This window comes from Lutjanus erythropterus, chromosome 22 (assembly GCF_056507025.1).
Source record: "Lutjanus erythropterus isolate fLutEry1 chromosome 22, fLutEry1.hap2, whole genome shotgun sequence".
NCBI lineage: Eukaryota > Metazoa > Chordata > Actinopteri > Lutjaniformes > Lutjanidae > Lutjanus > Lutjanus erythropterus.
The window spans coordinates 14431575-14502208 of NC_139338.1; the positions used below are offsets into that span (position 1 = coordinate 14431575).

Consider the following 70634-nt stretch of genomic DNA (forward strand, 5'->3'; position numbering starts at 1 on the left):
AAACAGAGAAAAAGACAAGCAAAGCCAGGGCCAATGGGAGAGACGAGAGGTGGGAGAGAGGCAGGGAGAATGGAGCAAAGGCCATGAAATGAAATGAGGTGTTTGATCTCCCCAGGACAGGTCAGGTCTTACCGGTGCAGTGTCTGATCTGATGTAGGGCCTATGAAAGAACGGACTCCACCGGCCGCACTCAGCATTCATTATGGCCAGGAGGAGACAGTAGCTCATTGTGATCTATATGTCTATTTGTTACACCACCAACAACCTCCTGTCCACCCCACTAGTGTATGAATTCAACATGTTCACACAGTGGCCATTTTCCTCTGAGGTCATGCTCAGGGTGGGAAGCTGTCGTACTGCTGTCTTCCAGGTTGCAAGTCGTATAAATGCAGAGAAAACCTGGAGGGGCTTCGGGACAGGTTTCAAGATGAAGCAACATATTTGACGACCCATTAGCTACTGTGAGGCAACAGCTAATGTTAGCATTCAATCACTTGTTAGCTAACATCACTGACATCATGCTTGGCACACAAAACACACACTGCTAAACTGCTTAGAACAAACTTTTACGTTTGATCTGTATGAACACACCCAGAAATAAGTGGTTCAGTGAACACATCACATAATGTTGCTGGATGAATCGGACCGGTTTTAGGGATGTTGAAGAGACAACAAGACAGTTAACGTTACATGGAAAGCTTGATAACATCCATTGTGTTGTACTTCCAGTTTTAAATACACGTACCCAACGTGTTTGTTGATATTTCACATTTATAACACTACCAAAGGTTAATATTAGCTAACAGTGTGCTATGGGTTATCAAAAATGTTATTTTACTTAAAATATAGTAAATATGATTTTTTGTGACATCAGAGGAAAATGGCTGCCGTGTGAATGTGGTGAATACTTCCCACTTTTCTTTTCAAATTCACTCTGAAATCTCACCTAAGTCTACACTCTTTGTCCGAAAGTTTCCTTGAGAGGCACTTGGTTTTACTCCAGGCCTCTGTTGTATCTTCAAATGCCCGGCCGTTTCTCTTTTGCTTTATTCTAATCGATGCAGTCGGTACAGTGAAAAGGTATCCGCCTGCAGACGAGCAGGCATAAGAGCCTCTGAAATGAAAACTTTCCCCCCTCTTTTAGATGACAATTGTATGTGGCTGTGTCTTCGTCTGGTTTACCTGTGGGTCTTTGATCATGACAGCATGCGACGGTGTTTGATTCCTGGGGTACTTTGACAGTTTGCAGGCTGGCAAAAGGCCCTCCAGTGTCTGAAGTTAGATCAGAGGAGACGGGGCCTGAAAAGCGGGCGTCCAGCTGGGAGAAGATCAGAAGAGACACAAACTTTAGCGAGAGCCATTGTGAGGTACACAGTGCCTGCTGGCTCCCATAACTTTCCCTTTATATGTTTTTTATATTGCTCTCTTCTCCCTCTCTTATCTCCCGCTCAGAGTGTTGAATGGCTCAGTTAAAGGTCTGTGAGGTTTTATCTGATTCTGGCGAAAAAAAAAAGACACCTTGTATTTGTTCCCTCTTTCAGCTCTCTTGGGGTTTAAGACTGGTCTGTGTGCGAATGTTCACAATGCCGCACGTCTGCTTTACAGTGTAAGGATGAGGAAGTTGTAGTCAAAATAATAAAGGCTAATTAAAGAAAAGATTACAAGCCACATGCTGGACAATGTATGCAGCCAAGGCTTGCTCCAAGTGCATTTTTTCTACGTGTAAAGTTACATCAAAGATTAGACGTGTGCATAAGGTTTTTAAGTGAAATGAACAGTAGTGATCAATCATTTCAGTCACCGTAATTACTGACCATATTAGCTAATGTATGAAATGATGTGATTATTTTACTGTGGAGTCTCAGTTGGGTGATTTGAGGAGACGGTCTCAGATGTTTGGTAAATGTGGTAATGGTGCCCTCTAGTGGCTCAGTGAGAGAACCAACAAAGAAAAAAAAAAAAGCAAACGTCAGGTATTATTTTGCCAACTGGTTCTCAGCTGTGGTTGGAGTTCACAACCTGTCTGGGGTCCCCAAACATATAAATACCACTAACAAGACATATATTTTATCTAATGCTGTGCAATATCAATATTTCCTAACTTCTATTTTTTCTCGAGTTACACAATTAATCAAACACTTAAAATCAAAATCAGCTTTTATTGGTCAAGTACTTGTACACAGTTCATTTTCTGTGGACTGGAAATAACAGCTATAAGAAAAATGACAACAAAGCTAAACTAATAAAAGTGAAGAGTAGGCAAAACTGTTATGTACACAAGAATGCGAAAAAAGCTGTATATAAAATCTATATAAGAAGCACAGGTAACCAACAACATAAAAATGTGTGTATTTGTTTTGCTGTGGAATTGATATCTCTTTTTTTGTCAAGGTCTCACAAAGCATTTGATTTCAAAAAGTGTGGAAGAACTAGTGGAAAATATTGTATTTTTTGCTCTTCTACATTTATCTGACAGATATTTATGTTGTTACTTTGTGGAATAAAACTTTGCACACAAAACATGATTAATAAGTGATATATGATGCATTATTATTGATTAAACCAGCTGTAAATGAAGTCATTAAAATCTGTTACATTGTTTTTAGCGTGGCATTAACAAATAGATTAAATGTATATGTGCAACATATAAGAAATAATTTAAGTAACTGTTTGAACGGACATTCTCAGTCAGAAATAAGGAAAACAGAGTGAGAAACTGTACTTGGCCTTCCCATGGACTTCACGAGACTCAAGTGATTCTACTTCTTGTTGATCATGTGACTTGTGTAATGCCCCAGAGTTTTAGAGGGGGGGTGTGCCAGGCTAACAGGGCCGGGTGAAAACCTGGGAACATGACTAAAATGTGTATTTTAATCAACATATAGATGTCTAAAATAGAAATAGAGATTCACAATAATACAAAATATACAGTTTTTGAACTGATTCTAATCATTACATTTCATGGTGAAGTGTACTTTGAAAGCGCGGGAACAGGCTAAAGTCCTATATTTTCAGTGTTCTAGGTAGTTTTTATTTGATATTTTATATGATGTATCTTCAAATTGCAATATGGACAAAGTACAGGACAAATTTCATGGTACTACAGTGTATTATACACAGGGTTGGAAGAATTACTTTAAAATGTATTCAGAAACAGTTAAAAAATATAGTTAGTACGTAATCCAAGTATCACAATACTAAAGTTATGTAACTTAATTATGTTCCATTGCTTTTGTATTACCTCAGTATAAAATATGGTTAAATTGTTCAGCCTAATATAGAGTTTTTAGGGCTGAAACTAACAATTATTTTCATCATTGATTAATCTGTCGATTATTTTCTTAATTAACTGATTAGTTGCTTGGTGAAAACTGTTGATCAGTCCAAGATGATGCCCTCAAATGTCTTGTTTTGTCCACAAATCAAAAATATTCAGTTTACTGTCAGAGAAGAGTGGTGAAACCAGAAAATATCCACTTTTAAGAAGCTGGAATCAGATTTTTTTTTCATTAGAGGCCATGTGTGCACTATACATGGCAGCACGTTTTTGCTAAATGTATATGTAATCTGATTGCTTTTTTTCTGTAACTGAATAGTTACTTTTTGTATCCAAATTACATAATAACGTTACATGTGATACGTTACTCCGCAAGCCTGATTATACCATTGATATATACGTCTATGAATTATACAGATCTTTTTCATTTAAGCACGTAATGTCTTGGGGACAGAGAAGGCTGGGATTTATAACTTAATGTGTGGTAGTTGTAATCAAGTAAAAGATCTGACATAGAGCCCTTCTGCCACTTAAATACCAATTAACTCATGTTTGTATTAGGAGCGGAGATGCATTTGATAAGAACTGATTGATAGCCAAATAAAACCAGATCGACAGGAGCGCGTGGCCCCGATACGCCGTCGTCACTGTTCACGTAAATGAATTAAAAAGGCATCACTAATCGATCGACGATGCCAGTGCTGTGCTCGCGCTGTGCTCGCGCTGCGCTCTGCCATCTGCTCCCTCTGCTCGTCCGTTACGGCAGCACACACAGGGACACACACGCAGGGCTGTGTCTGTTATTCTGTTGGAGAAATGGCAACAACAGTGAAACTGAACACCGGTGCACAGATGCCCATTGTCGGACTGGGGACATGGAAGGTGCGTCTATTTCTATTTTTATGTTGTCCTACCTTGTTAGCTCGGTTAAAATCTAACTTGTTAGATAAGCTAGCTGGACGTGTAACTGAAAGCATGACTGTTGCGTATATGAGTCGCTGAAACTAACTTTCGTCTGAACACACGCCCTTACGAAGATGTAAAATCGACAGTAATTGCATTTTCTTTAAAAAGTAACAGTGGGTTAGCATCGTTTTCGTCGTGACATGGCCATAACTGATACCTACCGTGGCTAATGCCCTCCTATAGCAAGTTTGTAAACGCTGACCGTGCGCAAAAGTGCTGCTGAGTCACGTTACACTGTATTAAAGTGACCAAAATAACGTTATTCAACACAAGCAGGCAGTCACTGTAGCATTCAATCGTCCCAAATACCTAAGTTTAAGTGTTGTTATAGACACTAACAGTTATGTAAGTGAGGGTAATCCTGTAAATGCTCGTTGCTTTTTTTTCAGACGTCATATAGTTTCAAGATTAAAGTTGTTGGTTGTCAAACTAGTCAGGACATATAAGGACAACCCCGCTAAACAAGCAAGCACAACAATTGTGTGAAGACATTTGGCTGTGATTCTCCTGTACAACATAAAGTAAGAGTAAAATAAGTAGGGAAGACAGTTGCAGTATTTTTTTGTATTTCACTCCGTTGCTCACAAACTATTTGGACTAGACAAGGGGCCTTCAACTTTTGAAAGAGCCAAAAAAGAAAATTCTCTATTATCCACTGAGGCTGTTTTTTGTATTTGGCATCCATAGCTAGCCTGGGTAAACTCAAATCTAGCCACTGGCAAAATTTAGGGGAAAAGGCACCAAGTCGTAGCCGTACGGTATGACATGTTTTCCAACCCTGTTTTTCATTGCCCTCTGTTGATTTCTTCCAAGGATCACAATTCTCCTGTATTTCTCCCGATTTATGACACATTTCACATCTTTTTTTCCTTAAGGAAAGCCTAAATTAATAAATCCTTAGAAAAACATTAGGTTACACTGAAGTAGAATATAGTAAAACATGAATCATTACTATACTGTGTACTGGCACCATTTAAAACTTTTGTTTACCACAAAAACTAACCATTCCTGCCTGTTAGTCTCCTCCTGGCAAGGTCACACAAGCGGTGAAAGCAGCCATCTCAGCGGGGTACAGGCACATTGATGGAGCATTTGTCTACCAGAACGAGGCTGAAGTGGGAGAGGGTGTTAATGCCATGATCAAAGACGGTGTGGTCAAGAGAGAGGATCTCTTCATTGTTAGCAAGGTGAATTGTGGGTGCATAATGCGCATGTGTCCATATTATTATTTCTTCTGCAAATATGCATTGGAACTGATGTTGCCTGTTAATATACAACCATGTGCTTTTAATTTCATAGCTGTGGTGCACTTTCCATGAGAAGAACATGGTGAGGCAAGGCTGTGAGAAGACTCTCAGTGATCTTAAACTGGACTATCTAGACCTCTATCTAGTGCACTGGCCCATGGGTTTCGAGGTAGGCACTGTTGGAAAAATGTCTGTACTAAGTTCACCAGCTGTATTTTGACATACAATCTCACACGTCACATAGCATTTTGTCGCCTTCAGGGGCTGACAGTCAACCTTTATTTAACATACGGTTGCTCAGTTTGTATAGTCCCTTATTCATCACTCTATCTGTATTCCTTTCTCTGGAAGTTTTCCTTCTTCAGCCTCTTATCTGTCTGGTGAGAGCTAAAATAAACATTTAATAACTGCGTGAACCCTGTGTTCTTAGATAAAACAATAATACATATAGGTACACTGTTGTCTTGTTAGCAAAGTCCAGGATTTTATACCAAATGTTCCCCATGAAAATTTCCCTTTACAGTGCTATGTGCACTGCTATTTATGTATTTATGTATTTATGTTTCATTTAGAAGTAAGTTGCCATATTGTCAACATAATAGTAATGTGAGAGACTGAAGTCTATTAATTCCTTTGTCATGTTACAGGCTGGCAGTGAGCTTTTTCCTCTGGACAGCGCCGGAGAAACAATCACTGATAATACTCACTTCCTGGAGACATGGGAGGTGAGTTAAACTGACAAACCAACTCACATGTATCAAGATGCAAGATTCAACTACGTAGGTGGGAATTTTGGAAGCAAAGATAGGATTCTTAAATATTTTGACCCTCTGAAGGTAAAGAGTGATGTAATGAAGGCAGAGGATCCACCACTGAGCCACAGATACAAAATATTTAAGAGCTCTCAGTCAGGGGATGTTTATTGACAAATTATGATTTAAAAAAAAAAACGGAACCGCTGCATTTTTAAGCTCTTATTTGTTCCTCTGGTGTTTTTTTAATTTTTTTTATGAACAACATTTTTGAGGAAGTGCGACTGAAGTTTTAAAACACACCGAGAGCTGGGGGGGGGGGGGGGGGGGTCTTAGCTGGGTATTTTGAAGGGCTGCCCTACAGCTGACCTGTCAGTAACCTAAGATTCTTCCAGTTGAGCATTTGTTTCTTTTTTCCAGGATAAAACAGATAGAAGCTTACAAAAATGCACAAGGAGAATATTTCAAAAAGGAATGATAAATAAGGGGAATCATAAATATTAGTTTAATACTAGCTGTGGCACTTCTTAAGAAAATCTTTGTGACAACATGCACTGGTGGTTTTTCTGATAAGAGAGGGCAAAACAGGTTTTAGCTCTCTCAACATCATGGCTTGGAGACTGTGAACTTTAGTCTGTGATCTTTGGAACTGAGTCTCCAAATCACCACAAACCACAAAAATAACTGTGGTGGAAAGAGGAGATGCCTTGTTTTAAGGAGTATGAACTCTGGAGTTGGAATTCAGTATCTGTCTGCCTTACTGCCTGCCAGACTACATTAAAATGACGATTGATTAATTTAATTGTTATAAACATCTATTTCCTCTAAAAGATTAGATGATTTCCTACAACTCACAAACAGACTCTTACTAATTTGGCCAACATTCAGCATTAATTTTAACTCTAATAAAAGTGAAAAGGGCAAACAAAAACAGACGTTCCAACCCAGAATAAAAATTTGTGGAATTATTGTTGAAGAAGCCAATATTTCAACTTAGCCTGTTTCCTTAATCTCTGAATTAAATATCATGATCATTTTATGATTTAGTACATTGAATACACTACATATTTCTCTTTTAAGTAAAGGTGTGGATGTTTTTGTTTTTTTTCTTTTCGGTCATTTTGCTCAGGGGATGGAGGAGCTGGTGGATGCTGGTTTGGTCAAGGCCATTGGTGTCTCCAATTTCAACAAGGATCAGATTGAAGCCATCCTCAACAAGCCAGGCCTCAAATACAAGCCTGCCAACAACCAGGTACACCAGACACTCCCAGTGATTACTTCCCTTTACACATTTGTAGAACAAAGCGATAAGGTAATATTTGTCACCTGATAACAATAAGGGCCAGCTGCTGTTTAAACAATCGTATGCTGCATTTTTAGATCCAGCATGTTAAAAGCGAGTCCCTTGAACTGCCAGAAAACAGATTCATTTGTTGTCCTTAAAAGGACAAGAGGTCGTAATGGCAGTATCATTTCTCAGTCCTAACAGTAGGAGACAGAATGTCCCGTTAATTCGTAATGGGCCTCAGCAGTTTTCCCTCAGGCTGGACCAATTAAGTGAGGTGACCTTATATTATTGCTGTTTTTCGGAACCATTGTTCTCCATCAATGTCTTGTTTTGTCTGGTCTTGTTGTATATTTGATTACAGCACCATTTTCTTTCTGCCCTTTGTCAACACACGCACCGGACATAGAGCAAAGGACTCTTGTTTATTGAATATGAGCCAATATAGCCCTTAAAATAACGTCAGGCTGTACAGGCTTAGGGTTAATGCAGTCACACTAATGTACTTTTGTGCCTCTCTTATACATACATGCTAGTGTACTTTTATAAGCTACTTCGTAAATGTTGCCTTTGCACAAAGCAAGAAGTAATGTATAAGTGAACTTAATGCTGTAATTAAAGACACTCTTGAAAAATACACTAAATTGAACAGTTTGAAGCCACTGAGAAACTATTTATGTGTGAAACTCAAATTTCAAATGATGAACACTTGCGTAAAAGTATTATTGCACCTTATATCGTGAAAAGCAGCAAAGTTACAAAGTTGGTATGCTGTGTAAAACATTAAGGAAAAATAACACGATGACTTGCAAATACAATATATTCAGTTGAATAGAGTATAAGATATTTCAAGTCCGAACTGATTAACTTTTTTCCTGGAATTAGGGTTTGTAGATTAAGTTCTGTGTGTTTGTCTCACTAGGTGGAGTGCCACCCATACCTGACCCAGGAGAAGCTGATCGACTACTGCCACTCTCAGGGCATCTCAGTGACAGCTTACAGCCCCCTGGGCTCCCCTGACAGACCCTGGTCAGTCAGCATGACAATCACATTTGTGTCAAAATAGCATGAGAAAGGATACCACACTGCTAAAAAGTGGGTCATATTTGCTTGAATGCCAATTCAGCATTTGTCAACCCCATTCTGTCTCATGTCCCTGTGGTTGGTTTCAACTTGTGACTGTTGTTCCTCTTTGTAGTTTGTCTCTTTGTGGCATGTGCGTGGCATGTCTTGTCACGGTTTAGACTGTAGTGGTACCGAATAATTCAAAGCTAACAATTATTTTAATTATTAATTAATCTGTCGATCATTTTCTCAGTTGGTTGTTTGGTCCATAAAGTGCCAGACAATTCTGAAAAATGTTGATCAAAGCCAAAGATGACGTGCCCAAATGTCTTGTTCCTTGTCTACAATCCAAGAAAAAATGACTCGAAACAATTAATTGATTTATTTAATAACTGGCAGCTAATCAATCACTCGAGTAATCGGTGCAGTTCTAAGTTAAAGTTTGTTCTTTTTGGTTCTTTTGTTCTTTTTTTTCCATTTTACATGTCTATTCATCCTGTTTCAACACGATGAAAAAAAAAAAGAAAAAAAAAGTTACCATTTCCAAAATTCACGTTTTTATCCAGTGACATATTCTGCTTCAGTCCATATTTGTTGGCGTTCAGCTTTTCAAAAACAACATTATCACTGTAGTTAGAAGCTGTTTGCTCTCTCACTTGCAGCACACAAAAGGAGGCAGTCGACTGTCTTAACAGAGTGGTCTGGCAGAAATCGAACAGCACCATTTACAAGGATAAAAAAAAAAAGACTCATTTAATCTGATTAATCACTTTATTCTTGCTGGTTTTAACAGATGGCATCACATCTCCCTAATCCTGCCTCCCTGTTTGTTGTAGAATTGATTTAGAGTTTACTGATCACTTTTATTGCTTCTATTGTTTTTTTTTTTGTTGTTGGTTTGTTCAAGTTGTATTTATTTTGACATTCTGCATTCTGCTTCTTAGCGTCTTTCTGTCTTCCTGTCTTCCTGTTTTAACTTAACTTGTCTTAATCTTGTTTGGCCTTACTGTGTAGCTTCTATTATTATACTGATTTCTAACTTCCTGCCTTGCTTTGCCTGTCAATTATGTTATGTGCAGAGAATTTGCTTTGAAAAACCACGTAAGAAGACATTGATGGTTAGACCATGTTCACAGCTGTCCACCTTCATTGCAGTGTTTGGTTGTTGTTAATTTTAGAGTGAGCCCTTATCTGAAGTATTTCTATTAATTTGTCCACCTTTGATTGTCGACAAAATATTGTGTGAATCTTGCAAAACAATCTCAGTGATATATTTAAATTGCAGGGCTAAAGCTGAGGACCCCTCACTGCTGGAAGACCCCAACATCAAAGCCATTGCTGAGAAGCACAAGAAGACATCTGCTCAGGTATGAAAGAAAAACTGAAACTGAACTAAACAGTTTTAAATAGTTATTGTGCACACACAAAAGAATACTTGTTCCTCTTTTCTCTTGCATCTATAATCTGAGGTTATATTTAGCAGTGTAGTAGAGATGATCAACATAAGAGAAAACTGTGCCTGATTTAAATGCCGTCCACATGGCCCAGTCTGTTGTTGCACTTAAAGTCATGACTTCCAATCACGTGTTAATATGTTTCTCCTTCCCTGCCAGGTCCTGATCCGCTTCCACATCCAAAGAAACGTGATCGTGATCCCCAAGTCAATCACACCTGAGCGCATTCAGGAGAATTTCCAGGTAATCGGCTGAGAAAATTGTTCAGATATTTTCTAGGATTAGCGCTCAACCCGCTTCACTCACTTACTCTTTCGGCTCATGCATGAAAACCGTTGTTTACATCTTTGCAGGTGTTTGACTTTGAACTAAGCGAGGAGGAAATGAAGACTATTTTAGGATTCAACAGGAACTGGAGAGTTTGTCCCATGCAATGGTGAGACTGTATATCATTGTGCTCTTCTTTTTGTCTTGTTCCGGATATTGTTAAAGGATCCAGATTAATTGATTACAAGTGGTACTTATCAATAGTGTATTACTTAAAGTAGATGAACTGCTGCGGACAGGGTCAACAGCTGGAAGTATATTAGCCACTTTAAAAAAGATCATCTTAAAAAAATCTGTTTAAGTTTAAGCTATATTTTATTTTCACTGCTTTACTTTGCTGTCACAGTGTTTTCTATCAGGGAACCTCCATTATGTAAGCCAAACATTACTCTCTCCAAACCACAGAACTCTATAATTTTACCCTACAGAACAGGGGAGTTGCTGGTCCAACACTGCCTCGATTTGTTAGTTTGTTTTATTGTGTGACTTAAGTGCTTTAAAAGTTTTGTTTGAATTTAAATAAACTAACAGATTTAGGCAGTAGTTCAGCTCCTCCAGCTCAGTCCAGATAAATCTACTAATTTTGCCAGTGGTGTTTAGCTGATATTTTGCTTATAGAATGGCAGTTTCCTGTAGAAAATAGCTGTCTGACAGCAAAATAAAGTGGTGAAGCGAGTGGCCAAAATATGTTTTGGTCTCCGCTTCTCCGAACTGAGGGCGTGCCGACCTGCACCTACCTTAGTTAACGCACTGACTATTGATAAATATCTCATGCAACCCAACATCAGATAATCCTAACAGTACCTTTACGATGTTTTTGCCGGTGAACCTTTGTTAATTTCCCTTTTCTTTTTTCTCTCTGTAGGAGCACAAAGCACAAGGACTATCCATTCAATGCTGAATTCTGAAAAGAAAAAAACAGGTTTTCCACAGGTTGACAGTGGGATGCGGGAGCTTTTCTGTTCTTTAGAGCAGTTTGCAACACTAGTGTGGCCTTGCATCAGGTTTTTATTTTCGTGTTGAATTTCTCTAAGGAAACATTGCCTCCCTTTGTTACCCATTCCATGTCCATAAAAAATTCCACCTATTGTTACACACACTCCAAAGACCAAAGGTCATTTCAAAGTTTCTAAGTTTGTTTTGAACAGGATTTACTTATTTCAACGAGTATTAGGGTAGAGTAAATTCTACTGTATTACTCTTTGGTCCATGTGGTATTTTAAGTTACTGAAGAACTTAAATGTGTTCCATATAACGTATAAATTAAATCTATTTTTTTAATTGATTAACAGTTCTGAGTTAGGTCTGAGAACAGAAGCGGTTTACAGAAGCATGGACCTTTCTAAGTGTTTGTTGTATCACACGTAGGAGGAAAAAAAACCTCATTTCATTTCATCTCATTTCCAAACTAAAAGAAAAACTCAGCATTAAATAAAAACATATTTTTGTTGCACAAATATGATACACCCAGAGATGTATCAAACTTCAAAGCACTCCTCATGTAACTTAACCTGTTTTGCCTTCCAGTTTCTGTAACAGCATCTTGATTTGACTGCAAAATTAAAAGCACTGCCATCTGTGTGAAATGCAGACTGTATAATCCCTCGGCTCATCTTTGGATGACAAAGTACTTCCCATTATTACTTGTGAGTCACATACGGCGCTTTCGAATCATGTGTATTAACCCTATTACAAAATACTTGCTTTCACTTCCTGTGTGAGCTGTTTTGTTATGCGCCAAAATAAATAAAGTCCTGTGGGAGAAAATAAAATAAGTTGGTGTCAGTTTCCTAGTTTGTGCCTCTTGGTGACCACTAGGGGGCAGAAAGCAGACTAGTGAGACTGAATGAGCTGCTGGAGCCTTCGAGGGTGTCAGGGATAAACACACAATATATTGTGATAAGTAATGCTCCTTTTATTGTTAGGGCAATATAATTTAGCTTTGATTAACCTACTATCAAAAAATATATTGATAGATACTGTGAGTAATAGGTGACATAAGTTACAATGGTGTCCTCAACCAAACCTAGGTATGAGTCAGCAAAAAAAATCTGAGGGCCAAGCTAACTGGGAGGGCAGGAGGGTGGACTTCACTTTAATTAAGAGGTCAACCAAAAAGAAAATGTCAAAATTATCATTTAGAGCTGCACAATATATTTAAAAAACATCTCATTCTGATTATTTTTGACAGTGATTGCAATATGAGTTACATTTCATCACAATTTTCACTTTCGCACAAAGAAAAACTACTAAAATCATGATGTGACATTTGTCGAGATCTGTACCAAACACACTTTACCAGAAGTAGCACAACACTATTATGTAACACTTTTATGTTGGTTTCGTCTTATGTCTTTTACAGCAGTTTTGTCTTTTGTCTTGTTAGATCATTTTCGTCTTTGTCATGTCTTGTTGCCCGTCTTATGTCGATTACATATTGTGTTGTTTTCATCTCATTATGTAGTTTTGTCTTATTACTTCTTGTTCTGTCAATTTCATCTTGTTACAGCTTTTACATTGTTTTCGTCCTGTTATATCTTGACATGTCGTTTTTGTTTCATTCCGTCTTGTTCTGTCATGATCATTGTTACGTCATCATCATCTTATGTTTTCATGTTCAGCCTGTTACTGGATGTTGGGAAGGCTGTGCACAATGACGCAAAATAACGCATTAAAACTAAAGTAACAAACCTGTTTTGAAAATGTGAGGAGTAGAAAGTACAGTCTGTCTTAAAATGTGGTCAGAAAAAGAAATACTCAAGTACAAATACTTGAAAACTCTACAAAGTACAGTAACAAAGTATTTGTACTCTGTTACTTCCCTGTGTTTTACCTTTATCAAAAAAAAAAAATCACAGCTTCTGTGATTTGGATATTGCACTTAACATACAGCAACTTCGATAATATTTCTATTTATTGAGCAGCAATCGGTCAAATGTTTATCACACACTGTGGTGTACTGTTCAGGTTGTGTTATCACAAACAGGCTTTGTTTAAACAGACAAGTTTATTTGTACAGCAAATTCCCTGGCAGTAATGAACACTTTCAACCTGTGCATCTCAGAGACTTCACTTTAAATTTTCCCCACACATTTATTTTATGTAAAGTCAACATGTCCTAATAAAACAGGTCGTATAAAACATTTTATTTAGCAGAGTCTTCAGTACATTTATTGAATTAATTAAATAATTAAAAAACGGTTCAGTAGAAGATCAGTAAGTACAAATAAATATGTAGGCCCAGTCTTGATAAGCAGTCGGTAAGGATCCTGTCGGATGAGTTAGCATTCTGTCTTCCAGGGGAAGTCTTTGTGTTTTGAAGCCCTGTAGAGAAAAGAAGATGAAAACACATAGCACTTAAAATTTGTTGGTACTCATAATGGATCCTGGTCTATAGCTCAGGAAGATGGAACAATGAGGGAAGAAACAGAACTGGACATTTTGATTCATTGCAGTTTTTAGTGATCCTATGTTTGATCATTGGCTATGAATATATTATCTTAAAACCTTAAAAAAAACAACTCCTTAAAGGACCAGTGTGTAATAATTACAGGAATTTAGGTACATAAATGAGATATATATAAGTATGTTATTTATAATTATCAATCAACGTAAACTCATAATCTATATGTTCCCGTTACTTTAGAAATATAGTTACATACTGTCGGGTCACCTTACGGAGATCATCATCCTGCGCCGTGTACGGCAGCGCAGAGCGGACAAACTGCACTAACAGTGAGTCTTGGGAAGTCCATGGCGACCTTACGTAGACGCCGCAGCGTAAACACGGAAGTAGACGGGGAGGATAGACGCGGGTGATTGCTGGCAGACCATTTAGCGTTGTGAACCTTGACTGGCACAGTTTTGACAAATGGAGGATCATACATACTCTGTACCAGAACAAAAAGCAGCGGACAGTGAATCCCCGTCATCCAAGAAGCGGAGACGTGAAGAAAGTAAACGCAAGCGTGACAGGAAACGGCGAAAACACGAATCAACATCGGCATAGCGTTTACACGATGCAAATCGCTGATGGAGGACAAACGTTTTCACAGTGACGCCGAGGTTGCCTGTTTTCTGCTGGACAGGTAATTCATCCTACACACATAATTGTAGTTTGTTGTGAGATAGCGTTCGCTTGCCATTTTGTCCGCTGACGGCCACCGTACTCTTGGTGAGAGAGGGGCGGTGTCGGGGTAAATCCTCTTAGTTGCAATCTGAGGTTTAAACGTTAGATGCCACTGGAAATCACACACTTCTCCTATAAGGCAAAACCATTCTTCTTGTTTGTCATGTGCCTTTCCCTCTAATGTCTCGTTTTAATGCAGCTTGTTAAAGACTCAAAAAAATTAAATGTCAAGCATAGTTGAGACAATATAATAAGTGCTCAACAGACTAGTGTCTTGGTTGTCTTATGTTGGGTTTCATAATGCACCACACGTTTTTTTTAGGCAGTAATTGCTATGAAGCCACGCTGCTGTAATACATACAGATTGTGTCTTGGCGTTGTCTTAAGCAGGGACATCTCTGAAAAAGACGTTGTCTGGATGGCATCATTTGTTGCACCAAAACCTGTATGTACCTTTCAGCATTAATGGGGCCTTCACAGATGTGACAGTGAGCCATGTCATGGGCCTTAACGCTAGAAATGTAAGAAAATATTGATACTCTTGACTGTTGCAATTGCTGTATTTATTCTCATGTGATACAGTAGCTGATTGTCCTTTTGTGTTGTATTTACCTCTGACCACTAGATAGTATTGTTGTTAACTTCTTCGCTGTTCTGATTGCTTAATAAAGTAAAGGTTTTAACCCAGATGTTAAGTATATGGTGGTGTGTGGACAGTTTTCCTAAAATTAGATGAAAAATAGCAATATATCACTTTGCTAAATTGTCAGATTCTTGCCAGTGCACAGCCCTCATTAACACACTCCCATATCATGACAGATGCTGGCTTTTGACCTTTTCACTGGTACCAGTCTGAATTGTTATTTTGCTCTTTAGTCTGGAAGACACTACATCCATTATTTCCAAAAATACTACCACTTTGCTTCAGTCCATCTCAGATGAGCTCTGGCGCCAGAGAAGTCAGCAGCTTTCCTGGATGTTGTTGAGATAAGGCTTCGCTTTGCATGTTAGAGTAGTGACTTCAATGTGTAAGTGCCATGACAAACTGTTTTGCTGACAGCAGTTTTTCTGAGCCCATGTAGCATCTTTTATACAATCGTGTTGGTTTTTGATGCAGTGCTGCCTGAGGGATGAACAGTCACAGGCATTAAATCTTGCCCCTAGCTTGCAGATATTTCTCTGGATTTTCTGAATCTTTTAGAGATATTATGGATTGTAGATTGTGAAATCCCTAAATTTCTTGCAACTGTGTTTTGAGAAACATTGTTCTTAAACTGTTGGAGTATTTGCCCATGCAGTTTTTCAGTGTTGAATCTTGCCTTAACTGTGCTTGTGAACAACTGAGACTTTCAAGGAGTCCTCGTTAATACCAAACCATATTGTTACCAATTATTCTGAATTTGATGCTTGCAACATATTTAAAAACTATTTTCCAACCCTTGATGTCATTTGTTTTTGTCATGTAGGTTTCTTTTCTTTCACAGGTTGTATAAAGCACTGTTAGCCCTGTCTTCTTATGAAATGAGAGAATGACCCCTACTGGAGTTTAACTAGAACAACAATTGGTTATACTGTATAGTCATTTGAAAAGCTTAATCACATTTAACTCGCCATGGAAAGTGATCTTATAATTAAGTTGCATTTGGTTAGGGCTGAGTCAATAAACAGTACATAAATCATTTATGATTACTTTAATGCATTTCTTTAACTTTTCCTCTCCAAAATCAAAAATGCAGACACCACAGGTTCATGTAACTTTTTATTAATTCTCCAAACATTGTGCAACCAATCAACATTCAGACCAATCTCAGCATACACATACACACGTGCGCAAACAAACACATCATACACTCACACACACACACAAAGTGCGGACATTAGACAATGACATTAGCACAGCACTGTCTATGAAAGATAGGCAACATGAAGAGCAAAAGTGCTAAATATTGCACATTATGATCAGGTCAGGAAACTTGTCAGACCATTCAGCTTCACTGGCAGATGACCCAAGGGTTGACCAGTTGTTTACAAAACAGCTGAAAGCACACAAACCTTGCCTGAGGCTAATTATACCAGCACCGGTCATGGAACTGATGGTACTTTCCTACCCTGACTAAGTGAAGGTAGATGCAGCTTATAGGAAGAAACTCAAATGAGGTTAACAGTTGGTGATGGCCGACTCACACACACAATTCAGGATGTGAAGCTCCATTTCACAGCAAAATTTGGTGGAAGTTCTATAAATCGAATTTTTTTTTGCTAACCTTTCAGCTAATGGATAAAAACCATGAGAGAAAATAAGTCCAGACTGTACGATGCTTAAACAAGCAAAGCCTGGTTTTACTTTAGTGAAAGGTTTATGTTGTTGAGAGCAAATTAATAACAGCCTAAATAGCGTCAGAATTAATAAATCTTATTGCCTTGTTGCTCCAAAAAGAAAAAATGATCTTTTACATTGAAATTATATTTTGAAGGACCAGTGTGTAGGATTTAGTGGCATCTAGTGGTGACTGCAGACTCCATCCTAGTGTATATCGTTCACCTCACCCTCCCCTTCCAAAGTCCAAATTATTTTTCCGATTCCTGCTTCTTAAATTTGGGATATAAATAACTTTTGGATATTTTCTGGTTTCTTTAGTCCTCTATAACTGAATACTGTTGTAAACCAAACATTATATTTGAGGACATTATCTTGGGGCTTTGTGAAACACTGATCAACATTTTATGAAATTTAATTACCAAACAAAAATTGAGAAAATAAACAGATTAATTGCCAATAAAAATAATCATTAGTTGCCACCCTGCTCCAGTGGTGACTGAAAAACCCCTTCTAGAGTGTTTGGTATGTCTGTTCTAGGCTACAGTAGAAACCAGTGGAGTTATGTTTTCAATTCTAAATGGAAAATCGATCAAAATAGGCTCAATCAAAAGCAGGATTTGCAATGTTTCTATTTTCTTTACACTCACTCCAACTTGCTTGCATCCACAAAGGAAAAAAATCCCAAAACACTTCCAAGATGACACACTGTAGCTTAACGGTAGCCTGCAGCTGTGCATCTTTTTAAAGAAGAATTTGAAAAATGTAAATGACAGTTGTCAGGGCATAAAACTAATAATTGTTTTTCTTTACAAATCAATCTAGTTTAATAATGGAATAGCCATCAGTGCAAAAAAAATGTTTAAACTGAAAATTGAGTTGAATCTTGACTTTAAAATCTAAAGTGAAATCTGACCTGCACCCTCTATAAATATTAGCTCATTCTAAGGTATGGAAAACACTGATTCTTATTTTCAGGTGATTATACACAGAAGAAAACACACTTACCAATATTATGTTCTGTACCTGCCATATTCTGCCAATAAATCCTAATAAATCTTACACACAGGTCCATTAACCTTAGGCCATACCTGAGTCTAATAGGTTGTACCATCATACAAAAAGAACACAAGTAAACATAATGAACCTGGAAAGCTAAATAAAGGGGAGGTATCTGAATAAACAAGAGACTTAATATCGTGCTATGAGCAATAATGTGCGCAAGTTATTGCTTGGAAGCAGCCGTTTATCAGGCCAACTTGGATATTTGTTCCTAGAGGAAATTACACACAGAAAATTACAAAAGCCACAAAAAAACACTCTATTCCACCAAGTGATAAATTAGCATTCATTTCCACCAACCACAACCGAAAACCCAGCAACGTCCACGTGTTTTCAGCTCGTCTCAAGAGCAGTCAGTGAAAGTGGTCACCATGTTCCCCCTCCGCTGGGTCACTGTCCTGCAGTGCTGCTTTCCTGTGCCGTGGAATCTGCTCTCAGTCCTGGAACTGTGTGTGTTAAAGGAGAACATCCTCTCCAAGTCCTCAAACATGTCATCAAAGAGTCCTCCGCCGAAGCCCCCCTGCTCAAACTGCCTCCTCTGTCTGTCCATAGCCTCCTGATGGGCCTGGAAGTGGCTGTCAAAGTGTCTCTTTTGGTGGGCTTGATTCTGGGCGTTGGCATGCGCATGGGCATGGGCATGAGCATGGGAGTGAAAGTGGTGTTGGTGTCTATGTTGCTGACCAAAGTTGTCAAAGTCTTTGAAGATGTCATCGAAGTTGAAGGACTGGAAGTGCTGGTGGAAGTTGTATTTGCTTCCGTCTCCTCCTCTTCCTCCTCCATGGCCCTCCCCTGGTGATGGGCCGTGGCCAAACTGGTCGTACTCTCGCCTCCTTTTCTCATCTGATAGCGTCTCATACGCTGGTAGAGACAAACATTAAGTCAATCATTGTGTCGGTTGCTATGATACCACCAAACAAGAGTCTCAACATTTTTAGTTCAAGCTTGAACAAAGTTGTGATAAAACTGTATGAATTTGTGTCTTATCAGGGATGAGATGAGATTATAAAGAGACAATCTAAAGATAGACATTTGAAAAACTAAAAAAAAAAAAAAAAAAAAAAAAACCTGCAGAAACCCTGAATTGAACATACTTGAGATTAAATACTGCAATCATCTTTAACAGGGCCTATTAGGAAAAAGAGTGCCAATAAACATGTTTAAACACTCCGTTTAGTTTAGGGGTGCAATGATTAATCAATTATTAATATTAACTTAATGAGCAACTATTGTGATAATTAATTGTTTTGATTCATTATGGACTGACACAGAGATTCACTTACCCTCGGCTATTTCTCTGAACTTTGCCTCGGCGTCTGGGCCCTTGTTTCTGTCGGGATGGTACTTGAGGGCCAGTTTATGGAAGGCCTTCTTGATCTGGCGCTCGGTGGCCTCTTTGCTCACCCCCAGTATGTCGTAGTAGTCTCGCTTGGCCAGGATGAACTCTGAGATGAGCAGAATATGCACTGCTAGCACCAACGCCGACTGCGCTGTGGCCATTCTGCTGCCGGTTTTGGCACCTTTGAGGCTGTGAAGAGGACAGTTTAACAGCTTGATTTATGACGGTTCACACACCCCTGAAACGCTTTCAAAACTACTTCAAAACTCACAGTTCCGGTTTTAACCATCCAACAAACAGTTAGAATATAGTTAACACGACGACACGAACGTTAACTAACGTTTCTTCGCTAGCTAGTTTGGCGTTAGCCTCAAGAATATGACAACTCACTGTTTTAGAGGAATAAGAGAGAAAGTTAAACCAGCTCTGCTTTCAAAAAGCGTGTTAATGCCCCGTTTTTGTTTGTTCTCAATTGCAGATAAACCACTCACGGAAAATTACATAAACGTGTATCGAAAAAGAGAGATTACCTGTCCTGGATACGAGGTGACAAACAGCCTGAGGATACCGCAATCAGCCGCCAACAGCTCCAGCTGATGTGAATCGAAAGCTAACAGTTGTTGACGAGCTGCATTCCTGAGCTGTAACACCACGACTCGCAACGCCATTGGTCCACATTTGTTAACACAGTGACTCATTTCTCTGTGATTGGTTGAAACAGTGCGCACGTGGAGAATGGGGATAGTCAGAAAAGATTTCGTTCGTGTGAAAGGGGAACCCTTGACTTGTGAAAATCTCGCGAGATTTGTGCGCATTTTTTCTTTCTGCATGTCGTACAGACTAATTATGATTTATAATATGACGAAGATGTGGTTTAAGTAAGAACAGGGTTAGGAACAGAAAACAGCTGGTTGGCGTTAGGGAAAGATGATTTGGGTTAAAAATGATCGCTCTCGCGAGATATTTCGCGGCTGTGGGGTTCCCTTCTAGACCCTATATGTAATCAAGCTCGATCAAAGAATGCAAGCGAAGTAAGAGGTACAGCTGAACATACTTGTGTCTTCGTTTTGCTCTTATGGTATCGATTAAGGTGACAGGCCCAAACATATTTTCAGCCAAATAAATGATATTATTTAGTTTATATATGTAATATTTTGAATCGTTTTAGCATAAATAACTGATGAATGTTTAAAGGTGACATTTGTATAACCTTATTTGATTTAATTTCCTCCACGTAGTTGTGCAGTTAGTCATTGTTTAGTTTGACAGCTTTCTTACGTCCTTCAGTGTATATAAAGTCACAATATAGTCCTTAAATTCAAATAAAAATCCTGTGAAGTTGGGGAAATTATTTTCCATTCGACATTTATACACGGGAGAAATTTGCCTTTCAGGATCAAAGAGTTTACAGTAAAATCAATAATCATCATGTCCAAAATATGTAATGACATACCTGCACATCATGATTATTTTTACACAATATAAGCCTATAATCCCTCATTTGGTACAATAGTAAAATAAATGCGATTAAAAAATTGCATTTGTTTCTAATATCTAAACATTTTAGACGGTACCTAAACTATACAAGAGCACCCGTTAAACGTCATCTCCGCTGTGAGGACTACAACCCGGAAGTGACAGTTCACGAGCTGCTGTGTTTTCAAAGATGTTAGCAACAAACGTGTCTCTGTAAAAAAAAAAGCTTTGATGTATTTTCCCTGCAGATATGCCGCGGTACTGCGCTGTCAAAGTCTGCAGAAACCGCGGGGGAGCTGCGTCCAGACAGGACAACAAGAGGATCAGCTTCTACCCGTATGTTCTCTGTTTTTCCTTCTGTTGTGGCTCTGAGTTGAAGTGTTTGTTTTATTGCGCTGTAAATGCCTCCTTTCTTTTGTTCTTGGCACACTTTAATAAAAGATAGTTAAAATTGTAGAGGCAGTGAGTTAAGTTTACAATAATGACATGTCAGTAGCACATTTAAAGAGATGTAATTTGCTGAACTTACCAGACTGTTCTAGGTATTCTATGATTTGCTTTTACCCACTTAGTCATTATGTTCAAATTGTTGATTATTATTTATCAAAAATCCAATTGAGCTGATATTCTGAAAGCACTAATACTTATCTTTACAATAATGTTGCAATGTCAATCTGCAAGACTGTAAACTTGAATAGCTTCAGTTTCCAACCAGCCTTTTACTTAACTTAAAGGTTTCCCTTGCAAGACAAGCCCAGGCTTCAGAAATGGGTGGACAACATGAAGCGGGAAGAGTGGACCCCGAGCCGCCATCAGTACCTGTGCAGCGAGCATTTCACAGCCGACTGCTTTGATATTCGATGGGGCATCCGCTATCTGAAGAACACAGCCATCCCGACCATTTTCCCCTCCACTGAAGATGTACGTATCTCTCTTGTGTTTTTTTCTGTCTCCACATACGTCACAGGTTCAACATGAAGTAAAGGCTTGGCACTCATCAAAAACTTTGCTCTGGAAAAACAACTGTTTCTGTAAGTGGAAGAGAAAACTTTCACTTACAGAACATACCAAGAAGTGTTAGGTTTGTGAAGTTTTTTGGTGTGCAAGAAGCCTGTTCTTCATTTTTTTAAATAATTTTACATTGCTTGTGATTGACCAGCACCCACTGGAGTTATATTTCTGATCTCATCTATCATATTAAAAATGCATCAGTCAATCAGCCAGTGACCAAAATCGGCCGGTGTTCAGTTTTACTGGTGACCCGACTGATCAGCCTCAGATATATGTGAAAGAAAGAGAGGAGGTAACAATAGAGGGGAGGACATGAGTAGAGAGGGCGAGAAAATATGAGAGAAGTGTGGAGAAGAAACGTTGGAAAAAGGAAAAGGAGAAGGAGAGTGAAAAGAGGCCAAGTCCTGGCAGTAACCTGGAGCACTTTAAGAGAAAATTTAAAAGTTATTTAATTGTCAATGTTTTGCCATGAACATACAATTTAATATGCTGTTAAAGAAAAGCTATAAAAATGCTTGAGTATGCTGTCAATTATGGCTCTTAAAAAGAAAATCCAAATTGGCCAAACTAGGAGTTGGCGGGTCAGACTTCAAAATCAAAAATTGGAAAATGGCAATCAGTGCATCTTTACATCACGGTTCCATTATAGACATGAAGCTTGTTACAGTTTAGTGCTTGTACTTTGCTGCCTTTGCATAATTCCATTTAATGAAGACTCGTTTTCTTTTATCTCAGGATGTTGAGAAAAAAGTTATGGCTATTAAAAGAAGCCCCAAGGCCAAACCGAGGACTTTAGACATTGACATTGAGCCCACAGGATTTGACTCTCCTCTCAGTAAGAGGCCTCTCATTTTGAGTAGAACTTGCAAAAAAGTCCAGTTGAGCCCAGGAAACATTGTTGCCGAACACACAGAGGTGATATCTGAACCACCTCTGGTGTCAAACACTGGATTATCCCGTCACTTGAATCTCTCGGAGACGCAGACTGCTGCTTGTCAGACACCAGGTGGAACAGCTTGCTGTCTTACACTCTCACCGCACATTGAGCCTCATTCTGAAGAGCAGGCCGATTCTACCGTGACTGTGTTGTGCTGCGAGACACTGGGCCCTTTCTCCGATGGAGAATCAAACGTGGATGCTGCTGCTCTCCAAGCAGCACTGGGCCAGGCTTTCAGCTTTGTCCCCGTGGAGATGGTCAAGGACGAACCCGCGGGCTGCTTTCTGGAGGAGAGGGGACCCGGTGAGGGAGAGCACATTTCCATTTACGAGCACTCGTACTGCAGGCCGGACACAGACAAGGATCAGCTCTGGAGTAAGATCTTGAGTTTGCATTCAAAGATCTTGGAACTGGATCGCAGGGAGGAGAGCACGGTGGCCAAAATCCGTGCTCTGGAGACTGAGATATCTCACCTGAGGAGAGACGGTGTCATTTTCAAAGAGAAGCAGAAGGTTTTAGAAGATTACATATCGTCCATGTTGCTCTGATTCTGCAAGTAATTACAAGCTATGGTGTCTGAATGAGACTGTGGATGTGCTTGTGTTTTAATTGTTACTATAAAGTTACTTTTGCTAATATGTTGCACATGCTATCATAAAGCACAGCTGTACAAACTGTGTCTTCACTCTTCAACTCTATTAGCGCTCAATGTTAGGGTTGCAACAATGTGAGACTTTTGCAGTACGTCTCGGAAAATATCATGGTATCACAGTTTAACTCATTTTTTATTATAATTATCAGTTTTTAAAATTATTACTTGGCTTTTATACTTTTGTTTGACAGGACAGCTGAAGTGGGACACATGCTCTACTAACTGCGCTACCAGGCCACTAATTATAATTATTGGTTATAATGACCCGTAAAGGGATAGTTCACATTATTTGAAGTGGGGCTGTATGAGGTACTTATCGATAATCAGTGTATTAGCTGCAGCAGGTGGTGGTCAACACGCCCCCAATGTGGAGAAGCAGAGAGGAGTATCAGCGTGGAAGAGTCAGCAACAAATTGTATTGTAGCCACTTAAAAATGGCTAACTCTAAAAGAGTTTAAGTGTATGCTAAATTTAGAATATTTTCATTGCTTTATTTTGCTGTCAGACAGCCTTTTTTGACTATCCAAACCAGCCAAACTCAACAGGCAAAATCACTAATCTCACGTCGCAATACACAGGAGCTGCTGGTCTACCACCGCCTTGATATGTCAGTTTATTTGTTTGTGTTATTGTGCGACTTTGGTGATCTAAAATGATTCACAAAAATGTCACACAATATTGTTTTAAATCACCAAAATTACACAATAACACAAACTAACCAACAGATCAGTCAGTGGTAGGCCAGTGCTTCATTATAATTCCACACAATACTATGCCCCATATATTTTTAATAGTAGAATTAAATACCATAAATTTACATGGTATGATAACTGTCAGTTTTCATATTATAGTGTGCCTTGAAACCGTGCTGTTGCTGCAACCCCTGTCAGTGTTCTGCAACATTGCTCTCATGTTTTTCAAATTACAGTTGTAGGTCTGTTTTTGTCCACATGGTGACACTGTTTGACCATCGTTACTGGAAGTGTGGAAGCCGAACTAAAGCATTGCTTTTCTATGGCTCTTTGCTTTGAATTACTGATACATATCCTTAACTTTCTGTTAGGTGTCAGCATAATTGGAACTCTGACGTGCTCAATACCATATCCAAAGTTATTAATGGCCTTTTTTCTGTATTTGTTACAGATTGCCAACAGCCTGTTGTATTTTATCATTTGGTCTGTGTTTGACGGTTGCCTTTGTTACAGCTTCTGGGTCCATCATATAATTTCATGGTGCAAAAGTGCCATATTTCAAATGGAGTCTGGATGATGAGTTTGTAAGGGCCGTCATGAATCAGTGCTTTGATACAGCTGGCAAAGTGATTTCCGCTTAAGCACTGGTATTTATCTGACTGGAACAGCTGCTGCTTGCTGTGTTCATCAAATCAATTTTCCTGCCTGTGTTCAAACAGCGTCATTCACATGTGGTGACTGAAGTGTCCTGGAATCACTAGCAATCATGTCCATGGAAGCACATACTCGTTTTGTTCCTGTGCCCTGCGTGATTGCCAGTACCACCCTGTCACCCATGTCAATGTCCCTCACGTTTTGAGGGAGATTGCATCATTGAATACCCGTGACTGTAAACTGCATTACAAACCAACATAATTTTATAAAGGATGCTACATGGGCTCAGGAACATTGAGAAAAAACATTGTCGTAAGCACAGTTTGTTGCTACTTCTACAAGTGAAAGTTAAGACTGGACCATGCAAAGTGAAAGCCTATTTTTTTTTTTTTTACAATTACTGTCCTCAGTTCTCAAATGCTTACTGAGTGTTAAAAGAAACGGTGATGAATCACACTCATAAACATGTCCCTGTCTCAACTTTTTTTGTAACATGTTGCAGGCATCAAATTCAGAATGACTTTGTATTTAAAACAAAAGTTAATCAGTTACATTAAATATCTTGTCTTTGTACTGTATTCAACAGAATATAGGTTTAAAAGTCTTTGTAAATCATTACATTCTTTTATTCACGTTTTACACCTCCCAACATGTTTGGAATTGGGATTTGTAGAATAAAGTGTTCTGTGAATGTATTTCCTGAAGCATCTGCTCCCCAGGGGGGGTGCAGTTGTGCCCACCATGTCTCTTATGATTGTTTTAAACCCCACAATGACATGAACATGAACCAGCAGCAGGATTTATCTCCCGCTTTGCCCTCCCTCAGGCCCCGAATTAGTCATCATAGTATTTTGGCCGAGTGAGATTCGTAATCCTATTTGAAGCAGCTTTCCGGAGTAAAATGCACCACATAGGCTGCCTCTGCACCGTAACAGGCCTCATCACATATTCTGTGGAACAGTATAGAGCAGATTTGTTAAAACAATGTATTTTTAACCCACACCTGTGATGAGAATAGGACTGAACTGTCAGAGAGAAAAAAACACCTATTGTGCTTGTAGTTGAGGACAGAATTATGTCACTGCATTACATCAAGACTGTAATTAGACTACAAAGGCAGCATACAGCGCTGTATGTTCAGGCTGTTGGCTTGGGAACACAATTAATTTGATATACTTAAGTCTCCCACACCAGCTGTGGGAGTGACTAAATTTGTTTTTTGTATAAACGACAAAAGGATTGATTGCACATATGAAAGGATTTGTGAAGTGCAATTTCAAATGACTCTAGGGTGCACATTTCCATGGCAAAGAATGACACTGGCCTCTGCTGCATCAGTAAGGATTAGAAGAATGGATTCTTGAAGTGAGTGATGAAATGAAATTGTTGTAATCCTATCGCTTTGTATCTTGTGGGGAAAACAAACTTTGATCACGGTGCATCAGGGGCCAAATGCACTGTCACATCTCATGGCATGGACCAAACCCTACAAATACAAGTGGAGGTCTTGATGTCAAAGAACAATGAAATATTAAGACTAATCTTTATTTGGACGTGCATTATTAAAGTCACTAAATTGTACTTTCTATCAAATTAGATGAAAACTAGAAATAATATGTTCTTTATTAGACCCTGATTAGACTTTATTAAATGATTATTAGGGACACATTACAACAGAACTGTACTGTAAACTAAAATGTATTATTTCCCACTGTTAAATCCTTATTAGACTTTATTAAAGGATAAGATGGGACACTCTGTAAAATGGAGTGCACCCCCAAAGATCATTTAACTTGAAAGCCACATGGTAAAAGTGCATTTTAAAAAGCATTTTCAAAAATGAAAATAAAAGCACTAAATCTCATTGTGTTCCTCAGTTTATCTGTGTGGGTTGTGCAATGACGAGCTCCAGCAGGTGCTTTACATCTCTGCTACAGAAACAAATAAAGGCTCTCCTGTCTATTAAAGGAAAATTGACGAGCATGACATCAGTGATGTGTTAGATTGAATATCAGGAATAGGATTTTTCTCTATTTTGCCTTTTTGTTTAATCACAAATAAACAAATACAAGCAGAGGGGACATGCAAGCAGTTCATGTGTGCAGTTTATATTGTAATTCCATAAGAATATTCACAGAACATTAAATAGTTGTCGAATATATATATATGTATAGATGTTTAATGGGGGTTAATTTTGAAAAGGTTCTCACTTTATTTCCTCCAGCAGTGAATGAAATTGTCTGTGCAGGTGTTTCCTAACCATCTATGCATTTTTTAATATCATATATATTAAACATCATGTCTTATCTTCACTGTTATTCAGATTAAACATGGAAAATATGTTTTGCTTTCATGCACAATAATCATAGATGCAATTAATTCACAAAATACAATCTCATACTCACTGTACAGCCAAGCTGACATTGATTCAGTTAGACTTTTTATCAGGAAAGATGATGCAACACATTTTTAGTCCTCTTTAGTCATTTAACCTTAGGAATGTTTGTTTAATTTTAATGCTTAAATGTTGGCTACTTTTATTCTAAAGCGTGCAAAATATGTTAGGATGGTTTATTTGTCAAAAAATTATTTGCAATTTATGTTTCTTGTTTCTGGTCTATCACGCTAAACAATCGTGTCTTGTGAGGTTGTTTGGGTTGGGCATATTATTTGTTCATGATGCGATAATAAAAATCAAATCAAAATCAAATATACCAAACAACTAGACAGATTTCATGCAGAGTTCTGGTGTTCTGGGTGTCAGATATCCTTGGATGGATGACTCATCTGGACTTTATCATCAGGCCCTGCCTTCTTGTATCTGGACTGGCATATCCCTCGAAACATCTGTAACAGTTTTGGTTCGTGCAGCTCTAGTCTCTTTTTCTAGCTGTAGCAGAGATATATCCAAGGGTTGGTGCAGCTGTTGAGACTGGCCAGCAGCATGATGATGGCAAACACCGGACCTGCAAGAGAAAGGCACAAAACATAGAAACAAACTGAGATAAACTCTAAAAATATTAAATAATTAATTATTTACATATTATATGTGGGCCTACATCACAGTGACATTAAGGCTGGGTTGCACCAACAAAGATTACTTTTAAACCTGATTAAATTAGAGTTTTTTAACCTTTAGAGCTGCCACTGTTTAGTCTTGACAGCAAATTCATTTTTTACTAATTCATTTATCTTGATTTGGAGCATTACCATATTGATTAAACTTTGACTCATAACTACTGGGTAATTTTTTGACTATTCTCTGCTCTGCTTAAAATAAATCTAAATATTGATTTACTCATAGTTTTGCATGTACATCTCTGGTCCTTTGGATGGGGTCCTACACAAACCTTTTGTTGGCGCACTGCTTGGGCTCCATGCAGACCACAACTGGACAACAAAGAACGGGGTCCAGCACACTGTGTATGTCATTATAATAACAAATGTCATTTTCACAGTCTTCATCTTGGCGTTGGACACCCCCTTCGTGCCTGCGCGTCCTGCCTGCAGCGCCTTCCTCTTCATGTTGAAGTAGATGGTTGTGCATATCCTTAACTGGCAATAGAGCAAAATGACAGCAGGCAGGGCATACACTGACAGGGTGATCCAGCTGATGTACACCCGTCTCCCCCACGGCTCGATAAAAGTTGCCCAGCAGTCGTACTGGTTCTCCTCCACCTCTTGGAGGGAGAAGATGAAGAGCTGAGGAGAGCTGAAGGCAAGGGAGATGAGCCACGCTGCGCCTATGGAAAGATACCTCCTAAATGAACCCTTTAAGAAGGAAACCATCGGCTTACGAACCGCGTGGTATCGGTCTATGGTCATGGCCACGATCATGTACGTGGAGGCAAACATACCAACCACCTGCAGGTACTTAACGGAGCGGCACAGGAAGTCTGTGCCTCGGAACCTGTGCGTAATTTCAATGAGAAACTGCGGCAGGACTTGGAAAAAGGCGACCACCAGATCCGCCAGGCACAGGTGGAGGAGGAAAAGCTGGGTCCTCGTGTTCCTTTTACGCTTCTTCCACAGAGTGTCCAAGAAGAAGAGATTACCACATGTTGCCAGCACAAAAACCAAACCCAGAATCCCAGCTCTAATGAGCGCAAAATGCTCGTGCGCTTCTCCATCGTCATCCGGTGTCTTCGCAGAGCTGTTGCTGCTGGTATCCATTTAATTCCCTATGCCTCCGATAATATCCCGAAACTTCAGGGCTCAATTAACATTTCCCTGCATGTTGTAGGGGTTGGAGTATTGCAGTGTTGGCGCAGAGACATCTCAACATTTTCCTGTTTTGCGCATGTGTTGCAAGTGACTGTGGTGACTGTGAGAGGGGAAAGTCAACCAATTAAGGGGTCAGTCTGCGCAGTGCCAACTGGAAGTTAATGTCAGGTTTATGACACACGCAAACAAACATGAAATGAGACACAAATGAAAAAAAAAAAATCATCAGTCTCTAATTTATCTTGACAAGGAGTTCTCTGATGGTTCTTTGACAAGTGCTGAAATATCTGTATTGTTTTATAGATTACAAGTGTTGGAAGAAGTTCTCTGATAATTTACTTAAGTAAAAGTAAAGCCACAGTGTAAAAATACTCTGTTACAAGTAAAAGTCCTGTTTCAAAATCTTGCTCAAGTAAAAGTACAAAAGCATGAGTATTAAAATATACTTAAAGCAATAAAAGTGAAAGTACTCATTCTGGAGGATGGCACATCTCAGAATTATTATAGTATTGCATTGTAATTATTAATACATTATTGTGTAATCTCTTTCACTTTTAATGTTAATGATCCTAATCTGCCAAGTATCCAGTAACTAAAGCTGTCACATTAAATGTAGTTAATTAAAAGTACAATATTGGCTCCCAATATGTAGTGGAGTATCAGTATTAGGTACCATGCAAGTGAGTACATTTTTAAGGTACAGTAATTTAGTAAATGTACTTTTCAACACTGTAGATTAAATTTAATCTTCATTTAAAGGATTTCAAATCTGAAGAATGGTTGAAGTAAAATAGTCATTTTTTTTAAATATATAAAAGTGCAGTTAAAAATGCATAGATGTTTTATTATTTTCTGAATAAGACCACAATGAAGTAAAGTGTGATATAATGTTAAAATATGCATGTTTGTTCCTTCAGTTAATCCCAATTTAATAATAGTAATATTCAATTTTTGTACAGTTTTCCTGAAAATAAAACTTCACTGTCATCATTAGGGGCAGAGATGGTAGTACAGTAATGGCACTAAAGGAGTTGGCATTAAAGCGATGACATTTAAGATTGTGGAGGCAGAGAAAGAAATGTAAGAGCAGAAAGGCAAGGCAGTAAAATATTGTTCTCAGCTGAATACAACTGTCTTACTGACAGTATCACAAAAAGTTCATCTTAACATTGCCATTAACCACCACTTTGTGGAGTGTGTAGCCCTTCATATGTAAATGGCCATGCACTTCAGAAATCAGAAAGGGTTCATTTAGATATAGACCAGAGGAAATTGTACAAACACAGTACCTTGACAGTTGAACCTCTATGGCTAAACATATTAAATGTTTAATTGGCTAAACCTGACCCCAGAAATATGAATTGAAGGTTGTCAAGTAACAACATAACATTTATATTTACAGCTGAAGTTGCAGTGTGAAATACAAGTTAAAAGGGTACAGTGACACTATTATTTGTTTGGTTTGCAAGAGACAAAACTAGTTGAGATAAAACAAATCTGGTTTTCAAGAGAAGTTACTTACTCTGTAGATACAGTGTACTTAGTAAATACAAAGTACTTACCCTGTAAATACAGAGATGTGGGCTAGGTTATGAAGTTTTGTATTTTATTTTGATACCTTTGGTTAGCAAGTATTTGTATTTTATGTATTCCTGCTCATCTCTGGATGTTCAAGATGAGTGTTCCTTTACACTGCATACATCAAAACTGTTGCCATTAAAATGTGCACTCCCATATAGCTTAGTGGGGAGACCTGCCACAAAATGTGCAGATGCCAGCAGATGATAGGGACATATATACAGTACAATCATCACCATGCTGGAGCAGCGACAACAAAAGAAGAAGCTGTAATGTCGCTACCATTTCACCCATGACAATTGAAAGACAATACATGCTCACAAGGTCATGGTGGGTGTAAAAGGTGGCGTGGGCATGAAGCAGAAGATGATAATAGTGTTTTAGTGTTGTCACTCATGCAGCGTCCATCATATCTCATTGCTTTCTGCATACTGCACCTGAAAGAGCAGCTGGTTACAATTGTTTTAGGGTCTTCAAAAGAAAGGGCAGTAATAGTATTCTGACTTCCTATTATTCCATTATGCTATGCCTGTATGAAAAAAAATACTATAAATAAATACAATAATGTGCCACGGTGGAACTAGTAATATGTTGCTCTGTTGGCCTCAGTGACACATTTTTTCTTTCCATAACTTCTCAGAGATATATGGACATTACAAGCCGTCTTCCTACACATGTATTAACCTTTCAAAGGGCAACTATCTGCCTGGATCCATCAGATTTAAAGTATATTATTATCATTATTAGCGGACCCAGTGGTATTCAGCCAATGTCACATAGCATTTCCAAGAACTGAAATACCATGAAAATCAGGCCCACGTAAACTATGTTGTAATGTAACTCTTGCTGGCTTTGATTCACTGCTTTGAGGTTCAAGGATTATTTATTTGTCATTCTACAGCAAAGGTTTGTACAACATAATGCAAGTCCCTTTATGCTACTGCTTATGGTGGAGCACAGAGGACGAATTGAGGAGGGTCACAGTCTTAGGAAAGAAGCTGCTCTGTGGTCTCAAATATGTCCCTTTCTTTGTCTATTTTTTCGGGGGTCAAATGTGTCCCTATGACAAAACAACTGGCCCCAGCTAATAAAATTGGCTGATGAGTACCAGTGATGCTGTGGGTGGGTTTAAATATCAAATGCAGTGCACCCCTCTCCTGGGCCACGCATAAAACCATGCCAACTCCTAATGTTTTCAGTCAAGATGCTGTCTGTTATGCTCTATGGTAAAAATTGACAAGAACTCATCTTAAAAAAGTTTTGGTAGGAGTGTTTTCTGGGCTCAGGGATACATGCATACACAAAAATCAGAAACAACTCCAAGGCACACTTTTTCTTAGAACAATTATTATTACGACAGGGTCATGTTAAAACACACGAAGGGTGTCAGACAGAACAAATAGGACAAAAGATTTGTTGAAATTTGTGTACCATCTATAGAAATTTCCCTATTAGACATGGACTTGTGGCCTTGAGAGGGTGTGGACATATAAACACTCCAGCTGATTGTCCTCGATATTAATCCAAAATTTAATTATAGCAAAACAGTAAATGCATTGCATCAGGGATTAATAGATCTTACATGGGTTTCATTAACTTTTATATATTTCCTTTTAAACAAGCATTTTCAATATGACATGTTGCTCTTTCTATATATAACAAACCACTACCCAAATAAATAAAGAATTGGCTTCTCCCAGTTTGAAGTATAACTGTGTTGAATCTTTGATTACTTCAAGCAAGTGACAACTGTGCTTAGGACTTTGATTTCCCAAACATCTCAAGTAGACCAAGACACTGGAGGAAGTTAAATCAAGCCATATAAACCATATGTATGTATACAAATGTTCATACTATTATCAAGATATGGTCTACATTGTTTTCCTTTGGCAGTTTTTTGATATTTATAACTCATGTTTCTTTTTTTAATATATGTACATCTGTCTATACATATATGTGCATATGTATATATCATATATATTTAATTTATTCACTTTTCTATTTTTTATCTTGTTGTTTCTGGGTTATGTTACCCATGTGCCATCAGAGGATGGAGGGTCTTCAAAGACTGCAGGGGAAAGCAAGAGCCTTCTCTCGGGTAGTTGATGAATGTACACTGTACGAGGATTAACAACAGTACCATGTTTGTATTTTCCTTTTTTGATTTAATTAAAATGATCCATGTTGCTGCCATACTCTAACCTCCAGGATTTAAAAATAAAATAAATCTGATCACAAAAAAGCCAATTGGACAGACAGATCCTGCTTTTTAATATATATATAAAACTGTCATGGGGATTTTTTACACTACATGTTTGATAATGTACTGGATTAAATGTTGCTCTCCATGGTGCTGAACTACTTACTTCTATAGCACAATTGCTGCCCACTGCTGAAAGAGTGAAATCAGACCACATTTATAAGTCAGTAAGATGATCAAATCTCATTGTCACTGGATTTTAAATGTTTTGTGGATTCTTGATCTCCTTGTTGCACTATTTTGCAATTTAAATGTTTGTTGTTTTTATTCCAAAAATGTTTTGTCAACATCTAGTGGCACAATAAAGCATTGCACTGTTATTGTAAAATTCAGCTTGCGTCATTTCCTGTCTTCTTCCTGTTTAGATTTTCTATCCAGCGCCCGTACGTGTAATGTACCAACATCACAGTGAATGAGATAGCCTGGCAACCTATTTAAGGAGTTCGTATGGTAAGAAGAAGGTATTTTTCATGTGACACTGCGTGAAATTCAACAGCCTAACACTCTACACTCCCTTCATTAACGCTAGCTAACGTTGGACTAGCAGCGGCTAATGTAACGTTTTTCATTGTCAGTGTCAGCTGTCTTTTAGATAAGCTAGCTTTCAAAGATCGTGGTCATGGGGTGTTTATTCATTTGGTTAAACAATTTAAGCATGGTATCTTTTTACACAAACATCGTCATTGTCTTGAATACGTTTAGATGGTATTTATATTAAACATAACTTTGCTAACAGTTAACGTTACAGCCATTGAGGTCCAACGTCTAGAAGAGAACCTTTGATTCGTTAAACCCTCGCGATATTTGCACTCGCTGTTTTTTTTTATTGTGTGCGTTTGAATACGTTTCATACTGTAACAGTGCTCTGGTTAAAGTCAGGGTAGGTTTGTTAACAACAACAACAACAACAACAAAACGGTTAAGATTAGGGAAAAGTCATCGTTTGGGTTAAAATTATTAATCGCGCGAGATCCTTTGTTCTGGGGTTACCATCTAAAAACGTCCCAACAAAACGTACAAGACTAACAGTTAGCTAGCTAGGTAGTTAGCGTTGACTGTTGATGTTTCGTGTTCTTCTTGTTACTTTATGTTGTTTCTCAGTGCATTGACACTCAGCAAGTTCATGAAAAATCCAATGCAACTTTTAATGCTAATACGTAGCAAGTGGGATGTAACTTGGCTAGTTATTTCTAGTATTTTAGGAAGGATCCAGAATTCTTCTTTTCCTCGGTGGTTCGACTGATGTCAACCGTTAAAGGTTCACGTCTCTTTGCAGTAAACTTTTGCTCTCGATCACGTCCTCCAGCCACCTCTCTCTGAACCTGGTCCTCCCGGGCGTGTGCACCAGCCTGTTGGACTCTACAACGAAGAGCACCTCCACAGGCAGAGTTTGAGGTTTTACTTTAGATATGTCCACGACGAAGTAGACGCTAGCTGTCCCCTGAATCGGCCTCCGCGGGGTGGGGGTACTGAAGCGGGCCCGGTAGTGGTAGAGGGTGTGATGTTCCTCCTCGGTGGAGCAGAGGAAGTCCACACTGTAAAGCCAGCAAGGCTGCAGCTCCCAGGTTTGAATATACTCCCCAATCTGCATTTTCCCCACTTCCACTGTAAAGTCTTTGCAAACAACACAGTCAATGTTCCTCATCTCAGTGTCAGGGTTCTCCTCCTGCTCCTTCGTGGCTGCGTGCCGGTGTCTCTCCAGCAGAGCCTTCACAAGTAGAGCTGACTCTCTTGTTAAATTTAATGGATGTCGATCCTCTTCCATATTGTCTATGTAACAATAACACACATGACATATGGACCTGCAGGGTTAAATAGTTTTTGTGAAAGCTGTTGTCAGCATCTGTTTGTGTTGCTGTAACAGTTTCCATGGCTACCAGGATGGATATGATGTCAAATGGAGCCCTCTATTGGCCTGCTTTCCATTCGCAGTGTCATATTTCTTTTCTCCCATGAAAATATTTTTTGTAAAATAATTTGTGCTGCAACTAACGATTGTTTTGATTGTTGATTTATCTGTTATCTGTTTTTTTTTTCATTAACTGATCTATTAACCAGTCTATAATAGAGGTTTTCAAAGTCTGAGACTGTGGGTCTCCCTTCAGAAAAAGCTGGGAAGAAAGGTTTAATTTACTTAGCCTAATATTGCTGTTTGACATAACTTAAGAGGACATTAAATACATAGAAAAGGTCTGTCCTGAGGTATTTATTAGTTTCTGGCTCTGGGAAGGTGGGGAAACCCACTAAAATTTCCCCTAACTACTGTGTCTCTGAACTATAATCATATAGCATCTTTAATACAAAATATACAGCTCAAAGTGCTTTACATTTAAAATGGATTAAAAAGAGAAAATAATCAGGCAAATAAACTTAAATCAGGTCAGTTGATACAACAGCTAAAAATATATATATTTGAAATCACGATCAACTATAGAAAAAAGACAGAACAAAATTCATTTAAATTAATGGTCATTTAAGACATGAGCTCATTTAATAAAACATATAAAGTCATTTAAAAGACATAGATGGCTATTTGAAAAGAGCGGAAACGAAATCACACACATTTAGACTATTCTATGTGATTTACTTTTGATAACTAATATAATAACTGTTTGGAGCCCTTCTTTGGAGGTCCACCTCCCACTTTGAAAACTTTTGGTCTATAAAGTGTTAGAAAATTGTGAAAAATGTCAGTCAGTGTTTGCCAAGGCCCCAGAAGACCACGTAAAATCCAAAGTTATTCAGTTTACTGTCACAGAATATTAAAGAAGCCAGAAAATATTAAAATTTAAAAACCTGATATCACAGAATTTTGAGTTTTTTCTTTTAAAAATTACTCAAATGACGAATCTCAAAGTGATTAATCGATTATCAAAATAGTTGACGCTAATATGATAATCAACAACTAATCAATTAATTGCTGCAGCCATAGTTTGTGCTGTATTGTGAGGTAATTTTGTTCTATCCTTTTTTTGTTCAGGAAACACTGGAACAAACAGCAAATTTCCAGTATGGAATTTCTTCTCAAACCACTGTAGCTGGTGGCAGGTAGTCTGCCAGAATGCTGCATCATTTTACGCAGACATTAAGCATCATCCTTTAACTTAAAGTTCTCCACTGCTGTTCTGGGTGAGCCAGCAAACTGCATGTCGCGAATCAGGACCACACTCGACAGCGTCTCCAAGGCAGTAGGCAGCGCAGAACTCATCTCCAAGTTCTCCCGCTTCAAGCCTGGCAGCGCCGCAGCCGACAGCACCCATGCGGAAAAAGCTCTGGCCAAAGCCGAGACCGTAGCCTCGACCAGCACAGCTGCTGCCTCCCCACCTGAAACCACCATGAAAGAAGAAGAAGAAGAAGGCAGCGAGAGGATTGCAGCAGAGGAAGAGTCAGATAAGCAATGCCCGCAGGTTTCAGAAACGCCTTTTGTCGCCACAAAGAAGTCCACATCCAGTTTAGCTTCAGCAGCGAGTGTGTCTGTGCCAAGCTCCTCCTCAACCATGGCAAAACAAACAATGCAGCTGTTTCACCCAGCAGCTCTGTCCACCAACATGGACGAGACCTACAAAACTCTGGCGCTGCACATCAACAGCTACTTTGGCACCAGCACACAAGTGAAAGAAGGAGATGACACGCCGGTGGTGCAGCACAGAGGAGGCGACGACCCTGCTCCTGAGCCCATTCTCAGCACTGTTCCCCGGACGACTGGGGACCACATTCCTGTTTTGTCTCCAGTGGCGGAGGCTAAAAGTATAGAAGCACCCACTACCTCTCCTCCACCTCCATCTCCATCGGAAAAGCTCAGTCGTCCTGTAGAGACACCCTCTTCGGACATCCCTGCAGCTGAAAGCGCTGCCCCGCCCGTCTCCACGACTACTACCTCCCCTAAAAAAGGCTTCACACACTATCTTTCCTACCCTCGGCCCAGCGTTCAGGCGTTTGTCGGCAGCTACATCGCACCCCTGGTTCCCAAATTCAGAGGTGATTCCAAAAGCGTTGCAGCTGAAAAAGACAAGCCTTCAGCAGTTGCTGTGGAAGAACCTGCTGTGGACAAGACAGGAGAGAAGACGGAGAGTGAAGAGGAGAAAGCGAAGCAACAGCTGTTGAGTCAAAGAGAGAAGGTGAGGTGCTTACTATGGCTCCTATGAATGTTGAAAGCATCAGTGTTGTCAAAATGTGGGAGATAAGTTCTTTACCTCTTAGAATACTGAAGTAAAGAAAAAACCTTTTGCTTGATATTTATCAGATTGTCCTAATATTTGGTACTTTGTGTGTATCGTCATACAGATAATAGCCAGGGTGAGTGTGGACAACAGGACCAGAGCCCTGGTGAAAGGCCTGCAGAGAGTCACCGATGTCAAGCTGCTGACCAGTCGAGTGGAGGAGCTCAGCTTTCACCTCCTGGAGTTCCCTGAGACACGAGGTGTAGCTGTCAAGGTCAGTGTGCATCACTGTCAGAATTTTCTTTAATTGCGCCACAGCTCAGATGTGTTGCACAGTCCTCACATGTTCTTTTAAGAGTTAGATTTTTAGCAGCAGGTATGTCTGTGTTTAATTGTGACCTTTTAGGAGAGGGTGCTGCCGTGCTTGCTGCGTTTGCGCCAGGCCAGAGATCTTCCTCTTCAGGCTGCTGTGAGAGAAGCGCTGGCACTGGTTGGCTACACTGAACCAGTCAAAGGCAGAGGAATTCGAGTGCTGGCCATAGACGGAGGAGGAACAAGGTAAAGCTATTCCATGACAAAACATCTTTTAATAAAATCCTAAAGAATCTCTTCCTTGTGAATATTACCAATAATTAAACCTGCATTTACGTTTTCTGTGACGACCATTAGGAACTAATGCGGTTCTGTTACACTACAGAGACATACACAGTAACAGCTATCATTGCAAGCCAACTGTAAAAGGCCACCTCACCTCTATGTGTTTATAGCAGTTGGTCAAATTGCAGCTGCATTGTGGTCTAGATTTGTAAACCTTGGTTAACCTTGTTCCAGGGGACTTCTGGCCCTGCAGACTCTCCACAAACTGCAGAACCTTACAGGAAAACGAATCCACCAGCTGTTTGACTACATCTGTGGAGTCAGCACCGGTAAGTTGTCATCAACAACACTAACTCCACATGTGAATTTATGTAAACCTCTGATATTGCCTCTTGTTCACACGTCACACTTGATCCTGTCTTCCTTAGGTGCCATTTTGGCCTTCATGCTGGGAATTTTCCAGATCCCTTTAGAGGAGTGCGAAGAGATGTACAGGAAGCTGGGCGCAGACGTCTTCAAACAGAACGTCATCGTTGGAACGGTCAAAATGGGCTGGAGCCATGCTTTTTATGACAGCGAAATTTGGGAAAACATCCTCAAGTTAGTCTTTCATCCCTCTTTTTTCCCTGCAGTCTTTCCATTCTTTTCCAACCCTCTTCCTTGATTTCAAAAGCACTGTTGTTTTACTTGACTTAATCTGTTTTTGTATTTTCTTTAGGGAACGGATGGGTGAGGGATATATGATTGAGAGTTCCAGGGACCCACACTGCCCTAAAGTAAGTCACATATCTAGCTATACGGAGAAACACACAAATGTTTTTTTTTCCCCAGATCTTAATATGCTCTCTGTATGCCCACCAGGTGTCAGCAGTGAGTGCCATTGTGAACAGAGGTTTACCTCTGAAGGCCTATGTGTTCAGGAACTACAGACTCATGCCAGGGGTGAGATCCCACTACCTCGGAGACTGCAAACACAAGATGTGGCAGGCTATCAGGGCCTCGTCTGCCGCCCCAGGCTACTTCCAGGAATTTGTCCTGGGAAAAGACCTTCACCAGGTACGACATGATGGAACTGAGAGAACAGAGAGATGTCTTTGTTGAGTTTGAAAAGGGAGGTTAATGGTGACACAGGCTGCAGAACAGATGACAAGCAGTGTGGATTATAACATGGCTTAAAAGATGTGTAAAGCCAAAATAATCAAAGTAAAGAAATAGAAAACACAAAAGACAGACCTTTGAAAACAGACTATTGACTATGGAATGGACAGATGACAAGTGGAACCAATACCAAAGACAACAAGGAGTCAGAATTTATTAGAATAAAGCCCTTGAGATGAACCACCTTGTTTTGTGCGGTCTCTTAAATACAAATATATATAAAAAACATTTACCAACCCCTTTACCTTGCTGTCAGAAACTCTTTTCCAATGGGAAACGACATTTATACAAACCAAATATCACTCTCCAAAGTTATCAAACAACAAAGGCAAAAACAATCACTTTACCTTGCAGACCATGGGAGTTGTTAGCCTGCTGTTGCTTTGATCTTTTAGTTTGTGGTATTCTGTGACTTGGATGAATCCAAACTATCCTAACTCAAGTTACACAGTAACAAACTAAAAAGAGCAATATCTGGCTTGTAGAACTGCAGTTTCCAGTTGGAAAAGGCTGTCTGATGGCAAAGTAAGGCAGTGAAAATATTCTAAATATAGCATACAGTTAAACTGATATTGATTTTTCTTTTTTTAGGTGAACCTTTTTTAAATGGCTAAAGTATGTTTTATTGCTGACCCTGTCCACACAGTCCACACAGCTCTGCTCTTCCAAACTGGGGCCATGCCCATGAGCCTCTACTGTGGGCAGTACACTGGCTATTAATAAGTACCTCATACAACCTTACTTCAAATAATCCAAACTATCCCTTTAACAGTGACTCAAATTGCCATAGTGATCTAAGTCACATCAATGTGAAAGCCCTGGTGTGGGAGAGTCATTTCCTTGAAATCTTTCCAATCAATACACTTCCACTGTGGTGCTGCATTGCCTAATACCAAGGACAGACGCACTCAGCATTACACTGCATTTTATACGTGTGTGTGTGTGCGTACGTCAAGGGTATGTGCGTTGATTTGTTTCAGTTTTTCAAACCCATAACCTTGAAGGCGGTCCTTTAATTGGCTCATCCTCTCTTCTGGCTGTCAAGAGGGTGAGAGAGACAAAGAAAGTGAAGAGAATGAGACGGATGGAGAGACAGAGACAGAGAAGAGTCCTTGGCCCCCCGATCGGTGGCGCCAAAACATCAAAGGCCGCCTCCTCTTATGACTTTTAACCCGCCTTCCTGCAGAGAAATTGAAAGCCTCTGATTAGATTCCACTTGAGAGAGAATATCCAACACCACCACCACCTAAAATCATACTTCAGGTGGTCCGAAATTTAAAAAATAATAAGAAAAAGGTTCAAGAATAGTAGTTTAGGTGTAAGTAAGAGATCATTGAATGAAAATAAGGCTGTTAAGACATCTGATAAATGACCACAGTGGATGTAGCATTAATCTATTTTACTTTCTGTTGCTAATCTTTAGTACCGCTTGGGCACATATCACAGAGAGGGTCTTTAAATGTGTTATTTTATGAAGTTTGATTATTAGGCCAGATATCTTTAGATGGTCTTTATGGGCAGCAATTGCACTCAAGGCTTAGCTTAATTTTGATAACCTACTTAGGCAAAATTAGCTTTGTCCCTGCTTCTAACAAGTATTTCATTTCCCCTGCCATTTCCTAATGCAGGAGTCCTGCTAGAGAGCCTTTTCCAATATTGTAGTCAATAACAGACACAAATCTCCAACCCCACTCTGCATGTTTACTGACCAGTGCCTTCATTCTGATGAAGGAGAAAAACATAAGTATAAATAAATGAACTAATAAAGAGAGTGCAGAAAAAATAATTAAATACATAAATAAAGGAAAAATAAATATATTTTGGTAATGAAAAGGGCAACTTCTGTATTTTTACATGTATTTATTTATTATTTATTCTTGTACAAAACCTTCCGTATCACTTACTAACGACAGATTCAGAGTAGTTTAGCTGCAGGCAGCAAGCTAAAGGCAAAGCTCCTGTGTACCAGTCAAGTCAAAGCAGCAGGTGTAGATCCGATCACACTGCTACAACCAATCTAGTTCTAGACTGCAGTAGGATCACCTACCATATTGACATACGGACACGAAAAATACAGAAATAAATAAGTGTAGAATTGTAGAAATACATAAATAAATGACTAAATGTAAAAATGCACAAATAAATAAATATGATTATTATTTATTAATTTATTTATTCTTGTGTTTTTTTGCCCTTCATAGATTCTGTTTATTTAGAATTAAAATTTTCCAGCCACTAATTCAGCAAATTAAACACATAAACATGTAACTGCAGCCTCTAAACCAAAAACGCTGTCTGATGTTTTTGCTGCTAATGTATAAGCAAGACAGAATGTCTCTTTATTCCCAAGTGTGTGTTTGTTTCCCATGGGCTCTGGGATGACCGCAGAGATGGAAAGATGGAGAGTGAATGAGTTGTGTCTGTCTGCGAGTGTGTCGTTTTCCCACATTCCTCTTGGAGCTGCGTAGCGTTTCATCGACAGTTTGAGCTACCGTTGCCGCCCACCGGTCTCACTCCTACTCTAGTTTTCAGCACCAGGAGCGGTATTTCTCAGGAAAATTCTGCCATCGCAGAACACCAGAAATATATAAATACACATGCATAAACACTGGAGAGAGACGCATTCACAGACTCAATGCAGAGGCAGAATTTAAATATTTTCTCTCTTAGCTGTAGTTCTTTATTGTAGCAATACCCTGCTGTTTGCCTGCGTGAGGATGCTGCATTTTAGTTGCAATTGGTTGCAGGCTGGAAGTCATTGCGTTAGGTGAGACCTCAGGGTGAGAGGTTGAGGGTCAGAGCTGAGGAGCAGCTGTGTAATTAACCTGCTGTCTCAAGAGTGTGAACTGTGTTCCACTGTTTCAATAGCTTACACCGGAGGGTAAACAGGTTATAATTAGGTTACGAGTGATACGTTTTAGGGAGTATTGTCCCATAATGATAACAGGGCAGCTGAGTTGACTGATTCATTTGAATCAAAAATCCTGATCCTAAAACAACCTGTTTAATTAGTTGAGTAAAAGGCATAGTGTGGATTATTTTATGAGGTTGAGGTTGAATAAGGTACCAAGCATAATCAGTGTATTACCTACAGTAGATGACAGTCAGCACAACTGAAGTTTGGAGAAGCAGAGAGCAGTGGCAGCATGGGAGCAAAACAAGTACTGCTGTGACTTAAAACAGGTCTCTCTAAAACAAATCTATATCAGTTGAAGTGTACAATATATTTAGAATACTTGCAGTCAGCATTTTCTGACAGGAAACAGCCATCATAAAAGCCAAATATTGCTCTCTGTCTCACTCAGCTAAACTCAATTGGCAAAATCAGTCATTTTACTGACCAGAACACAGGAGTTGCACTTCACACTTCAAATAATCCAAACTATCCCTTTAAGAAAACAGTTGTTTGTTTTCCTGCTTTGGTTGTTGTTGACTGACATTTTCTAATGCCACACATCGTTTGCCTTAAACCAGGGGAAGGAGAGGATTTAGGTTTTTAGGATATGTTTCCACCGCCCACCCTCCCCCCTTCAGAGGCATGGAAATGACCTTTACCCCGGCTCTGCTGGGGAGGATCAGACCTCCTGTGTGCCACACTCTCAATCTCTATTAATCCAAGCCAAAATCACTTCAGTGGCTGGATAACGTCCAAAACTTGACTTGTTGGATAAAGACGGAGGGAAGAGTGTTTAGCACTAAATCGGTCCAGGCGTCCATTCAGCTTGATTGTCCTCTCCCTCATTGTTGGCATCATTCACATCAGCAACTCTCTCCTGAATCCAGTAACATTATTTAGCGAAGAAGAGACAGACTAAATGAAAAAGCAGGCACACAATTTGTGATAAGCTTCTAAATTAATTCAGTCAAAATTAAAATGCTGAAATACTACAAGCTGTATCAATCAAGCTAATTTCAGAGTAACGCAGACTCTTTATAAAGGTAAATTTAAGACCAAATTAAAAAAAACATGACTTATTTTCGTAGCTGATAGCTGCTACAAAGACAGCATTTCCTACTTGTTTACTTCAGAATAAACACGGCTGTTTGCCAGCGCAGCACATCACTGGCCAGGGAGCTTCTTTTCCTCCAGCCTAAAGCTGTGTTGCTCTGGGACAGCTTGTTCACTTCACCTCATTTGTCCCCTGCAGCCTGTCACAACAAATATATTAAACCTGGAGGCACATTCTATACATACCAAGTGTCCTATTTGCGCATTAACCTTGGTTAGTAAGCATATTGGACTGATGAAGTGCTGAAGGTGACTTAACAGTTTTATGGCAGGTGTTTTAAGCTAATTTTCTGCCACAAATATGCCCAATAGAAATTTGATCTGACCCAGATTTTGTCTTGTAGATGCAGCACTGGCATTAACCAGTCACACTTTCATACACACATATATCATTGACTTGATTCTGCTTTCCTTTAGCATTTCCCTTCCCGTTTGTTGTCTTCATTAGGATGGAGGACTCCTAATCAACAACCCCACAGCACTGGCCATCCATGAGTGTAAGTGCCTGTGGCCGAACACGCCACTGCAGTGCGTGTTGTCTCTAGGCACTGGACGTTACGAGACGGTGGGCAAGAATGGCACGACCTACACAAGCCTCAAGGCAAAGCTCACCAACGTCATCAGCAGTGCCACAGACACAGAGGGTGAGACCACACAAGAAGTGTTGTTTGAATATGTTTGATGTCCCACACACAGTTATTAATAAACGGCAGAATAGAGACGCGTGGTCACAGTAAGTTTCTTTTTAAATATAATCCAAAAGAGAGAATGCAAAACAGCCTGAAGCCTTCCACCTCTGTTTTTTCAGAGGTGCACACCATGCTGGACGCTCTCCTGCCCCCCGACACTTACTTCCGCTTCAACCCCTACATGAGTGAGGACATCCCGCTGAACGAAAACCGCGTGGAGAAGCTGAACTTCCTCAAAAGCGAGGGGGAGCGCTATCTGGAGCGCAACGAGGCCAAGCTGAGGCAGGCGGCAAGTGTGCTGGGCCAGGAGAAGAGCACCATCCAGAGACTGGCCGAGTGGGCCAAGCTCAAGGCCGACATGTATGAGGGTCTCCCCTTCGTCTCCAAGCTGTAGTCACTGGCCTGGCAACAGTGTGATCCCAAGAGAGAGTTTTTAAGGTAAGAAGACGTGTAAAAACTCTCTGCACCAGATAGGCTAACTGTTGAAAAGGGAGCAAACTGGACACATTTTTTAAGCATTAAATAATTGGTTCACATATTGTGATTATCTGCATAACACTAAAAAGACTGATTGAGAAATATATGATTATTTATTAACAATGACAATACATTAAATAATAGTGTGAAATTACAGATGTGCTGTAGAATTTATTCTTTATAGGACAGAATGTGTCTATGATGGTACAGAGTAATAAGTACTTTGAAATGAAGTCAACAGGTTTTGATAATATGATGAAATCATTTACTTGATCGATCAGAAAGGAAATGTATGTGTACAAAAGTTCATAAATATATGAATTTTAAGATGGCTCAAGATAGTCACATACATGACAACATTAAGAATAAATGCTAATATGATATCTAGTTATTTTGTAAAGAAATAAAACTTGTTCATTGCGTTTTCAGTACTTGAATACATTGCACAGTAACAGATTGCACAGTGAGAACATGAACATGACTGCCTATTTCTAACACTGTACAGAAGAAAGACCTCATGCACTTTGTAAATTATCATTCTTAGCCAAGAAAATGTAAATAGTAATTGAAGTAATTGTGAATCTGTTGAGTGCTCTTGCTAGAATTTAATAATATAACAAAGGAAACATTGTTGGTTCTTCATTTCACTCTCCTGTATCATTACATGCAACCACACTGAAATCTGCTCTGATACTAACGAGAACATATCAGCATGGGAACATTAAACTAATGCGGAAGTGCCAAAAACTGCAGTTCCTCAAATGGCCACTTAAGGCTAGCTCCAATAGCGAGTCAGTTCCCAGAGACCCCTATATTAAAAAGAAGAAGTTTACAGCATAGTACAAAAAACATGGTTTTGGTCTCGATAGCAAATTACCTTTAAGTCCCGCCCCTTTTTGCTCTGTGCGCCAATAACAGTGCAGCAAGCTCGGTACCCAGTGAAACCTCGTATATTGAGGTTGCTGGAAAAAAAATTGAAGATGGTTAAAAGGTATTGCTGGGTGACCTGTCAGCAAAACTTTAGCTAACTGGCTATCTAACAGTTGATTTAGATTAGCTAGCTAGTTAGCTCACATTTTACTACCATAAAGGCTCATTAAAGGAGTTTTTAACTGGCTATGAAACAGTCTCAATTTAAAACTGATACCTCTATAAGACCTAAATAAGTGAATGACATATATACAATATACAGTATAGTTGTTCTTAATGCCTGCCTCAGGGTCAGAGTGTCCTTAAAATCAGATGAAACGAGCCTGTGTTTACATTTTTTTCAGGCAAAGTTCCTTGTAGTAGTTTTGATTATCAGATGGTACTAGCGAGCTCAAGGTCGATTTAGATTAGCTAGATACTTAGCTAGCATTTTTCAAACATTAGCTTGAAGGTTGCTCAGCTGTTATTGGAGAAGAGTGGAAAGGGGCAGGGCTTAGGATGAGCGTGCCTACTTTAAGAGACAGGTGGGAGCCACCACGCATGGCCAGCGACTGGGCAGCCGCTTCATTCGGCCTGCCTCGGTTCCACCCAATGCTCCACGCTTTGTCCATTTTTGGATTACCCGGGAGTTAAGCAGAGTCAGGAACTGCCAAGACGGCGACAGAAAGAGAGACAACATCCATGTTTTATACAATCTATGGGTAGAGTGCATGTTCTTCATTGTGGCCCATTATACAGTAGGAAGCTTTAGCCTTTAACCTTACTCAAACCTGAATTCCTCAGCTCTGGCTGTTGTTGTCACACACTTACATTGTGAGAACCCTAATTGCCCTACTTCTTCCCTTCTTTATTGCTTGGTGGAATGCAAAATAAAAACCATGTCATGAACAAAATAAAACTTGATTTTCAAAACCTTATATAAACACTGTTCTCTTTTGATCTCTGTATGGTTTCTTTAAAGTTCTGCTCAGAATGAGTGGGTTGAGAATATATGCCACATGTTGTTTGCTTGTACATTCCACTGCCACACGCACACATCAAAAGGAGCCTCACAATAGAGTTGTCACAAAGGAATGCTGCATGTCTTCCTGTGATGAATTGTCTTTTTTCTTTTTTTCAGAATTGCACATGTTGATTTTCTGCTTGCATTGTATTGATCCCATTGAAGATTCACTGAAATTCCACAGCGTCATTCCTCCCAGTCAAGCTGTAGTTACCCCAATCAACATGAACAATGTGCCACGAGGAGGCATACCTACAAACCACTACAACAATGACACACGTCAGAAAGATATGGTGTGATGTGTCGAGTATTTCTCTGGACTGATGCCTCATTCCTGGTTTCTAACCGTCAAAGCTGTAACTGGCTTGACTGATAGATTGATGGCCTCTTTTTTTCTTCCAATGCCAGCTTGATCTATACCGTGGCAGGGTTCATCCAAATGTCAAGGTCTGATTTATGGCTGTGTTGCCTACACTTGGCGTTACTCTAGAGGCGTCTTTCCAGTGGGTAAACACTGATATTGGATCTATGTTGAAAGCTGGCAGAAAATGCGTCTCTAGGATGAATGGAAATTTACTATTAGTATTAGGGATGCATGATAATATTGGCATATCATCAGTATCAGGTGATAAAGGTTTTAAAATGAAATATCATGGGAAGGAAAGGAAAAGTAATTCCTAAAAAGTTAAAAAGCCTTAATTAACAAACATAATTTTCTTCACCTGTATTGCTTTAGGGTGGCCTAAGACGGTGTGTACTTAAAAAACAAACTTTTGTAACTCAGCATGTAAAGCTGAAACTGCCAGAGAAGATACTGCATAAAGTAAATGATTTGAGTGAATGTGCCACAAACGTTTTTTACCTGGTACTTTGCAATTTGTCCACTTTAGACCCTAACTTCGGAAGGAGCTCACTCATAGCTCATGCAACGTAGTGCTGGACAGTAATGGACCTGCATTCAGCTTTGAAAATCCTACTGTGGTACATATACAGCAATGATTCATATCCAATAGACTGACATTTATGCTGCAAACTCCTCGGCAGACAGAGTGTTTCAGCTGTGTTTTAGTCACATTACTTTCTGAAATATTGCTACAACATGACATTTTTCATTTGAGCTGGAATGGACTTCCACAGGGCTCAAAACTTCAACCTCACCACACACCTCGGCTGATCTGGAAAACTTTGAATGCGGAGGCGTAATTGCTGCTGTGAAACTCCGCTGTCAAACACGGCACAAAAACATTACTTAAGCCTTCCATCCAGCTGCGTGTGGAGACTGAGTGTCTTTGACAAGCACGGTCAAGACGGACGAATGAGGTGAACACGAGATTAACACTCGCTGGTGATGTTCATCCTCTTGGCACTTTCCTCGAGCGTGAAAGTCCAAAGTGCCAAGGTAAAGTGAAGTCTGCCAGCCCGTGTTTACATGCAGTAGGAAATATATATAGTTCATACCACTGCAATATTAGTTGCTTGTTGTGGCAGGAGCTGCCCGTCTCGCTCCCTCCTCCTCCTCCTCCTCAAACAGAATTGGATTGTCTGGTCTTATGGTGTTCCCTAGCAACCGTTATAGTCCCCTTCTCGTTTACAATCTTCTCAATGTATGTGCACCCACGTTTGCCTAAAATTGTCCCTGATCTGGCAGAATTATGTTACACAATCCACCTCTTTTATTTTCCTGCTGGAAGTGGGTTTTTGACAGTTGGAATTGCAAAAAAAGTGATCACATTTAAGTTTGCTATCAATATCTCTGGCTGGGCTCTTTTTTTCCCCTCCTCCTTCAGTTAGCATATTGTTTATTAGCTTCACGGCTGCCAGGAAAGTGCCATCCTCCTCTTCTTCTAGAAATAGCAGAGCAGCATGCCAAAAAGATGTTTGTTCAAGTTGTCTCACCTTGTTTTGTCATGGGCTACTGCAGCAAGTATGGATGTGATTGTAATCTGAGTTTACTGTATCTCCAGTGATGCAAGAAAACCGAATGCCATGTGGTAATATAAATGAGGGCGATGGAATGGATTCAATCTATCATTGCAGAGGGCAAAAAAAAAATCACCCAGAGGGCTTTAAAGGTAAATATAGGGTTTGGAACAACATATGCTGTCATCCAGACGATGCCTTTTTCAAGAGCACCCTTGGTTATTTCAGCAAGACAATACCAAGCCACATTGGCCTGTCTCTAATTAAAAATGTGAGCGCGTTATGAACCACAAACTCCAACAACAGAGACCCTGGCCTGTTGAGCCACTGAATCATAATCTATGAGTGTAGTGTATCTCCGGTTAGGCAAGAAACCCAACAAATGCCACACTGGAATAGAAATGAGCAAGAAGGAATGGATCCCATCTGTCAAAGCTGAGGACAAAATCACCCACAGGGCTCGAAGAAAATTCACTGCAGCCACTTCTCTTCTGCATTTTCTTCCCGTCTTCTTACCTGGGTCATCTCAGGACATGCTTCACATCATTGTTTATCAGGGATGTCGCTCTCTGACCAAGTTTGGGAAGCTGCTATGTAAACGATAACTGTATGGAAGCAGTTATCTGGTAGCTGTTGAAAGAGACATTGTCACACTATAATATATCCTGTCCTGCGTAAACTGGTTTTAAAGTACACACTTCACACAGCTCATCATTTGTTTTCATACAGTAAACCTACGGAGACAGCAGACGCGCCTTTTCAGAAATGGCAATGAAAATATGTTGAAAGCACCTTGGAGTATTTCACACTCTGCAGTAGTATGTCTGTAATGTCACGCTGTAAAAAAAAAAAAACATCCATCCGTCGTCACGTCTCGTCATTGAAAAGAAAACGGCAGACCAGTTTACACAGTGCTGCAGTTCTCCACAGATCTGTGCCAGTCGGTTAGCGTGAGGACACACCTGCGCACACACATCCTATTTGTCCAACAGCCGTGCATGAATAACAAACGGCACGGCTCAGTGTAAACCTGATCCACTTGGTCAACAATAAGATGTTTTTGAAGTTACACCCATGAAAAGCAGTCACGCGTTCATATCAGTGAACTGAAACATAACTTTGTTGCTTACACAGACACCAACACATACAATATATATCTCATGTTAAATCATGATTTGTGAGAGGAGCTCCATTAAAAACCCCTCTTTGTTTTGGTCCCTGCCTTGCTTCCACCAGGACTTGTCACCATTACTCATAGCAACGCTACCTGACTCACTTATGTATGCTAATGCCCCTCGGCCTGGATGAGTGTTACATGTAATTATCATGTGAAGAAAATGTGCGTGTACACCTTTTTTTTTTTTCACACAATGGCCTGAGCATGCCTTATGGTGGGCTACACTTGAATGACCCATGGCAATAAAAGACCAGTTACACTATACCTGTAGAGCGTTTTCACAGCAGCCATGTTGATGTGAAAGAGTAAACACAGGTGTTACCAATTATATTAATTAAGGTCCTGTTCCATTTAGTGTAGCAGAGCCAACATGCACAACTGACCCCTTTTGGAACCTTGGTCAGCTTTCTTCGTTCCTGTTTACTGTACGTAAGATTTTAAAGATGATTAAGAGATGTTGCAAGTTGATCTGTAAAAGCCACATAAAGCATGGTCACATCTTAAGTTAGCTAATGCTAGCAAAGTGGTAGCTAACTAGCTAGATAGTTAGCTATGATATTGGAGCACAGAGCAAAAAAAGGGCAGGAAGTATCAGTGACAGGACCCTGATTCTGATTGACCTGAACAGAGCAGAACCTTAATTGACCCTTCTGGGATTCCACCCTGTTTTCCTCTGTTGTCCACTAACATTTATGATAGTTTAGGTAATCTGTGTCAGGCATTAGCTATAGTTACATCTGATAGCTTATGTTAGCAAAATGCTAGCTAACCAGCTACCTAATCCACATCAACTGTTAGCTAGCTAAAACCTAGCGCTTTGCTAACAGAAGATAACTTAATGTGTCTATGCAGTATGTCACTTTTGCAGGTTCCCCAGCAACATCTTTGAACCATCTTCAAAATTTGTTTTTCTTTTCAACGTAGACTTTAAACATAGAGTTTTATCTGATTATGAAACAGTCTCAGTTTATTGCCTCCATATGACCTACATGAGTTAACAATCGGTCATTTCTATATGGTTATTCTTACTGCCTGAAATAATCTGATTTCTCCATGAATCAGATGAAATGAGCCACATTTCACCAGACAAAATTACAGTGAGTTGTATGTTAGCCAGTGGGAAAGGATGAGATGAGATTTTTATTTGTATAATTTTATTTTTGCCTTATGTTTTTTGGATATTGGATATTAAGGTAGAAATGCTAGCGCTTTTGTCCACAGGGGCCTCCAAAATAAATCTATCAACAAAATGTGAAAGTTCCCTATAATAGTTTTAAGTTAAGGAAACAGGAAAGGAGAAAGTTGACCAAGCTGTAACTGCACAGAGCAAAAAAGGACAGGACCAAGAAAGGGTCGATTATTAACATATGTAACACCTGTGTTTATCCTATTTCATGTCAAAATGGCTGCTGTGAAAAAGGTCTGTTTCATTTCACTGCTCATTAGACCGGTAGACGAAGAGAGTGAGAGCGAAACATTGTGGACGTTGCTGATATTGATGACGCTGTCTTAATGTGTGTGAGACATGCTTGGGCTGTCCCACGTTGGAACTGAGTGATGTGGGTGAGGGGGTGTTCACTCACACAGCTGTCATGTGGGCTCTGCAGCTCAACGTGGGATGTGTATCGGTAATGATAATGTGATGTGCGGTGGGGCGTTTGACACCACAGTGGCCATGTCTGTGTCTGCATGAGCCACCTGTCCCATGTTGACTGCAGAGAAACACCTGTATCAAAAGTACAAGTGCTTATTGTGCAGTAAAAATGTTTTTGACTATTATACCTGATGTTTTTGGATCAATATTAGTCCTGCGTTAATGTCTGTGTTGCATTTTACTGCTGGTTGAGCTCAATTGAACGACTTTTTTATACTGTTGTGTAGTTTAATCCAGTGTTCCCAACCCTGGTCCTCAGGATCCCCTGTCCTGCATGTTTTAGATGTTTCCCTGCTCCAACACACCTGATTCAAATGATCAGGTTGTTGTCAGGCTTCTGCAGAGGCTTGATGACGAGCTGATCATGTGAATCAGGTGTGTTGGAGCAGGGAAACATCTAAAACATGCAGGACAGGGGATCCTGAGGACCAGGGTTGGGGAACACTGGTTTAATCCACAGCAATGCATCATATTCTATACGATCATCATTTGTTTGGAGCACCACTGCCCTGTGAATACCATGTAGCTCTAAAAAGTAAAAAAAAAAATCTGAAATTAGCATGGCAAATTATGGGAAAAAAAAAACAAGAGGAAAACATATCAATTTTCATAGTAAGTATTCAAGAATTATAGATTAAAGATAGGCCTAGTGTGTGATCACCACAGACACACATGGAACGATTACAACCCTCTGCAGGGTTATTGTTCATTTCACACATATCTGTATTTGTCTGCAGGTCCCTCTGCCGCCGCTCATTAAAACGGGGTCGCTGCAGTTAGGATTTTTTTTTCTCTCATTTTCTTTCTGCACCGGATTGGCAGCGACTCACTGGTGGTGGAAGGAAAGTAAAGAGGTCTCACTCTGATGCATTCTCCGTCCACCAGAAGGAACGTGTTGTGTAGAGGTTTGTAGTCTTTTTAAAGTAACAAAGATGGAAACTAAATATTTCTGAGGCAGTTAGTGGCAGGAAGAAATTGCCTAATTCTTTATTACAGTCTGTTTACCATCAGACACACTTGGCTGCAGACATACATATTAGAATAATATTAATTTAGATCTACAGCAGAATTGACCTTTTTGCCCTGTGCTCCACAAACAGTTGAGCTAGCTTGGTACCATGCAGAACCATGACAGAACCTCATCTTTCTCCTTTCCTGTTTCCTGTACTTATTCTATGTGCTAGCTTGTCTTTGTTGAAAAGTGAACCATATTTTGAAAATGGTTGAAAGGTGTTGCTGGGGGGGTGGGGCTGTAAAAGCAACACATATAGCAGCATCTTAAGTTTGCTAATGTTAGCTAAATGCAAGTTTACTAGCTAGCAAATTTACATCATTTGTTAGCTAGCTAGTAGGGCACAATCTGAAAACAGTGCACACTGTTTTGCTACAGTGGTCAAAGATGTTGCCCAATCAGCAGTGATGTGTATGAAGACCACTGTATTAAAAAGGCAGTACACTGTTTCTATTTTTTGTCACATTTCGTTTGGGCTGAAAGCAGTCTTGATAATTATTTTTTTTACAAAAGGCTGGTTAACCAGCAGGTAATTGTTATTTAGCTAGTTATATCTGATAGCTAATGTTAGTTAAATGCTAGTTAAAGAGCTAACTAATCTACATTAATTGGTAGTGAGCTAGTTAGGATTTTGCTAACATGAGCTAACTCAAGATATGACAGGAAAGGAGAAGGTTTGCTGCAGTTCTGGATTCCAAGTTTGCTCAGCTGTCAAAGGTAACTTGTACTGAACAATAAAATGTAATACAACTCATATTTATGTGTTTTTTGGGAATGTATAACACTAAATATGTTTAGATATGTTAGAGTTACTGCCACTAGGTAAAGCATGTGGTTCAAGTGTTAGGTGTCAAAACAAATACGAGCCCATTTATTCAGTGTAGGTCTGGATAGCGGGTGAGATTTTTCCTCTCCTGAGTGTGTCCTCCTGTCGACAGCGTAGACGATCTTTGTGGCTGCTGGTTTTGACAGCAGCGGGGGAGCTGGTGAGGAGAGCGGAGGATCCGTGTGGACCACAGCTTTGCTGCTGCAGCGGCTGACACACAGAGAGAGGGGGACGGACACACTGCTGGCCGGGCACGGTCCCTCAAAACACAGCGCGCACACACACACCTCATCATTTTCTCCAGCGTCAACACACAGTCACACCGGCGGGGTGGAAGAGACAGGTTCATCTGCAGAAGACGGTGAGTTTGAACGCTTCTCTTGTCCTTTTTTTCCCTCTCTTTTGAAGATGGAGATTGCATTTTTTCCTTGTTGTCTTGAGCATCATGATGAGAATAATGGTGCAGTGGATGTGTCAGGTCGGTCTGCTCAGCATCCCGGTGATGCTGCTTGACTGTGATGACCAGGTGCAGATAATAAACAGCAATATGGAGGCGCATCTGACGCCGATTGTCGTGTTTTTTTTTTTTTTATTCTGCTGAGCATCAAAGCCAGACAGACCACTGCAGCCTCACCGCACTGCATGAGCTGCATCTTGAGGAGCAACCAGAGGGAGGGAAGAGCAATGTGTTGATCGGCTGTTGTGCTGAATGGATGAATGTATGAGCGGCTGCAGCAGCAGGGTTTGTGCTCATTGTTGGAGCTGCCGGCCGGTGCGGACAGGCCCTACAGCGCTCAGAGGATTATTTGATGCCTGCCAGTGATGCTGCCAGATGCAGCTCAGCTCCTCTATCTGTCAGTTCAAGTGTTTTTACTTCAAGACAGCCAGAAAATCCACCAAGGCCTTGTCTGTGAGAGATTAGATTTAGAGGTATGGCTCGGGCCTCCTATGCTTTTATTATTGATCACTGATTCCTCCATGAATTAAATATGGTTCCATAAAGGCACGTTTTTGTGGGGATTTCCCCTCAAAATACAGTCTAACTCTTAATAGTTTTCTTTTTTTTCATGGAGGGGAAGACAGGCTACCTCTTTGCATCCAAATGCAAAGACAGAAAGACAGACAGGAGTGGATAACATTCAAGATTTAGGCAGTTGGAGTTAACATCGGATTGGTATCAGTCAATCAAAGATGATTTATCTTTTAGAAGAATTTAGGGCTGCAACTAGATTAATCTGTTTGTTATTTTCTTGATTAATCGATCAGTTGTTTGGTCTATAAAATATCAGATTCAGTGTTTTTTAAAAGCCTGAGATTACATCCTCAAGTTTCTTGTTTTGCCCAATATCCAAAGATGTTCAGTTGTAAAGGAGTCAAGAAACAGAAAATATTCACAATAAAGAAGCTGAAATCTGAGAAATTTGACTTGTTTACTCAAATGATTAATTGACGATCAAAATAGTGGCCAGTTAATTTAATTATTGATTCATAATCGATTAACTGCTGCATGTCTAGTTTGCTGTTTTCATGGAGGAGAAGATTTCTGTCTGCTGTCTCCAAATGCAAAGGCGGGAAAAGACAGAAAGAAGTGGATAACATCAGAGCTGCAACGATTAATAAATAATTAAATTATTAATTATTGATCAACTATTAAATTAATTGGCAACTATTTTGAAAGTCAATTAATCGTTTTGAGTAACTTTTTCATAAAAATGTCCAAGTCTCAAATGTGAATAATTTGTGATTTCTTCTGCGATGGTAAACTTAATATCTTTGTCTTATGGACAAAACAAGACATTTGAGGATGTCATCTTGGGCTTTGGAAAACAGTGATCAACCTTTTTTTTTTAAACATTTTTTGACATTTTATGGACCAAACAACTTATAACGATAATGTAAACAATTGTAAAAAATAGTTTAAAGATAGTGGAATACGACAGAGACAGCCCAAAAACCTGAAGACTCTTCATTTACTATCATAAATGACACTGTAAGCAGCTGGAACCTGCAAATTTTTGATTTTGTTTGAAAAATGATTACTTAATTATCAAAATAGCGACTATTTTTCTTTCAGTTGACTAATTTATTGATTGTTGCAGCTTTACCCCCATTGTCTTTAAACATTCTGCACTCATGTCTTTTAGCAGCCTGTAGTTTTTCCACATACAGTATATGTACACAGAGTTGTCCTGTTGCTCAATGGTAAAGAATCGATAACCAACAGGCAAGTGGTTTAACTCCTACTGGGTCCACATGTCAGTGTGTTCCGAGTATATGTCTGTTTCTTTGGTATAACAGATGTTTGGTACTGTTTGCATTATATAGTATGTGACCTGTGGTTACCACCTGACTACAAAACAGTTCATGAGTAGGAGGAATTGTGACGGTAATAAGGATCCCACCATGTGACAGTTATTTCATGCAGTGTTAATATTTGCAGTCAACATCTGCTGTTGTTGTAACACTGTGTGATGCAGGATGACATGTTGCGGTGTGTGCATTTTGACCCTACTCCGTACAACTATTATTACGCTTCCCTGTATCTGTTATATGTTATCTGATATATATGTAAATAACATAGAATAACTCAGTTGCAGTGAATTGGAAGCCTTCTGTTGTGTTGTGCAAACCTGAAGCTGAGCTGGAATGCTAATATCAGCCCGTTAACCTACATTTTGGAAAGTTGCAGTCAGCATTTCATACTGTATTCTTGTACAAGGGAACAAAGCAAAAGCTGAGACAAGACTCTCTGTCTCATTTCTATTTTTACTTTCTCAAAAACCTTCATTTTTACGTCATGACCTACTGTGAATCAAACCCTAATCTAATATAGTTCAGCCAAATATGAGAGTAGAGCAGTGACTTCTGTTTGACTGGAAAGATTATTTAATATTCACTCAGCAGTCATTTCATAGTGGTGCTTTGCAACAGTGAAAATACACATTAGAATGGGCCTTTTACAAAGCAGACAATATGTTGTTATAGTAGGAAACGTACAGCAGTAAACCATTACATTACAATTTCATTCACTTACATAGAACAGACTGAGACATTGTTAATGTTATACGTAAGTAATAGGATTTTTTCCAATTTGTTATTTTAGAGGCAAATACTAATTAGCTTTAGGAATCCTCTCTTATCAAGAAAGCAACACTACTTTTCTGAGCTAAACACCTTTGTAACTGTGAGTTTTTAAATACTGAAATCCCAAAAAATGAGCTGAAACAATAGACACGTAACTTCAAGACAGATGAGTTAGAGGTTCGTTTGTTTTTTGTTTGTTTTGTGGTAAATTACAATAATGCCAACTCAGCCATATGAATTAGCCTCACGCTGACACTACAGTTAGGTACTGTGAGCAGACATTATGGCTAGCTATTGTTGGTGGGCACTACTGTTAGCTACTGTTTGCAAACACTACATTTAGCAGCTGTAAGTGAACACTACAGCTAGCTGCTGTTGGCAAACACCATATTTAGCTACTGTACAGCAAACTATGTGTGCTACCACTGGCGAACACTACAGATAGCCTCTTCTGGCAAAGTCTATCGTTAGCTACTGCGAGTGAACACTACACTTATCTAATGTGTGTGCGAACACTACAGTTAGCTACTGTTAGTGAACACTACAGTTAGCTAACACTACAATTAGCTACTATCGGCAAACACTATATTTAGCTACTGTTAGCAAACTCTGTGTTTGCTGTTGTGAGCAAACGCTACAATTACAGCTATTGTTTATCATACAGTTAGCTACTGTTAGCTAAGATTACCATTAGCTACTGTTAGTGAACACTACCATTAATTCCAGTTAGCTAGTTAGTAAGGTGGCTACGTGTAAAGCTAATTATCTTGGTTACTAAACAGGAAAGAAAGGGTTCTGCAAATTTGCATTTGCAAGTGATCATATTGTTTAGTACTTACAAAGCCATTATTTATCTGGATTATTAATCACTTAGTATGATTAGGAATGATTCTGAGAATGAAACATAATGCCATGCAATGCCGTGGCATGTAATGGCATGGCGAGTATTGTGTGTTGGCACCATCATCGTTTTTTCCTCCCAGGAGACATCAGAAGACATGCCCCGAGTCTCCGGTGTGGCAGCTCCCAGGGCAGAGCAGAGGCAGCACTGGGCACATTACTCACAGCCGATGCAGTGTCATCGTCACTCTCCCGCTCTCCCACTTATCCACGGCCCATTAGACACCGGCCAGGTGATGGAGCTTATAGCGGGGGTTTAGCTGCATTCTCATTCTGCACACTGTCGCCTTAAGTGATGACACTATTTTTATAGACGAAGGAGATGCATGGGATCACGGCTGAGGTCAACTCCCTTTCATTTCACTCAGGTTAGATTGAAACTGGAACGTGTGACGATGTTATAGCTTTCAGTCTCTATTAGTTGTTTTATAGATTGCAACTTTTCATGGTGAACAAAATTCATTATGTTTTATATTGACATTGAATCGTTGTTCCTCTTTTTAAAACATGGAAGGAAACCACCTGTGTATGTATTGTGATTCTGATACATTGACATAGTGTTGCATTATCTCATGTCAGCTTTAAAAAGCAATATTAATATGTGTCCAATATTATTTTAAGTGCCAATGTTTGACTGTGGAATTGGCATTGTAAGCCCATGTTGTACATAGCAGCAGAATATATTTGTGATGCATTTAACCAAACTAATTTCCAATCGTCTGAGAACAGTTATTTTCATTATCATATTCATTAGATATTCTGCCCATCATTTTCCTAATTAGTTGATTATAGTTTTGGTCTATGAAATTTGTGAAAATAGTGACAACATTCTGTCAAAATTTCCTAATGCCCGAGGTGACACCTTCAAAACTCTTGTTTTGTCCTACTAACAGTCAGAAATCAAAAGATACTCAGTTTACAAATATATAAAAGAAAGATATTAAACCAGGAAATATTAGCTTTTTTTTCTTGACTGTGTAACTCAGACTAGGGTATGAAAACATCAGATTAATTTCCTGTTATCTATTCAATTAATTGACAAATTACTGTCCTAAACGTGTGTATTAGCATCGCTGTTGGCTCATATGAATGGGATTTTGGTGTTGGCTTGTAGTCAAGATACAAGGTATATTTATGTATCATTTTACAAGTCAGGGTTGTATAACGAGATGAGATTAAGTTGCCCTTTTATATTCAAAATTATACAGTAGATTGGTTGAATAAGTGAGAAATAAAAAAAAAAAAAAACCATTTTGCATGAAGTGCTGAGGATTAATTCATCTTGGGGGAAGAGGCTGCTCTGTGGCCTGGTAGTATGGCGGCAAATACTTCTGTATCTCTTGCCAGATGTGTCCATATCGTCCCTGGTATTCTGGGGGAATGCTGTGAGAAAATCTGTTCGCACATCTGTGTTTTTCAGTTACATAACACCGCTTATGTTTTTCTGACAGTGCATACTATGCTGCTGTTATCAGTCCCCGCACTGCTTCAGGCACCGCCACAACAAGGAAACAACCTCTGGGGATGAATTTAAATAGAAGCTTTGTTGAGCTCACTCCCTACATAAGCAACCACCGATGAAGTATGCAGGTGCACATGTTAATGAAGTCATTATAGCAGCATCCTCAGTGTAGATGTATAAACTCCTGGCTCACGTCTATGAGACCACCAGGAAGCTGCAGCCAAATTAGCATCATAGATTCTTCTGTATACGTTGGGTTAATAGCATCAGCACCCTGCGGCGATGATGGTGGGTTTAAGGGGTGGGAGGGGCATAAACTCACCCCCACTGCCCCCATTGTAATCCCCCCCCCAACACACCCTTGGCTCACAGCTGGACATGTTTGGGTGGCTGTTTTCATTAAGGGACGGGGACACATTAAATTAGCATGACTGGCTGAAGATTGATGAATTGGAAAATAGGGAGCAGTTAAAGCCGGGCCTGGAGAGGGACACTCTGCTGCTGGTAGATTCCTAAGAGAGCAGATGCTGCTGTTCTCACTGCCGTCCATATCAGACAGATGGTTTTCTGTGCTGTTTTTTTTTTTTCCCTTTTTTGGTAGATGATGATATTGCTTGAAGATGGAGGAGAGCCAGTTTTTCGCACAATGAAGGACCATGAGTAGTTGTGCACAGATGAGTTTGATTAGCATGAAAGTTTAAAGTCAGGTGTACATCAGAGGCACTTCTGATTTGATTTACTTCTGGTTTTTCACTTCATCAAGTCATCAAACGTAAAATCATCACTTTAATAGATATAAAAGGGAAAAAAATGTGCAAGTAGAACTCTTAAAACCCAAATATAGCCCCAGAATTGCATACAAAATAACATTTAAACAGAATACAACAGTTACAACAGTCGTTCTTGTGTTGTCAGGGAGTTTCAGTGTTATTTCACCTTTGACAACCCTGATTGGAGAATGCTTTTTTACCAAGCTGCAGTTTTTGCTTTGGAAGGACATAATTTGTAAAGATTTTTAAATATGTTGCCCTGGACTCTCTTCTGATGTGCATTTTTCACAATCCTCTGAAATGTTATTAACAGTGAAAATAACTGATCTACAAAATAATCGTCCAATTAACTGATAACTATTAACACTAATCACTTTACACAGTATCTAAGGAAAGGAAAGGAATGGAAAAAAACAGGATAGGAGAGAGGAGGAGAGGAAATGACAGGAAAAAAAGGAGACGAGAGAAAGGAAAGGACAGTAAAGACTGATGGAAGGAAGGGAGGGAAAGAGGAGAGAGACTTACTACTGAAAGGAAAGGAAAGGAAAGGAAAGGAAAGGAAAGGAAAAAGCAGAGGAGATGACCGGAAAGAAAAGGAAAGGAAACAAGACGAGGCGAGGGAAAGGCAAGGACAGAGGACTGAGAAGAAAAGGACAGGACTGGGGAGAACAGTGAGGAGAAGACACACAGAATGACTAAGATAGAGGAAAGTCACGCTGCGGCGAAGAAGAAGAGGAGAAGAAGAGGAGAAGAAGAACGGAGGGGAGCAACACGCTGCTGTGATCACCAGCTGTGCCCGGCCGTGTCTGAAGTAGAGGAAGAGACTGGAGATTAATAAAAGGAGACGTAGCTGTACCTCAGACACACACATGCACATGCTATCATACATGAGCTTGAAAGGTGAATAATTCCACTTTTGCTCACCTCTTTCACCTTTTTAACACCCTATCAGGCTCTTTTGAACAGAATGACGTGTTCGAGTCTTCCTGTAGGCCGCAGATGAGAGTTGTTTGTGTGGATCAGGTGGGCAACAGATGGGAGAGTGGGTGAGAGCAGAGGAGTTGCCAGACTGGTAGTAGCTATCACTTGCTGCAGAGTGTAAAAACATATCAGCATATCTGTCTGAACGGCTGATTTAATTTTATGTACCGAGCCATATTGCAGGCAAATTTGTTATTTGTTTTTGTGGCTGTTTAATTTGACTGTGTCCAATCATGTTAAATCCATTCATAGATTAGGAAAAATGCCACTTCTGCCAACTCAGATTCATTTTATTGTGAAATTGCCTCTTTGTTTTTAATGTTTGAAGGGAGGACATATGAAAAGGGATTTTAAAGACACTGTAATTTGTCCGATGTTCTCACTGAGTCTTTTTAAAACTGAGGGAATATATAGACATCATTTTGGTGTGATGTGTGAGGTTTTTGCACACTGAAGGAGGAAAAAAAAACATAATGTAAACTTATATCAAAGGCATATGTCACTTTTAAACCATTCTTAAGTTAAACAAAGGACGAATGTTCAAATCCCAGTGGTGGGAGCTTAATTCACTGTACAGTAGGCTTAAAAATAATATTACCCCCCCATCCACCAGAATCTTTGTCACAGCTCTAAAATGATTAGTGGGGATTTAGGTCAAAAGAAGCCATTAAAGAGCTCGTCTTATCACACCAAACATCCAGTTGGTTCAGGGCACCAGTGTCACATGACGGGTGTGAACCAACCAACCCTAACAAAGATTATTAAAGATGTTTGTACAGGGCATAATTGAATCTGTCAGCTCTGGCTGATTCTTTTGGCTTCTTCTCTCATAGGCAGATATCTTTCTCCTCCCAGCCCTGAGGAGAGATTAGTTTGATGGAGGATTTATCTTAGAGCCTTTACACATGATTTGTAGAGTGTGTAATTATGTATTGCTTTTTAAGGTATTTCATTGGCCCGAGGCCGGCATTGTTTGTAAGACACCTACACAGGACTCTGATGCTCCCTGTTGCAAGTCTGGTGTTATTTCTGGTATCATCCCTAGACCTTAGGGCGTATTTATGTTTACAGAATATTCTGGGCACATTTTACCATATGTATTGGTAATTTATTTTCATGTATTTATGTAAATTGTTGCATTGAATATTGAATATGCCAATGTGCTTCTAGTAAGAAACAATATGGGCCACGGTGCAGTCTGAGAAGATTAGATTCTCCTGTCATGATAACAGTGGGGAGCTTTTTCTACCACTGTGGAGCCAGAACGGCAAAAAGTTGTGATTTTGTTGAGCGGTAGCTGTGACTTCCTTCATATATAGGCCCTTTTTTTGGCCAAAGTGACTTTGTGAACTGGTTCAGTTCAACATTCTTGGACACTTGGTGCTATCTAGAGAGACACGAGAGTGAATAACAGAGCCAAGTGACTTGGTGTAAAGAAAAATGAGGAGGGGACCCAGAACAGAACCCTGAGGGACTCCAGTAGTCATACTGCCAAGTTCAGACACAGATTAAAGTCTCTGATTTATTTAGAGAAAGTTGCTCTCAGCAGCATTTGTGAATTAATGCTACAAAGTCTTGTAGTACCAGTTAGGGGAACTCCTAGTGAAGAAAAAACACTCTCTCAGTGTGGCCTCAGTTGTTCAGGGGACACTTCATATTGAGCATCTGCGGCTCATCAATATGTGTATGGTGTGGGAAAAGCGGCTCCAGTTCAATGGAGCCTGGCATGTGTCCTCGGTCCTACTCGTCTGACCCCAGAGCGGAGGCCTTTCTGAGGCCAGCCCGCCTTCAATAAGTGCCCTCTGGTCTTACTGAATGAACGCCTTTGTAGAAAAAGATAAACTATCCAGCGAGCAGATGAGGATGACGAAGAACAGGAGCAGTTCTCAGCATGGAAAAAAAAAGTAATCTATCTGTTGAAGATGTATCTGTTAACTGATGAACCAGTTAAAGCCAAACAGGCCCTCATATTTATGGTCCTCGAAGAGAGAAAAAGTCATATGACATCTGTCTTGTTAAACAGGATTTGTTTATCCCAACATCTGATTTAATTTCAGCTGTATAATCCACATATTCACATGTCTACACTGTCTGCTGCAGGATAAATAGAAATACCCCTGTGACACACACTGAAAGTATATTTTTATTGTAATAAAACTACATATCTTCCTATTTTAACAATATGGTTTATTAATCTCCATGCCATTAATGCTGTGAGAGACAAGCAAGTAATTTATGTTTGTATTGCTAATGAACACATTTAAAACACTGTTACAGAATGGTAATGTCAAATTTTTACTTATTTTGTTATTTAAGAGACAAAAAAACAGTTAATTTCTCTGATCTTGTCAACACCCATTGCACATTTATAAATAGTTTGCTACAGTTTTGTGATCTTAGTCATTTCGTGTTATTTCAGACCTTATTTGAAATCAGACTCCTCACATTTATATACAGCATACTCTGCCCCACAGAGTTATGATGAAATGTTCGGTGGGTTATGTAAAGAGATGAAATGTACTGCACATACAGTGTATTAACACTTACAGTCTAAAGATAGGTCAGGCTGTGACATTGTATAATGTACATTATGGTGTACAGAGCGCTGCAGGGATGATGTATTTTTGAAGGCAGACCAGAGAGTTCCTGTCGCTCTGCTTCCCTGCCAATGACATTTTTCCATTGGATTTTGTATTAGTGCAGATGCAAAAAGTTTATGACAGTTACGAAAATTACGAAGCTGCCTGTTAAATGGCAGCACAGTTAGCAGCAGCGCACCTGTAAGCGACTTCAGTGTTAGAAGACACTTTCATCCAGGCCTAACAACAAGGTGCAGCTCCTGAATGGAGTTTGATGTGTTTTTTTTCTGTGTGTGTGTGTGTGTGAGTGTGACCAAATGATACATAAACTTTGTTGTTTCGTTCTATTAATGGTTTAGCTGACTATTAGTGGGCTGCTATAGTCAGTAGATAATGAAAAAATGCTGGAAAAAAAGACAGCATTCACAAATTATTGGTTTATTGATTTAAAAGCCAGTTTGATGATAATTTGCCTTTCACATTACGTAAATCCATTTTAATGTACTCCCAGTATGTGTTTCAGCCCAGGTTGTGGGTAAAATGACTTACTGTAACAATAACTCATTTCCTGTTTGCTCTTGCTCAGCATCAGTTGATGCTTTTGGACGTCGTCCCGTAAAAGTCAATGGCGTTTCACATCACTGATAATGCCCCACCCTGCCACTCTGCTCCGTCCTCTCTGTCTCTGTCTCTTTCACCCCTAAAGCTGCTGAGCCGGCTGGTTTTTGGGCTGCCGGATACTCTGCATTGTCCTCTCAGAGCCAGGCTGCTCTACGCACCTTGCCTTTTTGCACCCTGACGTCATGCATCCGCGGATGCTTGTGTAGCAGTTCAGCTTATTACACTGGACGTGAGACATGAGACACTCCAGCTGAAGATGTAGATGTCTCAGGAGTGCTCCTCTGTAGGTTTCAGGCTCTGAAATTCTGTGGCTGATACTGATCAAACAGACGAACAGATTGTGTCCGTTTTCTACCATATTAGCTGCTGTCTCTGCTCCCCTGGTCGCTGTTATGTGGGGAAGAGATAACCCTGATGTCCCTGCTCTGATTGTGAAGATATTCAGTGATGATACACAGCTAGACTGAAATCAGACACACTACCTGCACAAAGGCGGTGCATATACAGAGATGTACCGCCATAGAGGATTTTAATTTTATCATAACAGGAAGTAAGGATACAATAGTCATTATCTTGTTAGACAAATTCAAGACTACAGTCTGTGATGTGTATTCAGAAGAACTGCAATCTTTTTGGTCAAAGATAGACCCATTTATCACTAGGAAGCAGAAGCTCAATTAATCTGGCAATTTGTAATGCAAAATTAAGTGTTTCTCTCATGGAAGATATTCTGCGTAACCTTTTTTAATAAAAGAACTGTTTCCTCACAGCTTCCTGCACTAGTACACAGATAATTAACTGTTTTAATGACTTGGCTGGAGGCCAGCAGCCATAGTTTTGTTTTATAGATGAACGTCTGTGATGTCTTCTTTTCCCTTGTTGTGGAAAGGCATGGCAAGGAGTGAAATTAGCTCCATGTTTTTAACACACATCATTATAATATCCTAAGTAGGTTAAATTTAAATATATATATAAATATCTTTAAACTTACATTAAAATGGCCATGTTATGCTTTTTGGGGTTTCCCTCTCCTTTAATGTGTTTTTGTGCATGTAAGATGTCTGCAAGTTACAAAGCCAAAGTTCACGCCAAAGGGAATTACTCACTCCTACAGAAAGCATTGCTCCTGAACTACCTGAAACGCCTTGTTTTTAATCCAGCTTGTGTTGCAGTACTTGGTGACATCACTATGTAACATATTTGCATAATACACAGCCAGTTTGTAGAGGAATTTGGACTTTTCTTTTTAACGTGAAAGCATGTTTTGTAGCAGCATTAGCATTTATTCAGAGTTGTGGTTATGACCACCTGGTAAATGTAAGTCTAATATTCACTTTCTACCTTTTGCTCTGTTTTGGTTGAAACTCCTGAGGGACATAGTCAGCTTAGTAGCTGCTAAATGCTAGCTGCTAAATTTCACTCAGTTTCTCAGTACTTTTTTTGAACCAGCTGCTTGAAAAAGACACTGACGAGAGCTGTGTGAACGAATTAAAGGAGCAAAGTTGCGGGTGTTAAACCAAAAGTTAAAATATGCTGACATGCTCCATAGAGCTAAGGCTAACCACTGTTGTCCAGGGACAGTCCCTGTTCTTCTTCTACTAACTACTTGCTCATGCTAGTTTTGGAGAGAAATGATATGGAAAACTCAGGCGAAAAGTAAGTGTCAAACGAATCCACCACATCTTTACTAAGTTACTTGGTTAGCACCCAATTCTGTCACTGTAGTTCATTACAGTACAACAGCTACCATGGTCAAAATACATGAAACTGGTATTGTTCCCCTTTATTATTTCATAGATAATAACACTGGATGTTTTAAAGACACATAGACTGCCAAACTGGAAATCTGGTCCCCTCAGAGTCAGGTGATGGTTCTCTGTGGGTTTTGTCACATTGGGAGCGACCCCTTTCAGCTTTAAAATGCCAAAAAGTGGCATTATTTCATTTCTTTGCAAGTCATGCATCCTTCAGCTGATATCATTATATTTTTAAACAAATTCTTCAAGTGTACTCTTCTTTAGTGGAAATGCCATGGACACAAGCTTGTTGTTCCATTAAAATGATGTTATCAAACGTGACATTTCGACGCATCCACGTTCTTTAAATTATAATCACATCCATGCCTGGGAGGGCTGCACACGGCCCTGCACTACGCCTGTGTGCCCAGCTTCTTTTTTTTTTTTTTTCTGCCCCAGTGTCCTCCCAGCATTTTCCCACCATATGCACACTGCTGGTATTGACCCTCAACCCACTCCATCTCTCCTCCACTCTCCGCTCTGATCCATGACTCACAAAGCCTATTTAACCTTTAGCCAGCAAAAAGCAAGCCAGCACTCAGTTGCCACCCGCTAGAGGCAGTCCACATTTGCCTCTGTGACACACCTCTTAAACCCTAAAATAACTCTTTGGTAAAATTCGCCCTGAAATATAGATGAAGTAAGGAAGAAGAGGAGAAAACTGGGGTATTGATGTCTGCGATGTATCAGCGTGTCCTTTCTAAAGCACAAGAAACCCCTTCACTTTGTTACATATTCATTCAAGCCAGTCATCCGTTACAGCTATGTGATATATTACCTGCAGTGAAGATATTCGCTCGACAAAAGGCCCATTAAAAAGTGGAAGAGCAGCTACTTTTCTAAAATGGGTATCACATACTTTTCCCACGGTGGTCTCCTCCGTGTGCACACTCACATAACAAGGCAACACACGCTATCAGGTGTCCAGGGAGTGTCCTGCGACTGCTGGATCATATGAACTGTCACTTGTTCAGTCAGCGATGATACAGTTAATACTGTCATTCCCTCCGCTGTTGTCCTGCACTTGTGTGTGTGTGTGTGTGTGTGTGTGTGTGTGTGACTTCATTGAATAACTGGACCCGTTAAATGTATGTTTAAAAAAAGAGCTTGGTGTGATGAGAAAAGTAATGTCGGTTGCTAAGGAACAGCCACAAATGTTGCCGTTGGATGGCGTGTCTAGGATTTCCTACCTTGAGATAAGATAGGATGAAGTAAGATAAGACAGGATTCCTAAAGGTAGTTAGTATTTGCCTCTATGATACCAATACGGGAAAAAGCCTATCTTAGACTCTTCCTTTCTTAAAGGAGGACTTAAGATAGGAAATTTCTGTAATATGGCCCCAGTTGTCCATGTTTATCAATTTCTGAATACACATCCGTACTTGACTGATACAGCCTTCGATTATTTTTTTGCTATTTTAATTGTGTTAAATATAGCGCAGCTTTGTTGCTGTTCTAATGTATTTTGTGGCTTTCCGACTCACCTTCTATCCATTATCTCCCCTCCTATTATCTATCTATCCATATCCATCAATCTTTCTCCTCCTCTCCTCAGAGACGAATAATTTCTGGGAATACCTGACAGATGTGCATCTGCCTTACATTGGACTGTACATTAAAGAGAATATAACATAGAGAGAATACATGTCTTTGTGCCCTGAAAGTTAACAATGTAGACCAGCACCGTTCACTTCATAAATGTTGTAGCAGTGACCAGCCTGCTCTCAAAAAGCATTCATGATGAATTTTATGCATGAAATAATTTCACGGAAGCAAAACTAGGAGCAGAAGATTGAATCAGCGCACATGTTTTACCGGTTCCTACTTCTCAAATGAGTATTTGCCGGTTTTCTTAACTCTCCATAATATTAAATTAAATATTTTTGCTTTTTAGTCAGAAAACAAGCATATTAATAAACCAGCTTGCATTTTTTTCCTGATTAATGAAGAAAATAATGGACCGATAATTTGACAATGAAAATAATAGTTGCAGCCTTTTTTTAAGCTGGTGAGTGTCTTTCAGTTAGTAATAGTGTCAGCTGTTCACCATTATTCCTCTTTAATAATTCAGCTCCCTGTGTTGGGCATACTGCACGATATTTGAGCATTTTCATCTTGCCACATGACATAATTTTGCAGTATTTGGAAACAGATGGAGGAGGCCTTCACGTAGCCACTACAACTACAAAGTCACCCACTGTCCATAATGGAACATTTTCTTGACCACACCTTAAAATTGCTAAAATAAACAACAACTTTGATCTGACTGTATCCCCCCAGCTGTGATGGATGATTTGTGTTTGAATAATTGATATTCGTCTCACACATATATGCAAAAATATGTCTCTTATCTTCTTGCTTAGAAGCCCTGCCTCTGCTTTGGTGTATCAAAGCCAAGCCACAAAATACTATACTGAGTGATGAATTATTGAGTGCGCTGCCCGTCTTGTCACTTGCACTCACAATCCTCCATGTTGCAGGGTCGAATTTGGGATGATTGGGGATGTACTGTCCTTGTTCTGTCAGAGAAAAACGAGAAGGATATGCTCGGGCAATCAGGTTTAGGGATTTGTTTGTGGTTCTTTTTCTCTGTCTTGTCGATTTCCGTTTACTTTCACCTTTTTGTGATTTGGAAGTTACTGGATTTTTTCCATGCTGGAGCATTCACATTAACACACAGATTGATGGAGTGTATCAGGTATCACAAATCAATAAGTGTCAGCGCATGACGTTGTATTGACACCCAGGTTATTGATCCCGGGATCAGGGCCGGGAGACCCAGAGGGTATCGGTGGTGCTGAAAGCAGAAGCCCCTGTTTTTAAGACGGCTACGTGATCCGTCACAAGCTCATTAACACATTCTGGATGGAGTCGAGTGGGTTAACTCAGTTTATCTTGTTTAGCCAAAATCCCAGCAGTCAGATGTGCATTTTGTAAGACTGAACCTCCTCCGGCCAGAAGAAGGGGGAGGGTTCAGATCTTATCACAGCCAAGTGATTTTCATGGTTAGTCATGTTTTAATGTGAAAGAGACACAGGAATTCATCTTTTGGAAAAGACAGAAAGCATAATCGTATAAACTGCAAACAAAATAAGATTTAGTTTTACTTAAATTAACAATGCAAAATAACTTTAAGAGGTCAAAATTTTCCTCAAACAAGACACAACCTTTAATAGGCTAGTAAACGCAACAGAAGATGCATTTGCACAGATGGAGATGTAGAATGTCCCAATGTAAACCCTGAGCCACTGTGCTGCGAGCTACACTCATTAGCTCAGACAGCATCTGTTTTTAGAGTACCAAAGTGCTGAGTGGGGTCTTTGTATAGAGATAGCAGCAGCCTCTCTTTTATAACTGGACCCATGCTGTCTGGTTGGCCTGCCACAGGCTCAGCACCGCTGGCCAACAGGGCTGCACAGCCCTGTGGGCAGCACTGAATGGTGTGTGCCTATGTGAGTGTGTGTTTGTGCGGTGAGAGACTGAATGAGTCTTCTACTTAGGCAGGTCAGTCACTGAGACTTTACATACATATGTCAAGTTTAATTCACAGTGTTATTGATCTTGCATTTGCGTCTGTTTTAAAAGATACATTTCCAATTTAGGCAAGTAGCCTAGGTTTGAATTCTGCTAAGTCACAGTTGTTCTGCAGGTCTGGGTCTGACTAAACAAAAACAAAGTTTGTTCTGTATCTGTACACTGTGTCAGCAAAAGAGTGCTCCTCAGATCATCCATGTTGGCTATTAGCTTTGTCATAACAGATGTTGTGCTCTCAGCTTTTGCTGCAATTGAACCAGTGTGCTTAAAAGTAGAGTAATTCACTTGTATTAACAGTTATTCTATGAAATAAACATTGTTTCTGCATTAAAAATATAATAGCAAGCCATTATTAAACCTGCAACAGTGGGTTTTTTTTTCATTTGGAGACAGTGTTTCAAAAGCCATGTTTCCAACTTTTAGTCCCAGGAACAACTTTTTCAGGAACTGATTCTTTTTGTTGTCCTTGTTTTCTCTGTGGTAAAAAGAAATCAGTCCACTGACGTATGAAAAAGTGACAGCTGTTTTTACAAATTAATTTTATAAGCCAAACAACAACGATGACTCCATATAAAGTGACATACATTAATGCATTTAAATGAACAAAAAACAGACTGATATGAAGTTGCAGATGCGGTTGCAACAAATTTGGTTGAAATAAACTGCTGCGATTGCTTGACTGGCCGGAAACGTTCAGAGCAGACACTGTTCTGAAAGCCCCACCCCCAGAGTTCCTACACTTTTGGAAAGTACTACCCACAAGGACAGACTTTTTGGGAAGTGAAATAATGTACCCAGAACTTGATTTAGTCCCTGTGGTGGAAATAGTTCCCTCTAAGGTTCATAGGAGAACCCTGGGGAAAAAGTTAGCAAGCAGTTTCCTACCAATTCCAGCAGATACAGAGCAACACTGACATTCCTTTGGAGTTGTGTTTGTCTCCACCAGATGAATTTAAATATATTACTCTCCTTTTAGCTCTGTTTTTAGTCTCCATTGAATCCTGAGTGAAATATCTGGCCTTTTTGCAGCTAAATGTTGTGTTGTTCACCATCTCACCATCGCTACTAGTGACCCATTTCATTAACATGTAATCCTTTGATCCACTGTTGATATGAAAATACTGATTAAAGCAGCTTTAAAGTAATATTAGAGGTTTAATTCATTTAAACTCATTTGAAATCAGACGTGTATTAGATTAATGTATTTTTCCAGCTGATTGTAACTTTAGACATGGTGACTTAAGAGACCTAAAATATGTATTAAATCATATGAAACAAGAATATAAACAAGGTAGACTTGGTCATTATCTGTTTTTTTTATATATCTTCCTGACATTTTACTGGGGTACAGCCTACATTGTGACAGAATTTGTGTAAATTTAGGACTAAAGCCAAAATACTCCCAAATGGGCAGAGATATTTTTCTTCATGCCCAGTTAGTCCTGTAATTTTATCCCCTAGCTGCCACATTGGCTTGTCCACCAGTGGAGAGACTGACCCCTGGTGGTGAGTTCTGCACACACAGTACATTACCTCAATTCAGATACTTCATATCAGTTTAACTGTATTTTTGATGCTACTGAAAGTCATACTGTTAGGATCTTACCCCTGTGTGCCATAATACCATCTTTGTTTGTTATACCACCTAAGCCTAAAGCAAGGTGAAGATAATGTTCAGGACTCTACTCTCCAGAGACGAAGACGTGTTGATTATAGTCATTTGAGGAGCGGTCAGAGATTGGCAGGTGCGAAAGAAGCAGCACTTGAAATATTGATTTCTTCCGCTCCAAAAGCCTTGTAAAGGTGTCAAAGGATAGATATAATCAGATCTCCTCACTTCTAAGATTGGTGTCAAATAATGAGGTTATTGGGACACACACACACAGTCTGTTCTCAATGGATTGTCCTCAACGGTGTCACAAATTTAACAAATTAGCATAAGAGCAAGCAGTCTTTTAGTGGCAGTCTTTTAATAGCAAGAGTGATTGCGAACCTGTGACTCTTTTAGCTTCTCAGACCTGCGCCATGGTTTGTTTTGTTCGCTGGATTTGACTGCAGGTCAATGCTGTTTCATTGTGAATTTGTTTAATGGAAATCAGGCCAAAGGTGGGAAGCAAATAAAGTAGGTTTGTGTGTCTGTGGGTTCATGTGTATTTCTGCGTGAATCCATGTGTATGAATCGCAATACATTATAGATGCACGTGTGTCCAGTTCATGCTACAGCGCCTCTGCACACCACAGCAAGGAAGCAGCGACATCACTGCATTACTGGACCATGACAACATCCAAATAAGTGCAGCCAGGCTCTTTCATTTCACTGCTCAGGTGAGGCCATGAATCATGGCTGTCACATAATTCAGGATGGCTTCAGGGACGTTTGCATGTGGCTTCTGTTGCTTTTTAAAGCATCTTTTGTTAACAAAAAATTAGCAGAGTCAAGTGCTACGGAGGCGATGCAATACAATGGGCTATTATTAAGTGTTTATTTGACCCCAAGTGCCATAAACAAATACAGCATTTAAAAATGCAAAAGCAAAGCACACAAGCACGTCCATTTAGCTAACATGAGAGAACTGTCTAGTGCATAATGCTGC

General features: G+C 39.6%; 6 protein-coding genes across 8 annotated transcripts; 3 read left to right on the forward strand and 3 right to left on the reverse strand.

Moving 5' to 3' along the window:
- The first annotated feature begins 4045 nt into the window (after positions 1 to 4045).
- Positions 4046 to 11963, forward strand: akr1b1.2 (aldo-keto reductase family 1, member B1 (aldose reductase), tandem duplicate 2). The gene is made up of 10 exons (XM_084710870.1): positions 4046 to 4159; positions 5263 to 5430; positions 5543 to 5659; positions 6138 to 6215; positions 7372 to 7494; positions 8450 to 8556; positions 9878 to 9959; positions 10206 to 10289; positions 10400 to 10482; positions 11239 to 11963. The coding sequence occupies exons 1-10, from the start codon at positions 4094 to 4096 to the stop codon at positions 11279 to 11281; spliced, it is 951 nt and encodes a 316-aa protein (XP_084566996.1). The 5' UTR covers positions 4046 to 4093; the 3' UTR covers positions 11282 to 11963.
- Positions 11964 to 14038: 2075 nt separating this feature from the next.
- Positions 14039 to 23318, forward strand: LOC146306731 (THAP domain-containing protein 5-like). 2 transcript variants are annotated; one of them, XM_084711106.1, is made up of 4 exons: positions 14039 to 14461; positions 20942 to 21029; positions 21428 to 21614; positions 22440 to 23318. In XM_084711106.1, exons 2-4 carry the CDS (start codon positions 20944 to 20946, stop codon positions 23187 to 23189), a joined length of 1023 nt encoding a protein of 340 aa, XP_084567232.1. In that variant the 5' UTR covers positions 14039 to 14461; positions 20942 to 20943; the 3' UTR covers positions 23190 to 23318. The 2 variants fall into 2 exon arrangements, with proteins under 2 accessions (XP_084567232.1, XP_084567231.1); XM_084711105.1 differs by lacking the exon at positions 14039 to 14461 and adding an exon at positions 20024 to 20255.
- Positions 18057 to 19884, reverse strand: LOC146306732 (dnaJ homolog subfamily B member 9-like). The gene is made up of 3 exons (XM_084711107.1): positions 19748 to 19884; positions 19162 to 19406; positions 18057 to 18739 (listed from the first exon to the last, which is right to left on the reverse strand). Exons 2-3 carry the CDS (start codon positions 19376 to 19378, stop codon positions 18225 to 18227), a joined length of 732 nt encoding a protein of 243 aa, XP_084567233.1. The 5' UTR covers positions 19379 to 19406; positions 19748 to 19884; the 3' UTR covers positions 18057 to 18224.
- Positions 23319 to 27006: 3688 nt separating the features above from the next.
- avpr2l (arginine vasopressin receptor 2, like) lies at positions 27007 to 29076 on the reverse strand. Its single transcript, XM_084710534.1, has 2 exons — positions 27990 to 29076; positions 27007 to 27605 (listed from the first exon to the last, which is right to left on the reverse strand). Exons 1-2 carry the CDS (start codon positions 28810 to 28812, stop codon positions 27526 to 27528), a joined length of 903 nt encoding a protein of 300 aa, XP_084566660.1. The 5' UTR covers positions 28813 to 29076; the 3' UTR covers positions 27007 to 27525.
- Positions 29077 to 32921: 3845 nt separating this feature from the next.
- Positions 32922 to 43804, forward strand: pnpla8 (patatin-like phospholipase domain containing 8). Of its 2 annotated transcripts, none has more exons than XM_084710532.1 (10): positions 32922 to 33151; positions 35682 to 36819; positions 36986 to 37135; positions 37268 to 37419; positions 37693 to 37787; positions 37887 to 38058; positions 38177 to 38234; positions 38320 to 38514; positions 43074 to 43269; positions 43434 to 43804. In XM_084710532.1, the coding sequence occupies exons 2-10, from the start codon at positions 35848 to 35850 to the stop codon at positions 43706 to 43708; spliced, it is 2265 nt and encodes a 754-aa protein (XP_084566658.1). In that variant the 5' UTR covers positions 32922 to 33151; positions 35682 to 35847; the 3' UTR covers positions 43709 to 43804. The 2 variants fall into 2 exon arrangements, with proteins under 2 accessions (XP_084566658.1, XP_084566659.1); XM_084710533.1 differs by lacking the exon at positions 32922 to 33151 and adding an exon at positions 34128 to 34266.
- akap14 (A-kinase anchoring protein 14) lies at positions 33158 to 34626 on the reverse strand. The gene has a single exon (XM_084710535.1). It carries the CDS (start codon positions 34464 to 34466, stop codon positions 33954 to 33956), a length of 513 nt encoding a protein of 170 aa, XP_084566661.1. The 5' UTR covers positions 34467 to 34626; the 3' UTR covers positions 33158 to 33953.
- Positions 43805 to 70634: the final 26830 nt, after the last annotated feature.

What these genes read in the sequence shown, in the direction of transcription:
- akr1b1.2 (XM_084710870.1), top strand. Translation starts at nt 4,094, where the DNA reads ATGGCAACAACAGTGAAACTGAACACCGGTGCACAGATGCCCATTGTC. An exon ending in TCGGACTGGGGACATGGAAG is followed by an intron (nt 4,160 to 5,262) that starts GTGCGTCTATTT and finishes CCTGCCTGTTAG; the next exon opens with TCTCCTCCTGGCAAGGTCAC. An exon ending in ATCTCTTCATTGTTAGCAAG is followed by an intron (nt 5,431 to 5,542) that starts GTGAATTGTGGG and finishes TTAATTTCATAG; the next exon opens with CTGTGGTGCACTTTCCATGA.
- akap14 (XM_084710535.1), bottom strand. Translation starts at nt 34,466, where the DNA reads ATGGAAGAGGATCGACATCCATTAAATTTAACAAGAGAGTCAGCTCTA.
- LOC146306731 (XM_084711106.1), top strand. Translation starts at nt 20,944, where the DNA reads ATGCCGCGGTACTGCGCTGTCAAAGTCTGCAGAAACCGCGGGGGAGCT. An exon ending in AAGAGGATCAGCTTCTACCC is followed by an intron (nt 21,030 to 21,427) that starts GTATGTTCTCTG and finishes CTTAACTTAAAG; the next exon opens with GTTTCCCTTGCAAGACAAGC. An exon ending in TTTTCCCCTCCACTGAAGAT is followed by an intron (nt 21,615 to 22,439) that starts GTACGTATCTCT and finishes CTTTTATCTCAG; the next exon opens with GATGTTGAGAAAAAAGTTAT.
- LOC146306732 (XM_084711107.1), bottom strand. Translation starts at nt 19,378, where the DNA reads ATGGCCACAGCGCAGTCGGCGTTGGTGCTAGCAGTGCATATTCTGCTC. An exon ending in GTTCAGAGAAATAGCCGAGG is followed by an intron (nt 18,740 to 19,161) that starts GTAAGTGAATCT and finishes TGTCTCTACCAG; the next exon opens with CGTATGAGACGCTATCAGAT.
- avpr2l (XM_084710534.1), bottom strand. Translation starts at nt 28,812, where the DNA reads ATGGATACCAGCAGCAACAGCTCTGCGAAGACACCGGATGACGATGGA. An exon ending in AAGCAGTGCGCCAACAAAAG is followed by an intron (nt 27,606 to 27,989) that starts GTTTGTGTAGGA and finishes TTTCTCTTGCAG; the next exon opens with GTCCGGTGTTTGCCATCATC.
- pnpla8 (XM_084710532.1), top strand. Translation starts at nt 35,848, where the DNA reads ATGTCGCGAATCAGGACCACACTCGACAGCGTCTCCAAGGCAGTAGGC. An exon ending in ATAGACGGAGGAGGAACAAG is followed by an intron (nt 37,420 to 37,692) that starts GTAAAGCTATTC and finishes ACCTTGTTCCAG; the next exon opens with GGGACTTCTGGCCCTGCAGA. An exon ending in CAGTGCCACAGACACAGAGG is followed by an intron (nt 43,270 to 43,433) that starts GTGAGACCACAC and finishes CTGTTTTTTCAG; the next exon opens with AGGTGCACACCATGCTGGAC.